Genomic DNA, 72,089 nt, shown 5'->3' with positions numbered 1-72,089 from the left:
TACAGTTGAAAATTGTGTGGAGTGGACGTGTCGTCGCGAATTCGGATTATTAGGTAAATTATTTTACTCTAATTATTACTAAATTTATCAATCGTTGTTAATTTAAGTTTTTAAATAATCCATTCAGTGTAGTGAAAACGAAATTAATTAGTTTTTTGTGTTTCTTTGCGTCTTTTCCTTCGATTGTTCATTTTGCGTTTATTGCGTCATTAACGTCTCGTATCGAAATATTTCGAAACAGAATTTGAAGTGGTATATTCGTCTTTTTTAATATAATTTTAATTAAGTTCTTGATCTTTATTTTTTATTATTTTAGTCGTATTAAAATAAAATAAATTTTTCACGGTTCGTCAATTTATTTCGTGAAATCGTATTATTCGAGTGTCGCATATTTTTTCGATTGTATATATATATTGTGTGTAACGTCTCACGTATGTGTTTATTGTTTACTTTTTTTGGTCATTTATATTTTGCTCGAGGGTAGAAACAATCCTTATAACATTGTGTATATATATTTCCAAGAAATTGGATTCGTGTCCAAACATGTTTCGACTTGTCGAACGTATCCCCTCTCCATATTGTTATTCGATGCGCGAAATCGAATGCGCAAAGTGACATTATTGGTTGATTCGTCGTGAATATTAGACGTTTGAAATTTTCTCGAGACGTGTATTCTATTTAGTGCGTAATAATTTAATACTGTTTCTTTTTTTTTTATCATTTGTGCGTTTTTGTTATTTAATTAATACATCTTTGTTCAATATTCTATACAATATTATTAAAATTGATAATTCTTTGACAATTAAATCATTTTGAGTTCATTTCTCATTCTTCGTATAAATGGAGTGTCGAATTTAATAAGATAGGTTACATCGTGAATTTTTATTTGATTTGATTGTTGTGATACTTTATTAACGTAATCTAATTTCATACATTTTATTTAATTGATTTATTTAGAAGTTTTGATTTTTTCTGCGCAGGTTTAATTGGTAGCGTCATGATGGTAGCTCTCGGGAAGGCGGGAAAAATTCCAATATGGACGCCTTTTTGATGTGGTAAAATTTTATATTTCGTATGTATAAATTTTTATTCTGTTTTATAGGATTATTAGTGATTGTTGTTAAGCAATTCATAATAAAATTACGTTTTGGTTAAAAGAAAGCGAAAAAATTAGAAATTTATGAAGCACTTTCATGATTTATACATAATTCGTAATTTAGCAATATTTTCAGAACAAATGTACGATAGAAAGAAGAAGAGTAATATCAAAAAGATATTGTTTCTTCTTTTATCTCTTTCCCATCCCACTAATTTAATGTTAATTTCAGAAAATATTTGTGACCGCGCGCAATGCGGTTAATAGAATCAGTGTTTGCTTCGTCATAGTATTTTTAATATTTTTTAGAGCACAATAGCTCTGATTAAATTTAATTAGAATAATCAAACGCGAAGATAGAATCAGTGTTTGTTCGCCGATTATATTATAATTTATACGGACGCGTTGTTAGTTTCTTATTTTTATTTTTTCTTTTATAAATATTCGTTTTCGGTACAGAGTAGAGTCAGTGCTTCTCTCAAGAGAATACGGCGATCATCCACCACGCGAAGAGGTAAGAGAAATCATTAGATTCTCATTTTTAGATTTTAATCTTTTATATTTTTATTATTATTAAAATTTATTAGAAACTTAATTTTTATATTAAACTATTTTTTTATAAACTGTTTTATTAAAGTTTAAAGTTAAACACAGTTATATTTTTTACTGTTCCAAGATTTTAAATAACGAATATTATATTTTTAAGAGAAAAATTACATAGAACGTTTTATATTTTGTTGCAGATGCTGATGAAAGTTTTTCTTGGACTTTAGTCTTAAAATATTTGTGACCACGCGCAATGTGGTTAAGTAGAATCAGTGTTGCTTCGTCATAGTATTTTTAATATTTTTTAGAGCACAATAGCTCTGATTAAATTTAATTAGAATAATCAAACGCGAAGATAGAATCAGTGTTTGTTCGCCGATTATATTATAATTTATACGGACGCGTTATTAGTTTCTTATTTTTATTTTTTCTTTTTATAAATATTCGTTTTCGGTACAGGGTAGAATCAGTGCTTCTCTGAAGAGAATAAGGCGATCATCCATCACGCGAAGAGGTAATTATCTCTTTTTCTGTCTAAATTTTTTATTCTTTCAAACAGAAATTAATCAGAATTTCAATACATATCATTATTACATATTGCAAATTTAATAGTTTCATATTTCAATTTCTTTGAATAACGAGAACCGTGTTTTAAATTGATGATATTTTGTCACAGATTTCTTCCATCCTCCTACCTGATGACAGGCTTCTTCTCGATGACTTCTGGGGCTACAACACAGTGAAGGTGTTCGTCGCATCATATGGTGAGTCGCATGCTTTTTGGTTCCTCCGGTCATTCAATCATGTCGTAGGATGAAAGATCCGTATCGACACGGATGACTGGTTGTATACGTAGAATTTTGCACGAGCACAATGACCACGGATATTTGTTTATAATATCCGTGAGTAGTAACATTTCTTTTGTGTTTTATTTATTAGTTCAGGCTAGGATCTTCTTGCGTTTCGCGTTTTTGATTAATATAAAATGTTTAATAATTTTCTAATGTCAAAGCATATAATAATTATTGTATTAATATAATACAATAAGTAATTTGAATTTTTATAATTCAAAATTCTTCAGAATAACATTATAAGTTATTTGACCAAATATAATTTGATTATTGTGATATAATATCAATTTCATATAATAATAACTTTAATATGACTTAGAACATTTAGAACATTTAGAGAGTAAAGTTCAATTTTCTTTGTTTTCTTGTAAATCACAAATATGAATTGAATTTTGTGCAAGAAGATATTTCGCGACAGGTAGATTTTAGAATCAGAGCAATAAGTTTTGAATATTATTTTTATGGCTTTGAAAATATGCTCTGATGAAGGAATCGCCTGAGGATATTTCTATTAATATTTATGTTAATTACAATGAATAATTCTAATTCTTTCTTTAAATTCAATATTAAGAATTAAAATTTCAATAACTTGTTCAATTAATGAAATAAAATATAAAGTAGAGTCATACAAATATAATAATTTGAAATATAATAAGAATATAATGCAAAGTCAAAGAATATTAGCCCGTTAGATACAAAATGGATATACTAATATTTCTTTTTAGCTCAGGATTTTCAGATTTAACCCTTTCCATGTTCACTGCCAGGAACTCACTCACGTGCCCAGGTGTTACTTGAGTGAGGGAGAGGCAATGAGTATGATGACCTTAGTTCATAAGTTAATACAAATTTTTTAGCGACTGGCAATGCGTTAGTGTATCGTGCACGACGTACTTTCCACATTGTGTGTGTGTGGTTAGGCTGTGGAATTGCGTCGTTTCAATTATTATTTCTTTCACTGTTCAATCTCTTTTTCGAATCTTTTTCGCAATTAAATATTGCGAATAACTAATAGATAATAAGATTATTAATCTTTAGTCTCAAATTTGACAATAATGGTACAATTTTGATTCACAATAATGATACCGTTTAGTCTGATGACTAATATTTTAGTAGAAAATATCACATATTCATATCAAATATTCAGAATTAAAATAGATAAAGTAGATACACGCATTTTTGTCGCGCTTCACGCAATGGTCGCTAGCCATCGTCAGTCGATTTCAGGAAAATGGTACGTAAAGTTAGAGTGTGCGAGTAGTGTGCCAAGCCCGGGTGTCGGAGGCGTCCCGGGACGTTTTCCCTAGTGTAGGCTTTTGCGCCCGGGTATTATGCGTGAGAATCGTGGAATGAGTGTGTTGGTATGCCTGTTTTGCCATTTTTAAATATAGGGTTAGGTAGGATAGGTAGTATACTTCTGGTATGTCTGTTAATTATAAGTAGGTAGGGCCGGGCAGGTTGTCACAGTCTCTGATCGGGTAGGCGCGTTTTCGCGTGACAATCTGTTTCAGGGAATAAAATTTGGAAATCGAGGGTGAAGCTGAGACGAATGGGAGGACAATGCCATTCGTCTCTGGCTTTGCTCATCGATTTTTCGAATTTCGCGGTCGCGGTCGCGATTTGCTTTCGAAACGAACGTTGCGCTCGAGATTCTGTACATGTACGGAGAATGATCATTGCGATCGTTGGTCGTCCATGTGCACTTAGCTTCCGCGATTTAGTCCCTTTTTTTTTCTTTTTTTCCTTGATTTGCGATTAGTGAATCTTGAGCCTAGATTTAAGTTTCAGCGGGCATTGCGCCCGAAGGAGGAAGACCGAAGAGGCCCGACAAACTGTCACGAAGAGGGCTGCAACGAATGGCTTCTCATCTTTTGGATCTTGTCTGGATCCAAAGAATGGGAAGTCATTGTTACTACTTTGTCATTGTGCTCGTTTTAGTAATACGTAGTATATGTTGTATCGTCTTGGCCAATTTGCATGCTGGCCCATCATTTATCCAGTCATCATGGGCAAATCGCGGTTTTGCATTAGTGTTGCGATTGATTAATAACGGGTTGAATTAGAGTTGCGATGAAAAGATCGCGTTTGCTATAGCGTTGCGTTGAAAAAAATATCGCGATTGCTTTTAATTATTTTCATTATGAATTAGTATATTTTTTATTTATTTATTTATTTTTTTAATATTTGAATTTGAATTTATTCTTTCTTGTTATATCGATTTATGATATTCAAATAGCTTTTTAGATTTATAAAATAATAATATTAAATTCATTAAATTTTGTTTATTAAGTAAATTCATTTGAAGAATTAGTGTTGCGTTGATGAATGATCGCGTTTTTTATAGTAGTGTTGCGTTTATTTGTCCAAATTGCCCATATTTCTTCCACTTGGATTGTGGAAGTACGTTCCAGCTCTTTCCTGAATCACCTATTACAGCCAAAAAGGCTGTACAAAGGGTGATTGTACGACGGCAGTCTCTGACTTGGCTGCAATCTTCCGCATTTAGTGTTGCGTCTACAATAAAATAATGAGTGCATAAATTAATTTATCAGAGTTTCGTATATGTTTTCGCGAATTTTTTATCTTTTTTTTTAATTATTTTTTTTTTCTTAATAAAGAATTGCATTTGAAGTATAATAAAGCACTCCTCGCGTTTTCTTTTGAGATTTTAGTACATTAGTGTTGCGAAATAAAAGAAAACTCCACTCACGGTTTGTTCGGGTTTACATTGAGTGGATAATTATTTTGGTAACCCTTCTGGTTACTTTTTCGTCGTTTTTCACTTTTTCAGCGCCCCCTTATTAAGAGCGTTTGTTATTGAAAATACTGTTAAAAATTTATTTTATTTCTTTCTTATCAATAAATATCTTTGATTTAAAATCATGAATTGCTTAACAACATTTTGATAATTTGATTTTTTTTTAATTAATATTTATTTTCCTTTTAAATTATTTTTAATTACTAATCCAGTAATTGAGTTTGTTACAGGTATGAATTGAAGAAAATAAACAGGAAAAATAGATAGCAAATAACGTGGGATCTCTTCATTTGTTGAAAATTAATTACTTTTGTTATTGAATTTCACTAATTCTGTTATTTCACTAAGTCTGTTTCAGGTATCCTCTTCACCTTTCAACGAAATGGATTACATCTCATCATCAGATAAATATTCTAATTTTTATATTAGGTAGGATAGGTTGTAAAAAACATGGGATTTATAAACTGTGTTTTGTTCTTCTTTTATTAAAAAGGCATTTTCGCCTTTCCTACTTTGTTTCGTTTTCCAAAGCAATAGTTTTCCTATTTTTCAAGGCAATATGATCATCCTGCCATCCTTAACTTCCTCGTTATAAGCAAATACTTGATACTTGATAGTTACGTGACTTTGTCCACTAGCTATCATATCATTGATGTATCCTGATTTGCATTTTCCTCTTGCCACATGTGGTTTATCTCGTATCAAATTTTGTGTGTCGTCAGTGTGAATGTAGATATTGTTATGAAGAGTATTTGTTAGATTTTCAATAAAGAGAATTACAAACAAAATGTTTAATTTTTATATTAGGGAAGAGAGGGAGAAATGTTTTTTAGAATAAGTAAAATGTTGATGTTGTACTTTTAATTTAAGTTTGTTTCAGGATTTTCTTGCAGGGGAAGAAGATTTTGTTGAAGATGATATTGATTAAAAAGAAAACGTTTTTAAAATCAAGTACATGTATTAATCAAGATACTACTTTATTAAATAAAGTAGTATGTTGTAGAAAAGTAGATACTGTAGTTAAGTAGATGGGTGTAGTGCTTTTTGGGATGCTTATTTCGCTTATTTTTTTTTGTTTTTTTTTTTTTTGCTCACGCTTTTTATTATCAATCATTTTTCATTTTCATGCCGATGGAAATGTAAAATATTGATAAAAATTTTCTTGATTTAAATTTTATTTTCAGGTTTAGTCTTCTTCGTCGGCTCCTTTTGTTGCTTGTGTTGCACAACGATCAAAAGTTTGGACGTTTTGCAAATATAATTTTCTATTTTAATAATAAATCTAATTTTTACATTCAAAAAATATTTTACGTATAAATTAATGTTTCATATAACTTGACTGAACGTATGCTAGCGCATATGGGAAGAGATAAGGAATTAGCGCCATCTTTAGAGTGCCGTAAATGAAACCATAGGCAAAGAGAAGAAATAGTGCGAGAAGGATAAGGTAAAATAAGGTAAGAATTGAACGTGAGCACCATCTCTTGAAAGCCAAAGACATCTCTTTAAAGAAATATCTTCTAAAAGCATTGAAAAGATGGCAACAGTACTTAATTCTTATTCTCTTTGAAGAAAAATCTTCTTCTGTGATTCAATCATTATTTTCATTATAGAGTTAACTTTTGTGTTACATTCTCTTTTTATGATTTTATATTTATTTATTATTTATTTATTATACAATACAAAATTTTTATGTTCTTTTAAATTTAGTTAATTTTTAAGTTATTTTTTTTTATTTTTTAAATTTACTTAATTTTTAGATTAAATAATTTTTCTATGCTAGAATTATTTTTATTTTTTTAGTTTATCAGAAATAGCAATTGAGTTTTATGTTACATTACTTTCTTATATTTGTTTATTATATTTATTTTTTTTTTGTATAACTTCTATTTATATTTTATTCATTATTTATGGATTATAAGGTTAAATTCTTTTCTTATATGTTGCAACTTTGTTGGATTTAATTAATTATTATGTTATAATATATAAAAGAATAAAATTTTGCAATATATATATAATGTCTAGTAATGAACAAATATAAAAATATAAGACAAGAATATAATAACAATAAAAATATGTTTTTTTCTAATTCAATTAGCACTTATGTTAAATTCTTTTTTGATCTTTTAGATTTTTAGATTTAGATTTTTTTTTAAACTTTCAGATTAAATACTTTTCTTATGTTTCAATTCTTTTCTATTCTATAGTAGTTAACCTTTATGTTATATTCTCTCCTTATATTTTTATATTTGTTCATTGCTTATATATTGCAACATTTTATTTCTTTATATGTTGCAACATAACTAATATAATTAATTAAATGCTATGAAACTGCAGTATATAAAAAGGAATTTAACATTGTTATACATAAATAATGAATAAAGCATAAAAATAAGATAATACAAAAGTTAACTATTTATGAAGTAAAATAATTTTGAAAGATAGAAGAAGAATTTAATCTCAAAGTATGTTGAGTAAAAATAAAATCTAAAAGAATTATAATATATAAAAAAAGGATTTATAAGAAATATTACCAAACTCATTTAGAAATATTTAAACAAATCAACAAAATTTACAATGTTAAATTCTTTTCTCATATATTGCAGCTTTGTTAAATTTAATTAATGATTATGATGTAAAATTTCTTTTTATTTTATATTTCTTTCAAATTCAATTGACACTAATGTTATATTCCTTTTGATGTTTCAGATTTTTAGATATAGATTTTTTTTAATTTTAATTCTTTAAATTCTTCTCTTATGTTTTTATATTTGTCCATTATTTATATATTGTAACATTATATTCTTTTATATGTTGTAACATAACTAATAAGCTAATTGAATCTAACAAATGTGCAACATATAAAAACATGATCATGTAGTACAAAATGAATAAAAAAATAAAAAGAGGATATACTAAAAGTGAAATAAAATTGAAAGGTAAAAAAAGGATATAGCAGAAATATTATCTAAATCAGGGAAAACATTTACATAAAAGAATAAAAATTCAACAAATTTAGAATGATAAATTCTCTCTTTGATCTAATTTTTCCTAATTCACTTGACAATTAACAATTTATGTTAAATTCATTTTTGGATTTTTTAGATTTTTAGATTTAGATTTAAGATTATCTTTTAGATTTAACTTTGAGATTAAATTCTATTCTTAAGTTTCAATTCATTTTTATTTTCTAAGAGTCAACCTTTTTTGTTACATTCTCTTTTCATGTTCTTATATTTGTTCATTACTTATATATTGCAACATTTTATTCTTTTTTATATGTTGCAACATATAAATTGCATAATAAATTAATTGAATCTAACAAATGTGCAACATATAAAAAAAGGAATTTTCAACATGGTCATATAATACAAAATTAATAAAAAAATAATAAAAAAAAGAGGATACACTATAAGTGAAATAAAATTGAAAGATAGGAGATGAATTTAATTTCAAAGATAAAAATCTGAAGGAAATGTAACATAAAAAAAGGATTTAACAGAAATAATAAAAATATAAAATCAAACATTAGTAAAATTAAATCATGAAAGACATTTAAAGAAAACAATTAAGTTCAGCAAATTTGTTTTATATTGTTAAATTTCTTGTTTTATATATATATATTCAAATTCAATTAACTAAAATTCATTCTTTGTTCTTTTTTAGATTATTAGATTTAGATTTTTTTCAACTTTGAGATTAAATTTTTATCTTATGTTTCAATATTTTTTATTTTATGGTAGTTAACCTTTTCTGTTATATTTTCTTCTTATGTTTTTATATTTGTTCATTACTTATATATTGCAATATTTTATTTTTTTATATGTTGCAACATAACTAATATAATTAATTAAATGTAATAAAGGTGTGCAGCATATGAAAAAAAAGGAATTTAACATTGTTATATATAAATATATGAATAAAACATAAAAATGAATATAATATAAGAGTTAATTATTTATAAAATATTATAAGTTTGAAAGATAGAAGAAGAATTTAATCTCAAAGTAAGAAAACTCAAAAAGAATTGAAACATAGGAAAAGATTTAACAGATTTAACATATTATATAAATCAAGGAGAACATTTAAAGAAAATAAATAAATTTAACAAATTGATAATGTTAAATTTTATTTTTATATTTAATTTTCCAATTCAATCGATAAATAAATGTTATTTATATTATTTAAATTTGTTTATCTTTATGTTATTCCTCTTTATATTTGAATTCTGTTCAGATTTTGTTCATCTTAATATAAAATATCTTACTTATGTTTGATTTTTATATTTTTATATTTTACTTTCTTATATTTCCTTGATTTAATTTCTTAAATTTATTTATTTTAAAGTTAAATTCAATTCATGTGTTTTAATCATATTAAATTCAGTTATTTTTATTTTCTTTTTTATTCTATCATTCTTTTTATAAATTTATTTTTTTATTAAATTTCTCTTTGTGTTTTATTTTTATTTAAATTTCACTTGAACGAAATATAATTTTATTTAAATTAATCTTTATATTAAAATCCTCTTTGTTTTATAATCTGTTTTATTTAATTTAATGATTTATCTTGTTAAATTAATAATTTTCTTGTTATTATGTTTTTAATAAATTAATATCTTTGCAGGATTCCAAGCAACAACAATTATAATACATATATAATATTTTAATTTTTCGCGCGTTTTTGAATGGAAAATAAGCATCATGGGCCAGCCAATCAGAACATCGCTTAATTCTTGGCGCGAGACGAACCAGTGCGCATCACACTGCGCATCATACTGCGCATGGCGTTAGTCTACAGTTGAAAATTGTGTGGAGTGGACGTGTCGTCGCGAATTCGGATTATTAGGTAAGTTATTTTACTCTAATTATTACTAAATTTATCAATCGTTGTTAATTTAAGTTTTTAAATAATCCATTCAGTGTAGTGAAAACGAAATTAATTAGTTTTTTGTGTTTCTTTGCGTCTTTTCCTTCGATTGTTCATTTTGCGTTTATTGCGTCATTAACGTCTCGTATCGAAATATTTCGAAACAGAATTTGAAGTGGTATATTCGTCTTTTTTAATATAATTTTAATTAAGTTCTTGATCTTTATTTTTTATTATTTTAGTCGTATTAAAATAAAATAAATTTTTCACGGTTCGTCAATTTATTTCGTGAAATCGTATTATTCGAGTGTCGCATATTTTTTCGATTGTATATATATATTGTGTGTAACGTCTCACGTATGTGTTTATTGTTTACTTTTTTTGGTCATTTATATTTTGCTCGAGGGTAGAAACAATCCTTATAACATTGTGTATATATATTTCCAAGAAATTGGATTCGTGTCCAAACATGTTTCGACTTGTCGAACGTATCCCCTCTCCATATTGTTATTCGATGCGCGAAATCGAATGCGCAAAGTGACATTATTGGTTGATTCGTCGTGAATATTAGACGTTTGAAATTTTCTCGAGACGTGTATTCTATTTAGTGCGTAATAATTTAATACTGTTTTTTTTTTTTTATCATTTGTGCGTTTTTGTTATTTAATTAATACATCTTTGTTCAATATTCTATACAATATTATTAAAATTGATAATTCTTTGACAATTAAATCATTTTGAGTTCATTTCTCATTCTTCGTATAAATGGAGTGTCGAATTTAATAAGATAGGTTACATCGTGAATTTTTATTTGATTTGATTGTTGTGATACTTTATTAACGTAATCTAATTTCATACATTTTATTTAATTGATTTATTTAGAAGTTTTGATTTTTTCTGCGCAGGTTTAATTGGTAGCGTCATGATGGTAGCTCTCGGGAAGGCGGGAAAAATTCCAATATGGACGCCTTTTTGATGTGGTAAAATTTTATATTTCGTATGTATAAATTTTTATTCTGTTTTATAGGATTATTAGTGATTGTTGTTAAGCAATTCATAATAAAATTACGTTTTGGTTAAAAGAAAGCAAAAAAATTAGAAATTTATGAAGCACTTTCATGATTTATACATAATTCGTAATTTAGCAATATTTTCAGAACAAATGTACGATAGAAAGAAGAAGAGTAATATCAAAAAGATATTGTTTCTTCTTTTATCTCTTTCCCATCCCACTAATTTAATGTTAATTTCAGAAAATATTTGTGACCGCGCGCAATGCGGTTAATAGAATCAGTGTTTGCTTCGTCATAGTATTTTTAATATTTTTTAGAGCACAATAGCTCTGATTAAATTTAATTAGAATAATCAAACGCGAAGATAGAATCAGTGTTTGTTCGCCGATTATATTATAATTTATACGGACGCGTTGTTAGTTTCTTATTTTTATTTTTTTCTTTTTATAAATATTCGTTTTCGGTACAGAGTAGAGTCAGTGCTTCTCTTAAGAGAATACGGCGATCATCCACCACGCGAAGAGGTAAGAGAAATCATTAGATTCTCATTTTTTAGATTTTAATCTTTTATATTTTTATTATTATTAAAATTTATTAGAAACTTAATTTTTTATATTAAACTATTTTTTTATAAACTGTTTTATTAAAGTTTAAAGTTAAACACAGTTATATTTTTTACTGTTCCAAGATTCCAAGATTTTAAATAACGAATATTATATTTTTAAGAGAAAAATTACATAGAACGTTTTATATTTTGTTGCAGATGCTGATGAAAGTTTTTCTTGGACTTTAGTCTTAAAAAATATTTGTGACCACGCGCAATGTGGTTAAGTAGAATCAGTGTTGCTTCGTCATAGTATTTTTAATATTTTTTAGAGCACAATAGCTCTGATTAAATTTAATTAGAATAATCAAACGCGAAGATAGAATCAGTGTTTGTTCGCCGATTATATTATAATTTATACGGACGCGTTATTAGTTTCTTATTTTTATTTTTTCTTTTTATAAATATTCGTTTTCGGTACAGGGTAGAATCAGTGCTTCTCTGAAGAGAATAAGGCGATCATCCATCACGCGAAGAGGTAATTATCTCTTTTTCTGTCTAAATTTTTTATTCTTTCAAACAGAAATTAATCAGAATTTCAATACATATCATTATTACATATTGCAAATTTAATAGTTTCATATTTCAATTTCTTTGAATAACGAGAACCGTGTTTTAAATTGATGATATTTTGTCACAGATTTCTTCCATCCTCCTACCTGATGACAGGCTTCTTCTCGATGACTTCTGGGGCTACAACACAGTGAAGGTGTTCGTCGCATCATATGGTGAGTCGCATGCTTTTGGTTCCTCCGGTCATTCAATCATGTCGTAGGATGAAAGATCCGTATCGACACGGATGACTGGTTGTATACGTAGAATTTTGCACGAGCACAATGACCACGGATATTTGTTTATAATATCCGTGAGTAGTAACATTTCTTTTGTGTTTTATTTATTAGTTCAGGCTAGGATCTTCTTGCGTTTCGCGTTTTTGATTAATATAAAATGTTTAATAATTTTCTAATGTCAAAGATATAATAATTATTGTATTAATATAATACAATAAGTAATTTGAATTTTTATAATTCAAAATTCTTCAGAATAACATTATAAGTTATTTGACCAAATATAATTTGATTATTGTGATATAATATCAATTTCATATAATAATAACTTTAATATGACTTAGAACATTTAGAACATTTAGAGAGTAAAGTTCAATTTTCTTTGTTTTCTTGTAAATCACAAATATGAATTGAATTTTGTGCAAGAAGATATTTCATGACAGGTAGATTTTAGAATCAGAGCAATAAGTTTTGAATATTATTTTTATGGCTTTGAAAATATGCTCTGATGAAGGAATCGCCTGAGGATATTTCTATTAATATTTATGTTAATTACAATGAATAATTCTAATTCTTTCTTTAAATTCAATATTAAGAATTAAAATTTCAATAACTTGTTCAATTAATGAAATAAAATATAAAGTAGAGTCATACAAATATAATAATTTGAAATATAATAAGAATATAATGCAAAGTCAAAGAATATTAGCCCGTTAGATACAAAATGGATATACTAATATTTCTTTTTAGCTCAGGATTTTCAGATTTAACCCTTTCCATGTTCACTGCCAGGAACTCACTCACGTGCCCAGGTGTTACTTGAGTGAGGGAGAGGCAATGAGTATGATGACCTTAGTTCATAAGTTAATACAAATTTTTTAGCGACTGGCAATGCGTTAGTGTATCGTGCACGACGTACTTTCCACATTGTGTGTGTGTGGTTAGGCTGTGGAATTGCGTCGTTTCAATTATTATTTCTTTCACTGTTCAATCTCTTTTTCGAATCTTTTTCGCAATTAAATATTGCGAATAACTAATAGATAATAAGATTATTAATCTTTAGTCTCAAATTTGACAATAATGGTACAATTTTGATTCACAATAATGATACCGTTTAGTCTGATGACTAATATTTTAGTAGAAAATATCACATATTCATATCAAATATTCAGAATTAAAATAGATAAAGTAGATACACGCATTTTTGTCGCGCTTCACGCAATGGTCGCTAGCCATCGTCAGTCGATTTCAGGAAAATGGTACGTAAAGTTAGAGTGTGCGAGTAGTGTGCCAAGCCCGGGTGTCGGAGGCGTCCCGGGACGTTTTCCTAGTGTAGGCTTTTGCGCCCGGGTATTATGCGTGAGAATCGTGGAATGAGTGTGTTGGTATGCCTGTTTTGCCATTTTTTAAATATAGGGTTAGGTAGGATAGGTAGTATACTTCTGGTATGTCTGTTAATTATAAGTAGGTAGGGCCGGGCAGGTTGTCACAGTCTCTGATCGGGTAGGCGCGTTTTCGCGTGACAATCTGTTTCAGGGAATAAAATTTGGAAATCGAGGGTGAAGCTGAGACGAATGGGAGGACAATGCCATTCGTCTCTGGCTTTGCTCATCGATTTTTCGAATTTCGCGGTCGCGGTCGCGATTTGCTTTCGAAACGAACGTTGCGCTCGAGATTCTGTACATGTACGGAGAATGATCATTGCGATCGTTGGTCGTCCATGTGCACTTAGCTTCCGCGATTTAGTCCCTTTTTTTCTTTTTTTCCTTGATTTGCGATTAGTGAATCTTGAGCCTAGATTTAAGTTTCAGCGGGCATTGCGCCCGAAGGAGGAAGACCGAAGAGGCCCGACAAACTGTCACGAAGAGGGCTGCAACGAATGGCTTCTCATCTTTTGGATCTTGTCTGGATCCAAAGAATGGGAAGTCATTGTTACTACTTTGTCATTGTGCTCGTTTTAGTAATACGTAGTATATGTTGTATCGTCTTGGCCAATTTGCATGCTGGCCCATCATTTATCCAGTCATCATGGGCAAATCGCGGTTTTGCATTAGTGTTGCGATTGATTAATAACGGGTTGAATTAGAGTTGCGATGAAAAGATCGCGTTTGCTATAGCGTTGCGTTGAAAAAAATATCGCGATTGCTTTTAATTATTTTCATTATGAATTAGTATATTTTTTATTTATTTATTTATTTTTTTTTAATATTTGAATTTGAATTTATTCTTTCTTGTTATATCGATTTATGATATTCAAATAGCTTTTAGATTTATAAAATAATAATATTAAATTCATTAAATTTTGTTTATTAAGTAAATTCATTTGAAGAATTAGTGTTGCGTTGATGAATGATCGCGTTTTTTATAGTAGTGTTGCGTTTATTTGTCCAAATTGCCCATATTTCTTCCACTTGGATTGTGGAAGTACGTTCCAGCTCTTTCCTGAATCACCTATTACAGCCAAAAAGGCTGTACAAAGGGTGATTGTACGACGGCAGTCTCTGACTTGGCTGCAATCTTCCGCATTTAGTGTTGCGTCTACAATAAAATAATGAGTGCATAAATTAATTTATCAGAGTTTCGTATATGTTTTCGCGAATTTTTTATCTTTTTTTTTAATTATTTTTTTTTTTTTTCTTAATAAAGAATTGCATTTGAAGTATAATAAAGCACTCCTCGCGTTTTCTTTTGAGATTTTAGTACATTAGTGTTGCGAAATAAAAAGAAAACTCCACTCACGGTTTGTTCGGGTTTACATTGAGTGGATAATTATTTTGGTAACCCTTCTGGTTACTTTTTCGTCGTTTTTCACTTTTTCAGCGCCCCTTATTAAGAGCGTTTGTTATTGAAAATACTGTTAAAAATTTATTTTATTTCTTTCTTATCAATAAATATCTTTGATTTAAAATCATGAATTGCTTAACAACATTTTGATAATTTGATTTTTTTTTAATTAATATTTATTTTCCTTTTAAATTATTTTTTAATTACTAATCCAGTAATTGAGTTTGTTACAGGTATGAATTGAAGAAAATAAACAGGAAAAATAGATAGCAAATAACGTGGGATCTCTTCATTTGTTGAAAATTAATTACTTTTGTTATTGAATTTCACTAATTCTGTTATTTCACTAAGTCTGTTTCAGGTATCCTCTTCACCTTTCAACGAAATGGATTACATCTCATCATCAGATAAATATTCTAATTTTTATATTAGGTAGGATAGGTTGTAAAAAACATGGGATTTATAAACTGTGTTTTGTTCTTCTTTTTATTAAAAAAGGCATTTTCGCCTTTCCTACTTTGTTTCGTTTTCCAAAGCAATAGTTTTCCTATTTTTCAAGGCAATATGATCATCCTGCCATCCTTAACTTCCTCGTTATAAGCAAATACTTGATACTTGATAGTTACGTGACTTTGTCCACTAGCTATCATATCATTGATGTATCCTGATTTGCATTTTCCTCTTGCCACATGTGGTTTATCTCGTATCAAATTTTGTGTGTCGTCAGTGTGAATGTAGATATTGTTATGAAGAGTATTTGTTAGATTTTCAATAAAGAGAATTACAAACAAAATGTTTAATTTTTATATTAGGGAAGAGAGGGAGAAATGTTTTTAGAATAAGTAAAATGTTGATGTTGTACTTTTAATTTAAGTTTGTTTCAGGATTTTCTTGCAGGGGAAGAAGATTTTGTTGAAGATGATATTGATTAAAAAGAAAACGTTTTTAAAATCAAGTACATGTACAATCAAGATACTACTTTATTAAATAAAGTAGTATGTTGTAGAAAAGTAGATACTGTAGTTAAGTAGATGGGTGTAGTGCTTTTTGGGATGCTTATTTCGCTTATTTTTTTTGTTTTTTTTTTTGCTCACGCTTTTATTATCAATCATTTTTCATTTTCATGCCGATGGAAATGTAAAATATTGATAAAAATTTTCTTGATTTAAATTTTATTTTCAGGTTTAGTCTTCTTCGTCGGCTCCTTTTGTTGCTTGTGTTGCACAACGATCAAAAGTTTGGACGTTTTGCAAATATAATTTTCTATTTTAATAATAAATCTAATTTTTACATTCAAAAAATATTTTACGTATAAATTAATGTTTCATATAACTTGACTGAACGTATGCTAGCGCATATGGGAAGAGATAAGGAATTAGCGCCATCTTTAGAGTGCCGTAAATGAAACCATAGGCAAAGAGAAGAAATAGTGCGAGAAGGATAAGGTAAAATAAGGTAAGAATTGAACGTGAGCACCATCTCTTGAAAGCCAAAGACATCTCTTTAAAGAAATATCTTCTAAAAGCATTGAAAAGATGGCAACAGTACTTAATTCTTATTCTCTTTGAAGAAAAATCTTCTTCTGTGATTCAATCATTATTTTCATTATAGAGTTAACTTTTGTGTTACATTCTCTTTTATGATTTTATATTTATTTATTATTTATTTATTATACAATACAAAATTTTTATGTTCTTTTAAATTTAGTTAATTTTTAAGTTATTTTTTTTTATTTTTTAAATTTACTTAATTTTTAGATTAAATAATTTTTCTATGCTAGAATTATTTTTATTTTTTAGTTTATCAGAAATAGCAATTGAGTTTTATGTTACATTACTTTCTTATATTTGTTTATTATATTTATTTATTTTTTTGTATAACTTCTATTTATATTTTATTCATTATTTATGGATTATAAGGTTAAATTCTTTTCTTATATGTTGCAACTTTGTTGGATTTAATTAATTATTATGTTATAATATATAAAAGAATAAAATTTTGCAATATATATATAATGTCTAGTAATGAACAAATATAAAAATATAAGACAAGAATATAATAACAATAAAAATATGTTTTTTTCTAATTCAATTAGCTTCAATTATGTTAAATTCTTTTTTGATCTTTTAGATTTTTAGATTTAGATTTTTTTTTAAACTTTCAGATTAAATACTTTTCTTATGTTTCAATTCTTTTCTATTCTATAGTAGTTAACCTTTATGTTATATTCTCTCCTTATATTTTTATATTTGTTCATTGCTTATATATTGCAACATTTTATTTCTTTATATGTTGCAACATAACTAATATAATTAATTAAATGCTATGAAACTGCAGTATATAAAAAAAGGAATTTAACATTGTTATACATAAATAATGAATAAAGCATAAAAAAATAAGATAATACAAAAGTTAACTATTTATAAAGTAAAATAATTTTGAAAGATAGAAGAAGAATTTAATCTCAAAGTATGTTGAGTAAAAATAAAATCTAAAAGAATTATAATATATAAAAAAAGGATTTATAAGAAATATTACCAAACTCATTTAGAAATATTTAAACAAATCAACAAAATTTACAATGTTAAATTCTTTTCTCATATATTGCAGCTTTGTTAAATTTAATTAATGATTATGATGTAAAATTTCTTTTTTATTTTATATTTCTTTCAAATTCAATTGACACTAATGTTATATTCCTTTTTTGATGTTTCAGATTTTTAGATATAGATTTTTTTTAATTTTAATTCTTTAAATTCTTCTCTTATGTTTTTATATTTGTCCATTATTTATATATTGTAACATTATATTCTTTTATATGTTGTAACATAACTAATAAGCTAATTGAATCTAACAAATGTGCAACATATAAAAACATGATCATGTAGTACAAAATGAATAAAAATAAAAAGAGGATATACTAAAAGTGAAATAAAATTGAAAGGTAAAAAAAGGATATAGCAGAAATATTATCTAAATCAGGGAAAACATTTACATAAAAGAATAAAAATTCAACAAATTTAGAATGATAAATTCTCTCTTTGATCTAATTTTTCCTAATTCACTTGACAATTAACAATTTATGTTAAATTCATTTTTGGATTTTTTAGATTTTTAGATTTAGATTTAAGATTATCTTTTAGATTTAACTTTGAGATTAAATTCTATTCTTAAGTTTCAATTCATTTTTATTTTCTAAGAGTCAACCTTTTTTGTTACATTCTCTTTTCATGTTCTTATATTTGTTCATTACTTATATATTGCAACATTTTATTCTTTTTTATATGTTGCAACATATAAATTGCATAATAAATTAATTGAATCTAACAAATGTGCAACATATAAAAAAAGGAATTTTCAACATGGTCATATAATACAAAATTAATAAAAAATAATAAAAAAAAGAGGATACACTATAAGTGAAATAAAATTGAAAGATAGGAGATGAATTTAATTTCAAAGATAAAAAAATCTGAAGGAAATGTAACATAAAAAAAGGATTTAACAGAAATAATAAAAATATAAAATCAAACATTAGTAAAATTAAATCATGAAAGACATTTAAAGAAAACAATTAAGTTCAGCAAATTTGTTTTATATTGTTAAATTTCTTGTTTTATATATATATATTCAAATTCAATTAACTAAAATTCATTCTTTGTTCTTTTTAGATTATTAGATTTAGATTTTTTCAACTTTGAGATTAAATTTTTATCTTATGTTTCAATATTTTTTATTTTATGGTAGTTAACCTTTTCTGTTATATTTTCTTCTTATGTTTTTATATTTGTTCATTACTTATATATTGCAATATTTTATTTTTTTATATGTTGCAACATAACTAATATAATTAATTAAATGTAATAAAGGTGTGCAGCATATGAAAAAAAAGGAATTTAACATTGTTATATATAAATATATGAATAAAACATAAAAATGAATATAATATAAGAGTTAATTATTTATAAAATATTATAAGTTTGAAAGATAGAAGAAGAATTTAATCTCAAAGTAAGAAAACTCAAAAAGAATTGAAACATAAAAAAAGATTTAACAGATTTAACATATTATATAAATCAAGGAGAACATTTAAAGAAAATAAATAAATTTAACAAATTGATAATGTTAAATTTTATTTTTATATTTAATTTTCCAATTCAATCGATAAATAAATGTTATTTATATTATTTAAATTTGTTTATCTTTATGTTATTCCTCTTTTATATTTGAATTCTGTTCAGATTTTGTTCATCTTAATATAAAATATCTTACTTATGTTTGATTTTTATATTTTTATATTTTACTTTCTTATATTTCCTTGATTTAATTTCTTAAATTTATTTATTTTAAAGTTAAATTCAATTCATGTGTTTTAATCATATTAAATTCAGTTATTTTTATTTTCTTTTTTATTCTATCATTCTTTTTATAAATTTATTTTTTTTTTATTAAATTTCTCTTTTGTGTTTTATTTTTATTTAAATTTCACTTAAACGAAATATAATTTTATTTAAATTAATCTTTATATTAAAATCCTCTTTTGTTTTATAATCTGTTTTATTTAATTTAATGATTTATCTTGTTAAATTAATAATTTTCTTGTTATTATGTTTTTAATAAATTAATATCTTTGCAGGATTCCAAGCAACAACAATTATAATACATACATAATATTTTAATTTTTCGCGCGTTTTTGAATGGAAAAATAAGCATCATGGGCCAGCCAATCAGAACATCGCTTAATTCTTGGCGCGAGACGAACCAGTGCGCATCACACTGCGCATCATACTGCGCATGGCGTTAGTCTACAGTTGAAAATTGTGTGGAGTGGACGTGTCGTCGCGAATTCGGATTATTAGGTAAGTTATTTTACTCTAATTATTACTAAATTTATCAATCGTTGTTAATTTAAGTTTTTAAATAATCCATTCAGTGTAGTGAAAACGAAATTAATTAGTTTTTTGTGTTTCTTTGCGTCTTTTCCTTCGATTGTTCATTTTGCGTTTATTGCGTCATTAACGTCTCGTATCGAAATATTTCGAAACAGAATTTGAAGTGGTATATTCGTCTTTTTAATATAATTTTAATTAAGTTCTTGATCTTTATTTTTTATTATTTTAGTCGTATTAAAATAAAATAAATTTTTCACGGTTCGTCAATTTATTTCGTGAAATCGTATTATTCGAGTGTCGCATATTTTTTCGATTGTATATATATATTGTGTGTAACGTCTCACGTATGTGTTTATTGTTTACTTTTTTTGGTCATTTATATTTTGCTCGAGGGTAGAAACAATCCTTATAACATTGTGTATATATATTTCCAAGAAATTGGATTCGTGTCCAAACATGTTTCGACTTGTCGAACGTATCCCCTCTCCATATTGTTATTCGATGCGCGAAATCGAATGCGCAAAGTGACATTATTGGTTGATTCGTCGTGAATATTAGACGTTTGAAATTTTCTCGAGACGTGTATTCTATTTAGTGCGTAATAATTTAATACTGTTTCTTTTTTTTATCATTTGTGCGTTTTTGTTATTTAATTAATACATCTTTGTTCAATATTCTATACAATATTATTAAAATTGATAATTCTTTGACAATTAAATCATTTTGAGTTCATTTCTCATTCTTCGTATAAATGGAGTGTCGAATTTAATAAGATAGGTTACATCGTGAATTTTTATTTGATTTGATTGTTGTGATACTTTATTAACGTAATCTAATTTCATACATTTTATTTAATTGATTTATTTAGAAGTTTTGATTTTTTCTGCGCAGGTTTAATTGGTAGCGTCATGATGGTAGCTCTCGGGAAGGCGGGAAAAATTCCAATATGGACGCCTTTTTGATGTGGTAAAATTTTATATTTCGTATGTATAAATTTTTATTCTGTTTTATAGGATTATTAGTGATTGTTGTTAAGCAATTCATAATAAAATTACGTTTTGGTTAAAAGAAAGCGAAAAAATTAGAAATTTATGAAGCACTTTCATGATTTATACATAATTCGTAATTTAGCAATATTTTCAGAACAAATGTACGATAGAAAGAAGAAGAGTAATATCAAAAAGATATTGTTTCTTCTTTTATCTCTTTCCCATCCCACTAATTTAATGTTAATTTCAGAAAATATTTGTGACCGCGCGCAATGCGGTTAATAGAATCAGTGTTTGCTTCGTCATAGTATTTTTAATATTTTTTAGAGCACAATAGCTCTGATTAAATTTAATTAGAATAATCAAACGCGAAGATAGAATCAGTGTTTGTTCGCCGATTATATTATAATTTATACGGACGCGTTGTTAGTTTCTTATTTTTATTTTTTCTTTTTATAAATATTCGTTTTCGGTACAGAGTAGAGTCAGTGCTTCTCTCAAGAGAATACGGCGATCATCCACCACGCGAAGAGGTAAGAGAAATCATTAGATTCTCATTTTTTAGATTTTAATCTTTTATATTTTTATTATTATTAAAATTTATTAGAAACTTAATTTTTTATATTAAACTATTTTTTTATAAACTGTTTTATTAAAGTTTAAAGTTAAACACAGTTATATTTTTTACTGTTCCAAGATTTTAAGATTTTAAATAACGAATATTATATTTTTAAGAGAAAAATTACATAGAACGTTTTATATTTTGTTGCAGATGCTGATGAAAGTTTTTCTTGGACTTTAGTCTTAAAAAATATTTGTGACCACGCGCAATGTGGTTAAGTAGAATCAGTGTTGCTTCGTCATAGTATTTTTAATATTTTTAGAGCACAATAGCTCTGATTAAATTTAATTAGAATAATCAAACGCGAAGATAGAATCAGTGTTTGTTCGCCGATTATATTATAATTTATACGGACGCGTTATTAGTTTCTTATTTTTATTTTTTTCTTTTTATAAATATTCGTTTTCGGTACAGGGTAGAATCAGTGCTTCTCTGAAGAGAATAAGGCGATCATCCATCACGCGAAGAGGTAATTATCTCTTTTTCTGTCTAAATTTTTATTCTTTCAAACAGAAATTAATCAGAATTTCAATACATATCATTATTACATATTGCAAATTTAATAGTTTCATATTTCAATTTCTTTGAATAACGAGAACCGTGTTTTAAATTGATGATATTTTGTCACAGATTTCTTCCATCCTCCTACCTGATGACAGGCTTCTTCTCGATGACTTCTGGGGCTACAACACAGTGAAGGTGTTCGTCGCATCATATGGTGAGTCGCATGCTTTTGGTTCCTCCGGTCATTCAATCATGTCGTAGGATGAAAGATCCGTATCGACACGGATGACTGGTTGTATACGTAGAATTTTGCACGAGCACAATGACCACGGATATTTGTTTATAATATCCGTGAGTAGTAACATTTCTTTTGTGTTTTATTTATTAGTTCAGGCTAGGATCTTCTTGCGTTTCGCGTTTTTGATTAATATAAAATGTTTAATAATTTTCTAATGTCAAAGCATATAATAATTATTGTATTAATATAATACAATAAGTAATTTGAATTTTTATAATTCAAAATTCTTCAGAATAACATTATAAGTTATTTGACCAAATATAATTTGATTATTGTGATATAATATCAATTTCATATAATAATAACTTTAATATGACTTAGAACATTTAGAACATTTAGAGAGTAAAGTTCAATTTTCTTTGTTTTCTTGTAAATCACAAATATGAATTGAATTTTGTGCAAGAAGATATTTCGCGACAGGTAGATTTTAGAATCAGAGCAATAAGTTTTGAATATTATTTTTATGGCTTTGAAAATATGCTCTGATGAAGGAATCGCCTGAGGATATTTCTATTAATATTTATGTTAATTACAATGAATAATTCTAATTCTTTCTTTAAATTCAATATTAAGAATTAAAATTTCAATAACTTGTTCAATTAATGAAATAAAATATAAAGTAGAGTCATACAAATATAATAATTTGAAATATAATAAGAATATAATGCAAAGTCAAAGAATATTAGCCCGTTAGATACAAAATGGATATACTAATATTTCTTTTTAGCTCAGGATTTTCAGATTTAACCCTTTCCATGTTCACTGCCAGGAACTCACTCACGTGCCCAGGTGTTACTTGAGTGAGGGAGAGGCAATGAGTATGATGACCTTAGTTCATAAGTTAATACAAATTTTTAGCGACTGGCAATGCGTTAGTGTATCGTGCACGACGTACTTTCCACATTGTGTGTGTGTGGTTAGGCTGTGGAATTGCGTCGTTTCAATTATTATTTCTTTCACTGTTCAATCTCTTTTTCGAATCTTTTCGCAATTAAATATTGCGAATAACTAATAGATAATAAGATTATTAATCTTTAGTCTCAAATTTGACAATAATGGTACAATTTTGATTCACAATAATGATACCGTTTAGTCTGATGACTAATATTTTAGTAGAAAATATCACATATTCATATCAAATATTCAGAATTAAAATAGATAAAGTAGATACACGCATTTTTGTCGCGCTTCACGCAATGGTCGCTAGCCATCGTCAGTCGATTTCAGGAAAATGGTACGTAAAGTTAGAGTGTGCGAGTAGTGTGCCAAGCCCGGGTGTCGGAGGCGTCCCGGGACGTTTTCCTAGTGTAGGCTTTTGCGCCCGGGTATTATGCGTGAGAATCGTGGAATGAGTGTGTTGGTATGCCTGTTTTGCCATTTTTTAAATATAGGGTTAGGTAGGATAGGTAGTATACTTCTGGTATGTCTGTTAATTATAAGTAGGTAGGGCCGGGCAGGTTGTCACAGTCTCTGATCGGGTAGGCGCGTTTTCGCGTGACAATCTGTTTCAGGGAATAAAATTTGGAAATCGAGGGTGAAGCTGAGACGAATGGGAGGACAATGCCATTCGTCTCTGGCTTTGCTCATCGATTTTTCGAATTTCGCGGTCGCGGTCGCGATTTGCTTTCGAAACGAACGTTGCGCTCGAGATTCTGTACATGTACGGAGAATGATCATTGCGATCGTTGGTCGTCCATGTGCACTTAGCTTCCGCGATTTAGTCCCTTTTTTTTTCTTTTTTTCCTTGATTTGCGATTAGTGAATCTTGAGCCTAGATTTAAGTTTCAGCGGGCATTGCGCCCGAAGGAGGAAGACCGAAGAGGCCCGACAAACTGTCACGAAGAGGGCTGCAACGAATGGCTTCTCATCTTTTGGATCTTGTCTGGATCCAAAGAATGGGAAGTCATTGTTACTACTTTGTCATTGTGCTCGTTTTAGTAATACGTAGTATATGTTGTATCGTCTTGGCCAATTTGCATGCTGGCCCATCATTTATCCAGTCATCATGGGCAAATCGCGGTTTTGCATTAGTGTTGCGATTGATTAATAACGGGTTGAATTAGAGTTGCGATGAAAAGATCGCGTTTGCTATAGCGTTGCGTTGAAAAAAATATCGCGATTGCTTTTAATTATTTTCATTATGAATTAGTATATTTTTATTTATTTATTTTTTTTTAATATTTGAATTTGAATTTATTCTTTCTTGTTATATCGATTTATGATATTCAAATAGCTTTTAGATTTATAAAATAATAATATTAAATTCATTAAATTTTGTTTATTAAGTAAATTCATTTGAAGAATTAGTGTTGCGTTGATGAATGATCGCGTTTTTTATAGTAGTGTTGCGTTTATTTGTCCAAATTGCCCATATTTCTTCCACTTGGATTGTGGAAGTACGTTCCAGCTCTTTCCTGAATCACCTATTACAGCCAAAAAGGCTGTACAAAGGGTGATTGTACGACGGCAGTCTCTGACTTGGCTGCAATCTTCCGCATTTAGTGTTGCGTCTACAATAAAATAATGAGTGCATAAATTAATTTATCAGAGTTTCGTATATGTTTTCGCGAATTTTTTATCTTTTTTTTTAATTATTTTTTTTTTTTTTCTTAATAAAGAATTGCATTTGAAGTATAATAAAGCACTCCTCGCGTTTTCTTTTGAGATTTTAGTACATTAGTGTTGCGAAATAAAAAGAAAACTCCACTCACGGTTTGTTCGGGTTTACATTGAGTGGATAATTATTTTGGTAACCCTTCTGGTTACTTTTTCGTCGTTTTTCACTTTTTCAGCGCCCCCTTATTAAGAGCGTTTGTTATTGAAAATACTGTTAAAAATTTATTTTATTTCTTTCTTATCAATAAATATCTTTGATTTAAAATCATGAATTGCTTAACAACATTTTGATAATTTGATTTTTTTTTAATTAATATTTATTTTCCTTTTAAATTATTTTTTAATTACTAATCCAGTAATTGAGTTTGTTACAGGTATGAATTGAAGAAAATAAACAGGAAAAATAGATAGCAAATAACGTGGGATCTCTTCATTTGTTGAAAATTAATTACTTTTGTTATTGAATTTCACTAATTCTGTTATTTCACTAAGTCTGTTTCAGGTATCCTCTTCACCTTTCAACGAAATGGATTACATCTCATCATCAGATAAATATTCTAATTTTTATATTAGGTAGGATAGGTTGTAAAAAACATGGGATTTATAAACTGTGTTTTGTTCTTCTTTTTATTAAAAAAGGCAATTTCGCCTTTCCTACTCTGTTTCGTTTTCCAAAGCAATAGTTTTCCTATTTTTCAAGGCAATATGATCATCCTGCCATCCTTAACTTCCTCGTTATAAGCAAATACTTGATACTTGATAGTTACGTGACTTTGTCCACTAGCTATCATATCATTGATGTATCCTGATTTGCATTTTCCTCTTGCCACATGTGGTTTATCTCGTATCAAATTTTGTGTGTCGTCAGTGTGAATGTAGATATTGTTATGAAGAGTATTTGTTAGATTTTCAATAAAGAGAATTACAAACAAAATGTTTAATTTTTATATTAGGGAAGAGAGGGAGAAATGTTTTTTAGAATAAGTAAAATGTTGATGTTGTACTTTTAATTTAAGTTTGTTTCAGGATTTTCTTGCAGGGGAAGAAGATTTTGTTGAAGATGATATTGATTAAAAAGAAAACGTTTTTAAAATCAAGTACATGTACAATCAAGATACTACTTTATTAAATAAAGTAGTATGTTGTAGAAAAGTAGATACTGTAGTTAAGTAGATGGGTGTAGTGCTTTTTGGGATGCTTATTTCGCTTATTTTTTTTGTTTTTTTTTTTTTTGCTCACGCTTTTTATTATCAATCATTTTTCATTTTCATGCCGATGGAAATGTAAAATATTGATAAAAATTTTCTTGATTTAAATTTTATTTTCAGGTTTAGTCTTCCGCGTCGGTTTCTTTTACGGCTCCTTTTGTTGCTTGTGTTGCACAACGATCAAAAGTTTGAACGTTTTGCAAACGTGCACCGAATGGAGAATTTATGTTTGAATAAATAAAGTTTCGTGCAAAAGGAGGGTGGATGGGACGTCGTGGTTAGGGTGGGTCTCCAATAACGCAGCAACCTCCACGTGGTGAGACCCGGGAAATCATATTTATTAGTATACAATATATAATTATATCATTGTAAAGTTAATTTCGGTGATACAATTATATATTTTATAAAAAATAATATGAGCTAATTGGCTGCGAGCGCGTTTTTGGTGAATATAATTTTTTATTTGTTTGTGTTTGTGGTATGACATTCTCGTTTCAATATTTGAAATTAAAAATTATACCATTTTTTATATATATTTTTAAAGATATATATATATATATATATATACATCTTTAAAAAATAATATTGTGTACGTAATTGAAATTATATTAGGTAGTTCTAATGTTTGTTAATCGGTGTTTCATTTTGTTATTTTAGGGAATCCCGTAAGATGGCGAACTAGTTTGTGTGTGTCGGTATATCTTTTCTAAGTTCTTCTAATACTCTTACGATGGCGCTACTTTTCGAATTTGTGATGTTTTTGAATGTTCATTTAATGCTTTGTGTGTATGAGTATTTTATTTTATTTTTATATTATTTACTTTGTTATTATTAATATTTTATATTTTGTAGATAAAAGATGGAATTTTCTGTATGTAGTCTTTGTGTATATCCTGTCTGTAGTAACAAAATAATGAATTTTCCTTGTCGATAAAATAGATTATCCATTATATATTACAAATTTCTTCAATGCAACAGATGTTAAAAATGTGAAATAAATTACAGTTACAATACTGTGTATTTTTACGTATTAATAGGTTAAAAAAATTCAATTATCTCTAAATAAAAAATTATTCAAAATCCAAATTATATAAAATTATTATAGAGAAATCCAATAAAGTCTTTGTTGTTTCTTTTGTATCTAAGCAACACTACGCTACATATCAGGTACATGGAAAATATTCGAGTGCACAAGTATTATGGATTACGAACGCGAAAGTGAAAAAAGTAATACGTTTTCTGTTGCGTTTTGAGATGTACGCAACTAATTCACAACGAGTGTGCAATAATTTATCTGAACAACATGCTAAATTACAGAAGATCAAAGAGCTGACAACTATTTTAAAGGTTGATTGCAAGCATTAAAAAATTATTTTTCAAATCTATTATAATTATTTGTTCTACAGGATACAGATAAAAATTTGACTATTTGCGAAGAAATATTATCAACTTATATAAGGAAACGATTAAGGGTATGTGTAAATTATTTCATTTCTTTTATAATGTGTAATTTCGTTTTTTTTTACTCATAAACATGAATAATAATTGTATCGCGTAATAATTAAATCGTGAAATAATAATTATATAGTTAATACGATGAATAATTTAAAGAACAAAATTGAATGATAAAATCAGACAAATATTGAGTGAAATTATTTTACTATGTAAATTATATATATTTTATTTATTTATATTATTTAGATATCCAAAGTTGTGTTATTTCAGTCTTAAAATTGTAACATTCAATGTACATAATGCTTAATGTACAATTATAAATTTAAATTAAGCTAATGTATACTTGATTGGTGCAAAAACTTAAGTGATAAAAAGAATTGTGTATTATAAGATTACGGAAACGTCTTAAATGATTTTTTTCCAATTTACCATCCTTTGTACCATCCGCCGTATCCACGATATCCAATATATCCACCATATCCATGTCCATATCCACCATAACCAAATCCATGTCCATAATATGGCCAACTTGGATACCATCCTATGGCATACCTAAAATGATATTTTGTATATATTTTCATGTGAAAAACATTATTATTTTCATTCTTTCATAGATATACTTACTTCAAATATTCTTGTAAAAAAAAATAAAAATATATGTATTAAAAATAATAATTTTATTTATTATTTCAAAATATGTTAAAATTAAAGTTTTTTATTATTTGTACAAATATTCAGTTGTACAGATTTTCAGAAGTTTTTTTATTAAAATATATTTATTCATTAAAATTTTTTTTATTTTTTTTATTATAGTCTCAAATGATTAGAAATTAAATTAAAATATACAAATATTTTTAAAATAGCAGGAAATTAATATCATGATCAAAGTATTCAACTTCCTGTTACAAAATCTGCAAGAATCTTTGAAGCAAACGGTTATTTTTTCCGCAAAACTTAAGATTGCAAAATTTCTTGCGAAAATCTACGTACCAGGGCCAGCCATAACTATAATAATTCCACGGACTCCAACCGTAACTTCTTTTCGTCACTTTTTTTTCGCCAATTTCATCCTGAGAATTCGGTTGCGCTTGATTATCGGCAATTATCTTTTGCGCTATATCGCTCGTCGATTTTTCAGAGATGCTAGTTGGAGGTATAGTAGTAGCTACCCCCAAAGCAAGAATGGTCAAAAACAGCAACGACTAAAACATTTGTCTAATATCACCAAAGCACTTTTTCGAATAAATTAAAAAACATTGATACAATTAATTCAATGAAACAAATTTGAAATAAAATGAAATAGATTTCTAAATTTTTTAAATTTTTTCGACATAAAATTATCCTTACCAGAAAATTCATGTTAAGCTTGACTGACAACCAACTGTGTAACCCATAGAATGAACAGTACTTTTATACCCGATATACTTTGGAATTTGCTTGTCAGGTTATATATACTCAATTCTGGATCCACATTTTCTAACGAACAAACTAGTCTCTGATACACTTTCCATCTATGGAATCATTGCATCTCGTAACGAGTTGCATCGATAATAGATTCATCTGGATTGAGAAACGAAAACACAGAATTCCCAATAGAAATATCATGTAATCGAAATCTGGTTTTATTGTTTTGGTCATTGATTATGGAGATTACTATTTTACTATTTTAGAAAAAAATTTTATCAAACTAGTTTCTTGTGGAAAATATTTATTTACAGATTATCCGTTTCTTATTTATTTATTTTATATATTTATTATAAATATTATTTGAAATAGAAGAAATATGATTCAAAAAATTCTAATTTCATTTATATATAAATATTGTTCAGAGGAAGATTTTTCTTCTATTTTTTTCTTCTTGTTTACAATCAATTAAATCAATTTCTTTCATAAGTTGATAAAAAAAAAGAACATTTCCATCTTTTCCAAAAGTTGTATCTTTATCTAACTAATAATCAAGTGCAATCACATCTAAACAATCATCATGCGAACATCGCATGTATCCTAACAATTTCACGGTAATTTCGTCGATTGTAAAATACACTAGCTACTATAATGTTTGTTATCCGCTATTGTTTACGAAAGAATCGAGGTAAAGAGACGAATATTCAAACCTGAGAACGTTCTCAAAAGATGTACGTGTTATATCATTAATCTGATGAGGTAATTATTAACTTAATTAATAGATGCAATGGTCGATCGAAACGTATTTGAAGCGAATCGACTACTATTCGAGGAGTCGAACGAAACGACAGGAACTCGATTACATAAAGATCTGAACCTTCTACCAATTCCTATCGTTGAAAACTCATGTCGTTAATTTTTTCCTCTTCCTTGGTATAATAGCCTCTATAAGGTGGTTTTATCACACCGGTCCAGGAAATCGAATAGGGACACCGTTTGCTCGAACTTTCTCCGAGTGGAGAACAAGTGACATAATCGACATACTTAAGAAGTGTGGTCAAGCAAATATCTAAACTTAGATTATTGAACAGTGATATAATCGTTATCTATTGTAATATAATACTTGATAAATATAAAACATACTGGATTCAGTGACTGTAAATAAGCTTAAGTTACATGCGGAACTGTTTCATTTTTTAATCGATCGATTTAGAATATTTTTATCATAATAACTTTCATTTAGTTTCGAATAGTTTCATTAGTTATTGTAAGTTGATTTATTTTATTTTGCGAAATAGGAATTTTGTACATAAGAAATATTTTTATTTTTATTTGCTCTATAGAAATAATCAATTGGAATTGGTCTGTATTTTTTAATTAGTTGGTTTTCTATATTACGTAATAGATAGTAAATAATATATAGTAAAACAGATAAAGTGAAAAGTTTCAAAAGAAATTGATTTCTATCGTTTTAATCTTCAAAGATATTAAGATAATATTCTATGGTTTTGTGCATATGCAAAATATCATAAATCATTTTGTTAGAAGAATTAGCTAGTTTAGTTAAATAATCTTTTTAAAAATATGCCTTCTATTTACAGATGCACAAATCGATGAGTATTAGCTATGAGTATAAGAGATGTAACAAAACGGAATGAATGTTGAGTATCGTTTGACGATTTATATTGGTATAAATAAAAATATAATTTTAGACATCTAAAATTTTTAGAATTTTAAAATTATAGAATTTGAGGATTTTAGAGAACTTTTAGAATTTTAAAATTTAAAAATTTTTATATATATCCTGTATATATCCTTAAATCCATAATTGTATCTTCTCTTTCTTTCTTCTTATTCTTTCAAGCTTAAAAATAATATTATATTTTCTTTTATCAAAAGAATTCAGTTCATGTAATTATTTATAGCTACACGTGCGATTCAAATTACCTCGTATCCGCGTCAAATTTATTGCAACTCATTCTATCTATCATCCGATTTCTGTGCAATACTTCCTTTCCCATTACGACGTATCGCTTCAGTTGTCTCAAATCAACGAGCGGTTCTATGCAATTGAGGTGAAACTCGACATTTCTTTCCGATGTTATGCAAAAATTTATCCCCGCCAGCTAACGTTTCGTTTAACGACTCTTAGCTGCGATACTAGTCGTCCAGTTCTCGCGGGTTCTCGTGATACAGAAGTACTCTTCTTTAACTTAGTCTTTATCACACGATGAAACACGTCTTCCTATTTTATATGTTCCTCATTGAAATTTAATTCCAAATCATAATAATTTAATTGCGAATCATATCAAATTTCAAAAGAAACCGATATTAGAATTAAAAGAGGAATTTGCCAATAAGATCAAGAAGATTCTCAACATAATATGTAACGACGATTCAAAGAAATTATAATTGAAGATGTCACGGTATCCAACCTCGCTACCTCGTTATCATTCGATGCATAAAGTGTAACTTCCTAGCAGAAAGTGGTCAAGGAGCCATCGACGATGAAGCTTAGCACGTTCCACGTTCTGTGCTACCTGTGCGTACTGATCGCATTCGTTCTGTCCACGAAGAGTGACTGGAAAAATCAGCCTGTTTCGAACTCATCATCAAGGATCCAAGAAACGAGGGAGAAGCCTTTAGATGCAAGTAATCCGCGGGACAAACGAGCATTAGGTCTGATTCTTTCAGGCCTGGCGCAGGTTTTTGGTTATACGGTAAACCCTGTTCAAATAGCTTCGTTGCCCAATCCGACTACCGAGTCGGGCGAGACAAGAGGAAATACTCAGTCATCCGGCACTCAAGCGAATTCCACTCAATCGAATGGGTCATCAACTACCGCAGCTCCTAGACAACGAGAGACTATCAGATTCACCGGTGTAGTGAACTTCGGCAATGGAACTGGCGTACTGACTCATTTACAGCAATACGAGGCATTATTCCATGGAGGAAATAATAATTCGATATCTGCAACAACTTCTGAATCATCGGCAACACAGTCACCCCAGGTAGATCCAAGACCTCCTCTAGTAGTCAAAATTCCTTTACCGATTGTCCCACAGCCAAATTTGCAGCCTATACCTCAACCACCTCTGCCTGAGATCCCTCCTCAAGATATTATGCTGTCGTATCCTGCACCAATCGTCCCTGTTCGCAAGGAACAACAAATGAGAAGGAAAAACTTGACAGAGAAAGTAACCGTGCAAAATCAAACGATTCAAAGTGGAATGGATGTTCGATCGCAGCCTCCTTCGACTACTGTTGTAGTTCAGACGGAAGATCCACGATGGAAGAAAGAGTATGAGGATAGGTTAGCGGAATTAGAACGTAAGCAGGAAGAACAGGCTAAAAGATTGAAGGAACAGGAATGGTATAGAAATCGACAGAAGGAGAATAATTATAATTATGAAGAGGATGGAAAAGAATATGATGATCGAGGAAAGCAAATAGGAGAACAACATTCTGAATGTAGAAAGGAAGAGGAAGAAAGTGATAAGGGAAAGGAGTCAGAAGAGGAAGAAAATCAATCAAGAGAGAATGAAGAGAAGATTCGTGAATATTCTACGAGTCAAAAAACAAAGAAGCCTGAAGAAAGCGAAGAAGAAGAGGAAGGATACCAAAATTATAAAAATGATGATGTTTATAAAAAAGATATGCCTCAATTAAATGAAAATTATACTAGTATACAATCCAATGAACCATTGCCATTGAGTGAAGATGATGAGCAAAGACGACCCGAAGATTTGCGTAATAGTTACGGAGAACCTTTGTACAATCGTGAATTATTTGATGATGGGTTCGTGAATTTTTTTAGAAATCAGCCACTAAGGGATATTTATAACTCTCCATTTTCAAATTCAAAAGAGAAAATTTCGGAAGAGGAGGAAGATCCGCGTGAAAATCAGAAACATGAAGACAGAAGTGATGAAAGAGAAGAGAAGAATATTCCAGCGAGAAATAAATATGAAGAATATAGTTTAGAGGAAGATACGAATACCAAGAGGAAGGATGAAAACGATTTTGAACCATCGAAAAAATATTTTACTAATGTTCAAACGAATAGTAAAAATCAATTCGAAGAACGAGGAACGATCGAAGAAATGGAATTTGGTAAATATATGCCTTTAATTGTTCCTGTTCGATATTTATCTGTTCCTGAAGAATTAGCGAAAGAGAAATCGAAAGAGAAATCGTTATCGATGGAAAAATCAGAAAAAGATAATAATATATTGGAGACAGGAATAACGAAGAAGACTTCAAAATTTAAAGAATCATGGCGATCAAAAAAGGAGAATTTAAAACCAATAATAGGTCTTCCGGAAAAGCCAAGACAGCTTCACGAAGGCGAACAGAAGGATTTACAAATATGGCCACCACCATTCGATTTTGTTCTAGACAGTACGATTCATACCAATGTTGTTCAAACAAAATTTAACCATAATGATAGTATAGAAATTCCTAATATTCGTCAAAAACCTGAATCTTTTAGTAAAAAGAAGGAAAAAAGACAACAAAGAAACAGAATTCTTAATAATTCAACTCAAAAATCTTATGACTCTCCCGAAGATATTTATTATCAAAGATTTAAGAATGATCATAAACATAAAATTGTTTCTGAGAAACGATTGATTAAACCAATAAATGCTGAGAGATCGAATCATACACATTTTAAAATTGAAGTAAAAGAAGTAAAGAAATTTGAACAAAATGATCATGGAAAAGAATTACCACAATTTCACGAACATTATAAATATATTTCCAATAATAATTATAAAAATACAGAACGACCAAATATCGATGTACAACATTCTTCGAAACAGCAAATTCCAAATTCATTGCATTTTAAAAATTTTGAATCTTTGAAGTATAATATTGAAAAAAATGAGCCTGGTGTAGAGGATAAAAACAGAATAAACAGAAAAATAGATAAAAATCAAATAATACAAGATGTTCAACAAAAATCTGATCCACCAATTATTTTTGACCCTAGAGAGAATTATAATTTCTTTGATTTTAATGAAAATGTACATGATTTTAATCATGGAAGAGAAAACGATAGATTGTCCGAAGTTTTTGAAAGTAATAAAAGAATGGAGAATAAAAGAGCAATTGGTTTAACTATACCGCAACAGGACGTGTATCATTATGACGAAAGTTTGACGAAATTTTTCAATGAACCGGAAAGCAAAAGCGTGAAAGTCAGAGAGAATAATTATTCGAATGGTGCTCTTGGTATGAAAATGCACCAAGAACGAATTGCTCCCAGCGAATCGATAAGTTATATCAATTATCCTAGTATTTTGTAATAAAATTTGATATTTTTAAATTTATGCAATATATATTTTTGTAATTAAAATTAATAATTATTTCAAATGAATTTTGATATTTTATGAAATTTTTTTATAAAATTATATTTAACATACATTTTCTAAAATACTTTATAGAAAAAAATACTTAAGTAAATTTAATCATATTTTATACCTTATAATCTAGATGGAAAAATTAAAATGATATTTTATTTTGATAAAATTAATCAAGAAAGATATGAAATATTAAAAACATTGAAATTTTGATAATTAAATATTCGAATTATTTATTAAAAATACAAATATATAAAAATATACTATTTTAAGTGATGTAAATTAATTAAATAATGCATAAAAAATTATGAATAAATTAAACATTGAATTTTAATGAAAAAATAAAAATAAAAATTCGTTGTTATAAAATAAAAAAAAAATTTTAATTTTGTTAATATGAAATTTAGTATATTTTTTTTTAATATGCTTTTTCTATTTATAATCTACAATATATGATAATAATGAAAATAATGAAAATATTCTATAACATGGTATGTTACAGGATAAGCGAGAAGAAATGCAAAGGAATAAAGATTTGGAAAATAAAATGACAGAAATTTTAGAAAATTTGAAGACCCGTCTATTGGTCGAATAATATTTATTATTACAATGTATTTTTATATATTTCTTTCCTTATTTTTGTAAAAATTATTGAATTTATTTAATGGATATTGTGCAGATATCTTATTTTAAATTATTAATAAAAGAGTGGATTATTGTATAACAGATAAAATTCAAAGATATATATCTTATTTACCAATTCCTTTTTTTCTGAATTTATACTTCTTTGTTATCTCATATCATCCTCTATGAAATTATTTATTTATTTATATACAATATATATAAATAAGTTAAAATTATATATATGTGAATACAAATAAATAAGTAATACTTTAATGTTCATTTTGCAATATTTTGAAATATTATTTTATTGCATTTAAAAATTGAACACTTATTTTTTTTATTAACATATTTGAAAAAATTTTTCGAGAATGAGTGTAATTGTACAATAATCATGATTCGAATATTGACTAAATAATATTGTCAAAATATTGTCAAAATAATTAGATATTTCACCACTAGAGTGCAGATGTATCGTGATATAGTTAGTGTTATTTGAGATGTGTTTATATTTATAAAAAATAATTTATGAAATGTATAATGTGAAATAATATTACAGATTATATTTTTTATAAAATTCATTAATTATAATTTTATAAAAATGGAAGAATTTTTACGAAACATAGGTGTAGGATTAAGACCTATCAACGATTCATTTTTTGAGGATTCGTATAATGCTTGTAAAATATTTCAACGAAAAGGTGTTACTGTTGAAGATGATGAGGAATTGTGTCATGAAGTGTAATTAAAAATTTGTTAAATATATCATTTATTGTTCTTTCTAACCTAAAATATGTATAACCTAAACTAACCTTATAAATGTATAAGTAGAATTGTAGAATGTGAGAATTAAAAAGAAAAATTGTAGAAAATAACTAAGTCTAATAAAATGATTTATTAATTTCAGAATAAGAGAATTCCCTTGTTACGTTACTGGTTGTAAAGCAATATTTCATACATTGATTGATTTTGAAATGCATTATAATAGCAATCATCGATATGTCTGTATAGAATGTAAAAAATCTTTGCCAAATCCTAGATTATTAGATATTCATATTCAAGAAATACATGATAGTTTCTTTCAAGTTTTATCCATGAAGAAACCAATGGTAATTATAAATTATTATATATATTATATATTATTTTTATTAAAATATTTAAAAATATTTGCATTTTTTCAGTATCAATGTTATGTTTCGGAGTGTGATTTGAAATTTAATAATTCACTTGAAAGAAAGGATCATTGTATCAATGTACATAAATTTCCTAAGAATTTCAGATTTGATAATACTTCACATTGTATAAAAGATAAATCAAAAGATAAAATGGATATTGATGAATCCGAATATGAAAAGAAAGAACAAAAATCCAAAAAAATACAATTAAATAAAAATCAAAAGACTAAAATGTTTGCAGCTGCAGCAAAAAATATACCATCAACAAATTTTAATATTAGTTCATTAAATTCTTCAAATATTATTACAGGAGCAAACTCATTACATTTTATTCCTAGACAAGTTCAAAAATCATATACAAAAGCACTTACTAAAAATCAAACTAATGAGAAAAATGTATTAGAAACAGCTAGCATGTTGGATTTGGCTGATTCATTACCAGCTTCATGAGTATATTAGTATATATATATATATATATATATATATATATGTACATAAATATTTTATAATAATTAGTATTTTTTTAATATTCTTTTATTATAAATATATTTTAAATATCACAATAATCTTTGTATATACAATTAAACTTACAAATAATTTTTATTTTATCATTTATTTACATATTTATGATTTGCTATATTACAATAGAATTATGTACACTAATTTTAAAATTAGTTTAGTCCTGAGTTGTTTCTAATATATTGAACATTTTTATAGAGTATGTATAAAATTTATTTAAAATTTTTTAATTTTATTAAGTATTATTATTTAAGTATTACTAATTATTATGTAATTTACAATTGTCAAATAAAATAATGTTTGTTTGTACTTTGTACTTAATAATAATATTGTGTATTGAATGGCAAAAATTCAAATTTTAATAGTATAAGCTTTTAAATCTTAATAGTAATGTAATATTAAGAAAACATTTTTTTACATAATATATATACATATGTATATATATATATATAATATACATTTGGTGTTGATATTTTGAAAAACTAAAAAAATTACAAAAAAATATGATATATTATATGATACAATTATTTTGTACTTTTAAAAAAAGTCAATTTTCAAAATTAGCATTTTAAGAACTTAAATCTTAAATACTAATGAAATATTAATAAACTAATTACAATTAAATTTGTATAAAGTATATCTCAAACTTACGTTGAATAAACCATACATCTAAGTTTAGCTGTTTCGTTTCTAAGAGCAACAAGTTCATATTTAAGTTTAATATTTTCTTGCTCTAGGAAAGCTGCTCTGATAGCAATTTCGTCTTCTTTTGCTCTTCGAGCGTCCCTAGAGCGTTTCGCCGCCTCGTTATTTCTTCTTCTTCTTTCCCAGTAAGCTGCATCTTTTTCATCAATCGTACTCGTTGGTAATCCAGGACTTTTTGTAACTCTTCGCATTTTCACATTAGTTCCTTCGTTTGATTTTTTAACCGATTCTAACATTCGTTTTCGAAATTCGGAATAAGCCTCATTAGAATTTTGATCATATATCATTTCGACTGCTCCTACAGTGAGTGACAAGGGATCTTTTGGATAAGCTTTAAATGGTCTTGCTGCTTTTTTACTTTCTTTATCTGTATTGGATAATGCAATTTCATTGGAACAAGTCATTGAAGTTAACGATGAAGTAGGAGTATTAATTATGTCTGCCGGTTTAGCTGTACTGTTTTGATTAAGAAATGTCGATAACATAGTTGGAATTGGAATATTCATTGGCAAATCACTGTGTGTTTTGATATTATTTTCTAACGTGTCTGTATGATCGTAAATTGGTTCATACTTGATTTTTGTCGGAGAATTAGATTCTGAAGGTGGTGTTACCATGAACGTACGAACTTCAAAAGGACTACTTCTTTCGGTTTCGGATTCCGAAACATGATTAATTTGATCTTGTTTCGCGGGCGAATTTAAATATGAATCTAATGAATTTGGTTGGCTCGAAGTCGAAATTCTTCGTTTTTTGAAAGAAAGATCCAGAATTGCATCGGCAAAAAATGTTTCTGTATTCAATTCTTGAGAATTAAATTCTGTTTTTGTGTTGTTCGTTGACGGCATAGAGAAAGATTCCATTTTCCAATATCTAAAACATATGAAAAATATGAATAAATTAAAATATTATTTTAATCAAATTATTTTCAAAATAAAGTAATACAAATATTTTTAAATTCGTTTAATCTTCGAGATATTACTTATAATATATATATATATATATATTATAAATGAATAGTAATATATATATTACTATTTATTTCGATCGTTATAAATTAGCAAATAAATAAAAAATCACGCATATATATAATAACGATTAAAATTGTCAATGAAGAGGACGTAACCAACGATAAACGAATTTATACATTTTTAAAAAAAACTTATTACATTAATTAAAATAATTTATAATTAGTTATTAAACAAATATAACACTGAATTCTACCGTATTTGATGTCGTATCATTCAATGAAAATTACACAGAAACCGTTTTACTGCAGGTAATCGAATAGACATTAGCGTCCATTAATTACGCAAGTTTGAAATTCTTTTATGTTTATCGAGCAACTATCGTGGTAAACGACTAATGTCTCTTACCTAATGATTAATCCAAGGTTATACACTGGTCACTGATATCACAACACACTGTCTCTAGTTTGGAAGCGTACGTGTTTTTAGGATGATTTTCGAAAGATAACTGTTTGAAAGAAAATCGGTTTTTAACGAACACACACAATCGGTTTTTCGAAAACGTCTTTGTAGTATGAATCGTTAAAATCGTTTAGAACGAAAGAGGGTGTAGTTTCGCTTATATAGTAGTGGACAACCCTTGTAAGGTTCAAAGGGAGGAGACTTCCTTAGAAAATGGTGGGGAGAGGCCGATCCTGATGATTGTGGGGATTGTGGGGGTCGAACTGGCACGCGTTTACCACTTCCTATTCCCAAAATGTTTATAGGGCAACACGCTCACGTGATTATACACAGACGCAATCATGAACATGGGAAAATTAGTAGTGTTGAGTATTTGTGATCGCGCAATTGGAATAACAATTTCGTCAGAATTCGTATCTGTGAAGGTTGTTTGATAAAGGTAGTAGAATTTAATATATACATATATACATATTTATGTAATTTTAAAATACAAATTAAGTTTAATAACTTTGATTAATTGTTGAAATTTATATTTCACTCACTTAAAATACACATATCTACAAAGAACTGATATTCTATTCATTAAAAAACAATAAAGAAAACAAACGGGTTGAATTTTAAAATTCAATTCGAAAAAAGATAATTAAATTTTCCTTCGATAGATCTTTCGTTAATATAAACATTTTATTTATCAATTTGATATGCCAACCGGTACGATTCAAAAGACAAAAATATTACGATATATTGTAGCCAATGATGAAGTTGCCACTACACTACCTATCGTGGCATCCTGAGGCGAAACAAATTGCAGCATTTTCTTGATCTCGTATAACAATCGAATCCCGCTAAATTAATCCTTGCAATCGTAGTTATTATTTGTTTCAGGATTGTCGAAAAATCCAGTTACCATGGTTGGCATAAAATCCTTTTTCTTTAAATCCTATCTAAAGCCAGTGGCAATTGCCATTCAAAGGATTGTTGCCCCCTGAAGTAATGCTAACAATATAGACGTAGTGCATAAAATTACTCTGCATAACCTTTTCCTACAACCCTTATTTTCACAAAGTGGAATTTCACAAAGTTAAAGGGTTCTGTGTTGCAATGATTTACGATGGCAAAAAGAAAATCGCGAAATTTCTTCATAAATTAACCGGCGAAAGCGTTGCGGCCAAGTGAAATTTTAGTGCAAAGGGAAAGCTATTTGTAACTTTTGAACTTTGACCATTTGATGTATGATCTCTTTTTGATGAATCCCTTTTTTGCGTTTGCGCTCGTTAGGACAGCATATGGCAGTTGTCATTGCTCAGCACCGGAAGATACACCCGCTGTTTTCTTCCACTCAGTGTTGACTAATGATTCATTTTCATGGAGTGACTAAATTTATTAGTTAATCATTGGTCCAGCTAGTTTGGTCCCAGACGCTTCTTTACTTCGCAGTAATTTCCATACTTTTCTTATCCTTTTTGCATTTTTAATTTTACAAATTTTGTTCAAAAGTTTATTTCAAAATTTTACTACTTATTATACCGATTCCATTTGATTCATCGATTCAACCAGTTCTTTTGGTCCTAAAAATTCTCTCGAGAATTCTCTTGGAAGCTCGAGTGTGAGAAAAATAGGGAAAAAATGACGAACGACGATGGAGTCCAGTTATACTCGATATAGCGTACTCATTATGTCTTCGTCCCAAGATCACGCCAAATTTAGTCCTTTTCGATGCCCCGTTAAAATGCTGTGTCATCCATAGAAAAGCATCCCGATGCTCAATTCAACCGCACCGCCTTTTTTCTAGTATACAAATTTTTGCTCTTTTGGCCACATAACCCACATTTCTATGGTGCAGAGCCAACCCGTTATTTGCGATTTTTCCCGTGGTCGTCATCTGACGACAGATGAATGGATCCATGCATTTCCATCTGCTCCTACTGCACCGAACATATACAAACGATATAACGGTACGTCCATGCGAATCTTCGCGACGATTCGATGTGGAAAATGTCTTAATTCATCGATATCGTTGACATTTTTTAAATTGCTCCGCTGTGAGTAATCAGTTTTCGTATAAAGAAAATCGAACGAAGTGTGAAATGGGATACAAATTTTTGTGTTGGGTCGTTCATTAAATTGTGTAAATTCTTCACTTTACGATATTTATTAAATTACACTTTTAGTTGGTCTATTATTTTAAAAAGTTTCTTTATCTTCAAAATATTTAATTTTTCAAATCCTGTTTTAGTCTTATCAGGTTTTTTAATATATCATTTAAATTCATGTATTGATTTCGTAAGAAATCATTAATTTATCATTAATTTCTCTATTTTGATATTACGCGTATATCTATACATACATACAGCCGAATGTAAACTTTCTATAAATAACTAGTTATAAATATCATAGCAACATTCAAAGAATTACAAATTTTTTAAAAATTTTGTAATTTTTATTTTAAATAGATATAATTACAGCGATATATTAGATCTCTGAGATTTTGTTAACTTTAAATCGAATGAATTCATGATTGTTAAACGGCTATGACTAATATGTAGAAGACATTTGAAAGGGTATAATTTACAAACATATCGTCTTGACTTTTTTTAGATTTCCTGATATGTATTCAAAAACCATAATATTTTGTAACGATAATATTTCGTGGAATTGACTTGACGCAATGTTTCCATCTATCTTCTGTTATCAGGAATTAATTCAGATATTGAATGATCTTGAAACTTTCGAATATTGATAGCGATCTCTACATCACACTGTCATCTTTCTTTATTTCTATTTTCATCCAAAGCAAATTTGTAACTTAAATAAGTTAAGTTTTTCAATTGTTTTTTCCATAACATTTTAATTCAAATAAAAAAAATAAAAAATATTTTTATTATATATTTATGCAAACAAGAGAAAAGTTTAACTATAATAAAAGCCATTTCATATTCCACAATAGGAATTTCAATACACGTAAAAATAATTTATTTTTATCTAAACTTTACGGTAAATTTTCAATATTTTGAAATAGATATAATCATAACATACCAATATATTGTGCGGTGTTGAAAACATAGAATGGTATGGTATTATGCAGGAATATTTACAAACATAAAATTAGGCAGGTAAAAGGTATAACTGCTTGATAATCCACAGTAAAATCTTGTAAAATCATTTCATATTTCGGATATACCGATCGTTAAATTTGCTAATCTTCCGTCCCAGTGCAATATTATACAACGACGAAATTCATTATAGCACACTCATTATAGCAAATTCATTTATTATATTAGTTTAATTAAGTTCTTTTCATAAAATAATCGAAGATTAAATTTATTAATTATTAAATAATTAATAAAAAAATTACTAATTCTATTCTATAAAAATAAGAATAAAAATAGTAATGAACTTATTGTTGCAAATTACCTATATAGATTATTATCCAATATATTATTCAAAATGATAAATTTCCACTTGTTGCAAGTTAATTTATTTAATTTAAAAAAAGTTAATCTAAAAATATTTGCAACAATTTTAGAAAACAATTCATAAAATTAATATAATCCCTTATATTTTTATAAAAAAATAATATACTATAAAACAATTTTTTTTTCATTTTTCCAATTTTAACAGAGAATAAATTTTAATTTTAAGTTATGAAAGAAATTTACTATTCTCTCAGTAGGAGATCTCAGAGTATGACTTCGTTTTCGAACTGACATTAGCTCTTTTACTAGAATTCAATACTAAAGCTTTCTCAAAAAAAGAAAAGAAATAAAATATAATAGCTAGAGAAGCATTAAGACGTAATTATTTTTCAATTTATCTTGCGGCTAGACCACCGGCCAAGTTTTGGCAACAGACTTTCTCGAGATTTGCTTATTTCCGGTCCTCACGCATGCTTTCCTTTCCCGCGGGAACCCTTTTCTTTCCACGGAAACTTTCTTATTTCATTCGTTATAACGCGATGACACGCCTTTGGAAAAATTTTTTGAAAAAGAATTTTATTCCTGGAATAGTTTTTTTTTTCTGGGATGGTTTTAACTAAATACCTTATAAACATACCGATACGTCTTATTTCCGACAAAGGTTGCTGGGATTTGAAGAAATTTTTGGAAAAGTAACTTGTTAACGAAGGAAAACTTTTGTCGTGAAAATAAATAGGTAATAAAAGATAATAAAAGGTTTAGGTAATAAAAAATATTGAGAGTAATATAATAAATAAAATAGTTTCTAATTGAGTTAAAATGGATTTTTGAAATGTTGTATCCAATCCAATTTTTTTTATTTAATATAAATAATGATAAAGTAATAAACTTTATTATTATAAAATTAAAGAATAAAAATTAAAAAAAAAATAAGGAGAAATAAATAGGAAAAAATAATAAATTTTTTTGAAAAGCATACACTTCCGATTGATATGAAATTTTTAATTTCGTTTTTCATCTCAGTTTTCGAGATTTTAATTAATAAATAATTTTCGATATAATACATTGAAATTCTATAAAAACATAATTGTCTTTTTAGTAATAATCATGGTCTTTGAATGTCAAATAGCTGATGAGGTTATAACACTAATTTTACCATTAATAAGCATGTTCCACATAAAATATTGATCATACAATGTTCCTCTAAATGGTTGCTTGTTTGTGATCAGAAAAATATATAACCTAAACTTACCACTTATTATATTTTTCTATCTTTATTCAACAATATAGTTATAGTCTTAAATACTTGCTGTATAATAAGAAGAACGACGTTTTAAATATCTTAACTTTGAAAATATTTATTTAAGGATTTATTTTAAAGTTACTTTAGTTATTTTTGTTGATGTATTGTAGTAAAATATGTAATTTATAGTAAGTGCACATAGCTGTAAGTATATATTATTAGAAATTCTTATATCAAATTGATTTTTAATAAAATATTCTTTGGATTACCAAAATTATAATAACGGATTTAAAACAATAGTTGGTTTTAAGACATAAACTAGTACTATTCTATTGTATTCTATTGTATTATCAATTATTTTATTCTACCTGATGATATAATAGAATGAACAATATTCATTTAGAAAATTTTAGATTTAAAGTCTAATCCCGGTTTTCTAATTCTTTTCAAATTTTCTATCAGTTTTGCTTTTCGAAAGTACTAAGTATTAAGGTAAGAAATTTATAAATTCTTTCAATTTCTCCTCCTTTTGATTTTAATAATTTTCTTATAGAATTTTAAAATAAAAAAATATATATATAAAATAGTGAAATAAGGATTGGAAAAATCTAACTTAAAAAAAACTTAATTATATATATATATTATTATTAGAATATATATAAATATACATAAATATTCATCGATTGTAAGATTTTTCCAAAGCACTGAAACCATGTGAAAATTGAAAATAAACGAACCATGATGGCAAAAGGACAAAAACTTTTAAGAACAGATTGGTTGGTGTCCGATTACTAAGTCCTACGGTAAAGAGTTGAAAATTTCTTTCTCAAAGAAAGTGAACACCAAAAGCATTTACATATTATTTTTTTTTTTTTGAAATTCAAAAAGATTTTTTTATTTTTTCGACGATTTTCAACTACTTCCTTTTCTTTTTTATCTCACTTTCGATTATTTTTTTTTATTTTTTTTTTCCGCCATTTCAGAAACAAAAAAGATTTTCATACCTGCACTAAGGTCAATTCCTTTTTTTAATCTTTTTTTTTTTTTTTTTACTTTTACAATTTTTTTACGCTATCATTTTTATACTTAATCAATTAAATATATATAAATATATTCGTAATTTTTATAAGAAAAAAGATTGGAAATGATGAATGAAATTTATCAGGATGCAATACGATCGAAAGAAAGAAAACATGATTATTACGGAAGACCATAATAAAGCAACCGGTTCTTTTTATTTCGGTTGCAGATACAAAGGTATTAAACAAAGGGCAAGACAGTCGTAAATAGTAATGGTCTTTCTCCTTACTTATACCAGGTACATACGCATAATGCAATAAAACGCGGCAAAAGCAAATAGCTGAATTTTCTGTGTATTTTTCATAACAAATAAAAGTACTGTCACTTGGTTTTATTACGTGCGTTTTGTCAGGGATGCTTTATAATGGATGAGGTAAGAGAGAGAGTAGGGAAGATTTACCGGTAAACTCCATTATGGCGCAACGGATTAACTTTGTCTAACTTTGGAAATGTATATATTAGTTGCAAAAAAAATTCTTGCTTTTCCTCAGTCTCTTTTGGTATACAAATTGAAGTAATTCCCATCCTTTTTTTTTTGGCTTTTTTTTTTCTTTTTACGATAGTTTCCAAGTTTTCTCTGTTAATTTTGATAACTTCGAAAATTTCTTCAAATAGGATATTTGTACCGATTACTGTATTTTTGATTTATTTTTATTATATAATAAATCGTAATGCTGCCAAATTGAAAATAATAATTTTTTAAATTATTAATTTCCAATTAAATATTTAAAAAATAATTTTTCAAATTTGTAATGCTCAATTTGGCGTGATTGTTTTATAAATAATAGATATAAATAATAAATCTAATAGATTTGTTTCTTTCTTTGTTTATTTTGACAAAAATTCTAAAAATGATATTAAAGAATACAGTAACCTATCTCTAAAATTTTCGTGTGATTACACTTTCATCACGAATCCTACGATATGGGAACTTAATGAATCTAGGTCCCATAGATTCTGCGCAAGTCTGATAACATTCCGCGTCATCCCCCGCAAGAGTTAACTGTTCTTCAGGTTCTCATTTCATTCGTCCTTCTATTTCTCTTCATATTTTTTCCTCAGTACAATTCTATTTTAAAAATAAAATCAAATTTATATCCAATAGTATTGTCAAATACTTGCATTCATAACCGTGCAACGCCCACCACTTGGACGCATCGACAAGGTGAACAGAAAAATACATTTTCTTGGAGATTGGTCCAGGCGAGGTAAGGTTGAGAGCCGGTCTTTTGAAAACATTGGGATGTTGGTCAGCATGTCATATGGCCAATAGCCAGTGGCCGCGTGGGTGGATGCAGAGTGCAGATGCAGGAGCAGACCAACCCTTCCGTAATAACGTCGAAAGAAGGGGCTACACGACCCTTTCTGCATTGTGACATCCCGATATAGTAGAATACACATTGTGTCCACGTTTGCTCGTCTCGGAGGAGGACGCATGGCCTAGCTAACGGTAAACGCACGGTGGGGAAATAGCGTTTCGAAAATGTGTGTCAAAAGGCCGCAATTTGTGGGCCGCTAAATCCGAAAAGCGTGACCTCGAGGAGGAACCCCTTGCATTGGTCGTTGATCGAATTCATGACGGTATCCTGAAAGATTTCTTAAATATCTCGGATTAAAATAAGACATTTGATTCTAAGTAATAATTTTAATGAAAATTGATTCGGATAAATTTCGCATTTCGGTATTTGTGTGAATTAAAGTGTCATCATTTAATTTTTTGAAAGAAATATTAATATAAAATTCATCGTATAAATAAAAAGAATAAAATTAATGTGATATTATAGAATAATATCATTTAAATCAATTTTTGTTAAAATTATTATTTTATACAAAATGGTTCTGGTTACATATCTCACTTAGAATATTTATTAATATTAAAATTATGAATTGTTTTAATAATTGTTTTAATAACATTCTCCTTAGATCATTTCAGAGATTACAATATAATAACATTTAAAGGGAGAAACTTTATATAATAATATTTAATTATATAAACTTCAAAAGATTCAATAAATTCTATAATTAAACAGTTTTCTTCATTACGTGGGGTAGATCGAATTTCCCACGAACACATCTGATCTTAACACCAGGAGTATCTTTCACTCTTCCCGGTTGGCATAGCACAATATTATGCTCTTGAAGATTGTGACCTTCCCCTAGAATATGATCAATAATTTTATTGTACTAGATACGTTAAGTATTTTTCTTTTTTTCTTTCTCTTTGTACATTTCATTTTCATTAAAACATTCATTATAAATTATACTCACCTGGGACAAAAGCAACCATTTCTCTGCCGGTTGATAGGCGAACGAGGACGCATTTTCTATTCGCAGAATTCGGTTTCTTTGGTTTTCTGATTACTGTTTTTATCACCACGCCTTTTGCGAATGGTTTCCCATTCAATGGATTTTTCTTCTTCCTACTCTTTTTATATGCTCCTTTCTCATGCAATCTCTTCAACGTTGTTCCTAATCTTATTTGCATAAAGCCTGATTTAAATAAATATATATGATAAAATAATAAAGTGATAACTTAATTACATTATTATTCATAAAAATAATTTAGAAAATTTGTCTAGGGAAGAAATACATTTTTTTTTTATTTTGATATAATTTTCTAAAATTTTGATTTCTTCTGGAATAATTTTTCAAAAATCTTTTTACTTTATTTATCTCAAATACATTTTTTTCTCCTGTTCTTCAAATAACTTTACTTTTTTTTTAAACTTTACATTTCCTTGTTAACTACTAAAAGCAAGAATATTTAGTTATCAAATAAAGAAGAATCATTAGTCTTAAATTATACACAGGAAGAAACACATTTGATTCTTAAGAATGTTTAAACAGAATAAAAAGAAAGAAAATAAAAGAAACAGCTTTAGTGCAATTAAAGTCATGATACTTTCATTTTTGAGTCGTATATGTCCATAAAAGAAAAATAATAATCTAGTGAATGGAAATTCTTCGATTACCTAACCACGACCCGATCTAATTACTCTTCATGCCTGAGACATGATTCTTTAACTAACTCGATTTCGATAAATTAGAAGATATTGAGTAGATGGATTATATGAAATGAAAATGAGAAACAATTCTATTAAATTTATAATTTTATTAAATACAATCAACAAAAAAACATGAAAGAATAAATTTTCGATGCCGTTTCTTAAAGAATAAATTTCTAAAAATTTTGACATAATTTCTTTAGAAATAATTCTAAATAAAATTTAAAAAAATAATTTAAGAATAATATATTCAAAATTTAAATAAAATTTCTTCAGAAATAATTTTCCAAAAATTGTTGCATTGTTTCTTTCGAAGAAACACTTCAAAACAGATTTCAAAACAGAATTCTTTTCAGGAAAATTGCGTGAATAGCGTGAGAAAAAAAGATTGCAAAACATGACAGGAGTTCGATAAGAAAATAGTCCCCAAGGATGATGGTATTTTAGTCAAAACCATTATGAACGATCAAGAAAAATAGGAGACTTACTGCGTGGTAACGGTACCAAGAAACTGAAAACTCTTTCGCAAATAATCTTACGAACTGAAGGAAAAGAGGGTTTTTGGAATATCAAATATGATGGCCGCTTGACATCTGCAAACCGCTCGTCAAGTCCTTTTTCGCTCGAGCGTGTATAAGCTTATTTAGAAACATTGTTACGAACTAAGGTCCACCCATCTTTGCACAAAAAGTTCACGATTCATAAGATCGTGTGACTTGAAAGTGAACAGTGAAATTTATATAAAATTGCAAAAATTTGCAAAACATAGTAAACAAACATCTTTTCGTTGCATTTATTTAATTATTTTTAGATTAAGATTAGCTAATATGGAAGAAAAAATAATAAGAAATCGATTTCTTAAAAGTATACAAGATTAATTTTCAAAAATTGCTATTAAAAGCTATAAAATAGCTACTAAAATTTTCCAACTATTTTCAAACTAACAGCAAAAATCTTCTAAAATCACCATAAATATAAATAATCGATTGTGTGAAAGAGAATTGCAATCCATAACGATGTATTCAACGAAATTCATAGTTCAAGTGAAATGTTGAGGATGACATGACAATTTTGTGATATTCCCTTGGTGGGTCATAGCAGTCTAAGGTTTGTTAGTCGAGACTCTGGCCATTGTTGTTCATTTTGAGATCTAACTGACCACTGCTCGTCAATACGACAGATGTCCAAGCCTGTCGCTGCTAATCCTACCTAACTCGGACTTAACTAAGGCAGAGACCAGCAGAACCTATTATGCATGGAAGGCAACCCCTTTTTCTCGAAGATCAATACGCAAGATTACATTGCGAAAATTTTCGACGTGCCGGTTACGCCTTTACAGCGTAGACATGCAGCTATAACACTAGCTCAGAATAAATCCGCGGCTTATCTTAAGTTGCGATCATTGTATGAATAGAACGAAAATTTGACGTAATTAGGAGCTGATTAGCAGGTCTCGCTTGAAGAATAAACATTGCTGGTAATCTGGAATGGATAATGGTAATATTTTGAATGAATAACTTGTCAGATTTACAGTGGATTTTATAGTATTTATACTCGATTGCGTAAAATGTGATATACATCATAGAATAGATAGACAATCAAAGATTTTCCTTGTATTAGAAAAAAGAACTTAAAGCTAATTCAAGCTTGTCTTTTTTTTATTTTATTTTTTACATTTTTTATTATTTTATTGTGAAACTTTTTAAATTAAAAATTTATTCGTAATTATTATATCAATTATAAATATATTTTAACTTTGAAATTAAAAAATTTTTTTTTAAATAATTCATAAAATTTTAAATATAGATCGTTTCCACAATAACATAATAATGAAATGAATAAAAAAGTTATATTTACTCTCTGAAATACAAGTTCAATAAAAAATTTACATAGAACTTTATTCGAATGAAAAAAAAAACAAATGCAACGATATTATCATTCCTGATGATCGAGAATGAAATTGGTCTCACGAATGGTCCATTGTGGCATCATGAAAATTGAGAAAATTCGGATAACAGTCTTACTGCAGACTGTACCCTTCACAGAATCATTTCTGACAACTGGTCAACCACAAATGGACACGTCACCCCCTTCGATTCTCAGCGATTTTCACTGTTGCTCGAGGAAATGCCTGCTTTCTCTCCCATTTGTGTCCTTTCTTGCGAAGTAGCCGGAGATCCTTTTTTGCATTTTTGAAATCTCCATTTTCTCTCTCTCTCTCTCTTTCTTTTTTTCTATTTTTGGGGATCAAAGAGGTAAAGCGCTGCATGCGCTTTTGCAAGCCCATGTGCATTTTCGCGAACGAATAATGCAGGAAGAAAATCATGGTTCTCTTTTAGAACGACCACCCCTTTTTACTCTGTTGAGAAACGAGAGATACTGATCTGTCGGAAAAGGCTTACGGAAATTCGAGACATCACTCGAATTCCTATGGAATTGTCCGGTCTTGTTACACTTATGGGAAACGCAAACAATGACCATCAAGGTTCGTGCGATTTCACGTAAATGGGTCATTGATGGTTCTTGTTTGTCAAAGCAATCCTAGCTTTTTTCTTTTGGAAAACATTCTGAATATATTGATTATTTTTAACTGTTTTTTAATATTTGGAAAAATCTTTTATAATAATATTACAATTGAATATTTCTAATATTTCTAATATTTTATTCTAATTATAATTATATTTCTTACTTTTATGTATGATGTATAGATACGTTCCATTTTGTTTTTAACTTGTAGGTAAGAAATATATTAGTATAATATTGATATTAAGATACATATGTCTTACCTTGCATCAGATTTCTAATATAGGAATTAGTAGTGTTGAGTACAGTTCCTGTAAAAACATGAAATTTATTAAATTTACTTGAAAAATTACTAACTGAAATTTTGTTATTAAGAAAAATAAATACCTTGAATTCCAGGATTTGCACATAATCTAGTTAATTGTGATTTGCTTGCTGTAAAATGAATATGTATCTTTTATTAGATATAACTATTTACAATTAGTTATAATTATTTATTAAATAATTCGTTGAAATCGCGATTAAGAATCGAAATTATTTTACTAAAATTTAATGATTTATCGCTGACAACAAAAATTATCTATCATAAATATTATAAATCAATTTTTATCAAATATGTATGGGATTATAATAATAAAAAATGTAAATTATTGTTTATAAATAAAAAAAAATGACGATATTTTGTACTTATAAAGATTAAATTATAGGTTAGGTACGATACGATACAAATAATAATTTCATTTCATTTCATTTCACTAACACAATAATTAATTTTACCTTCAACTGAATTTGCAAGCCAAGATCTAGCTGCATTCGCTACACTTCTAGCCAAGAAATTCATAATTTGATTTAATTTTTTATTAATAAGTAAACAAATTTAGTGAATGCAACTAGACATTTTTACGACTCTATCTAGTGACGAAATATAGAAGTTGGTAGTCACACGTGTAAATATGATAGTGGATAAAGTTCATTTCTGCATTATCTTTATATCGGACACAAACCAATTATTTATTAAAAAAATTAATAGAAATATTTCATTTTTTACATACATTAGAATTTCAGAGACTTTTAAATTAGTTTCATTAGAATAACAAATATTTTACTTAAAAATATTTTATTTAAATTTATTCTTAATTAAGACTATTGTATATATGCATATAAGCAGAAAAGGAAATTAATAGTAATACTTATTAAAAAATATTAAATTTATTTTGCATATTAAAAACTCTTTTCAATATTACAAAAGTTTTAAAATTACAATAGTTTTACAATTACAATAATGCAATATTATAATAATATATTACAAAGATACCAATACCAATGGATAAAATTTAGAACAATTCAAATTTTTCACCATCCATATCCTCCAGAGTGTCCATATCCACCGTATGCACCATATCCACCATACCCAAGTCGAACAGTAGGGATATGAATAGATTTGGTGATTATTGGTGCGCTATACGCTAAACCTATAATTAACAACAAAATAAAATTAACATGAATCATATTGACACAATGTTCCTGGTTTAATATTGTAAAAATTGATAACTTTACAATAATTAAATAAATTCTACTATCTTAAAAATGAAAATTAGAATTATAAAAATTAAAATATGCAAAAATAGATATAAGTTTTTTAATTAATTACCTCCTCCATGGCCTGCATAACCCAAACCAATGCCACTATATATACCTCTTTTCTCAATTACTTTTTCTTCGGATTGAGCATATAAAGGAGACACCAGGGCAATGATAGCAAGAATTATCTGCAACCAATTTATAACTATATTTCATAATAAAGTAATTATACTATGTTTTGATGTTAAAATTAAATCAAAAGTTTTGAATTCAGAGAAAAATGCATTTTGTGTAATTATATACAAAAAATTAAAAAAAAAAACTAATCTTTTACGGATATTATATATATTTTTAAAAAAGATTAAAATCTTCAAATCTTATGATAGTTTTTTATATAAAAATTTTTTATAAATTCGGTTTATCCATGAAAAATAAAATAATTGAATTATTCGACAACAATTATTATTGAACAACGATAAAAATGTAGAATGAAACAAATTAAAGATATATATTTCAATTAATATTTGAGAATAAAATATAGGGGAAAAAAATTAAACAAATTGTAGAAAGAAAATAAATTTTGAATCAATTGCTATATCATTCTATATCCATCATTTAAAATGAAACAAACACAATGTAATTAGAAGCACATAATAGAATAAATCGAATTACTTACGAAGAATTTCATGTTGCTTGTTGTAATATTACTGTATCGTAACGATGGGTTGTTCGCAATTGAAACTAATGCAGTCTGCACAGAACACATCCCCTTTTATACCACTGGAATCTTTTCCTTGCGGTATCGCATCCCGGTGAAGTTAGATTACGTGCATGTATGCGTGTCTACGCGCCTTTCTAACGTGTATACTGTCACTACCTTGTCATGAAAATTTTTCACCGCAAATTTATCGTTATGGTAATATTAATATTGCCGTTAACTCAGTTGGAAAAAATATATGAATTGTAAAGATTAATAATAGATATAATAAAATCAAATGTTATTCGTATAAAAAAAAGAAATAATAATTTATGTTCTTTCTGATTTTATCAATTGAAATCGAAGCAATCGTTTCATCAAGTATAGAAACAATATTTTTTTACAGGCAAATTTTTAAGTAGGGAGATCGTTACGATTATTTTTCTTTCTCAATATACAAATGTGATATAAGATTGTGAACATATTTCTTTTAGTTTTATATACAGAAAAAATATAACTTCTTAAAGATGAGAAGAAGATAAGAATCTTCTAGATATTTTGAATGTCTTAGGATTTAAAAAATTAAAAATAATTAATTTGTTCCAGACCGATCTAAACAATCTATATTTGCTTAATAAGAATTTTTTCATATATGATGTAGTCAATTAAATTAGGCCAGAATTTGCCATAAGATACAGATCTTAGTTAATTTATTAAGGTCTAACATCATTATATATATTATAAATAATTAATAATTTTTATAGGTATATTTTTTTTTAGTTATAGTTTTGTATTACAATGTGTAACATCTTTTGCATTTAGATTCATAAAATATCACGCTTATATTGCTCTTCATGATATTTGTAGTTAATTGTTTATAGATGCATCGAAAGCGGATGCGCTTCTTTCACATGTTATCATAGTGATTTTTTTTTCTGTTGATTAAATTGATACGATGAGTGACAATCAATAAGAGATGTTAGATCGTATTTTCCATACTTCTCAAATTTCACTGTGTAACTTTCACCGTTACAACGTATTATAGGGATAGTTTTCAGTTGCATTATTACATAAAAATAAGATTATATTTTGTGCATTTAGATATTACATTTTATGCATTTCCTCCTATAATTATATTCTAAATAATACAAATGTATCTATATATTTAAACATTTATCAAAAATATATATTTAAATAAACGATCGTATGTAGTTATATTAGGTTTTTACATAAATTTATATATTATTAAAAATTATTAAATTGACATAAATAATATATAATATAAAATTGTTCTCCGTATATTAAAAAATAAAAATTATATCGATCGCTAGTAAAATTGCGAAAATAAAATATTTTTATACTATTTGTGGTAAGAACTATTTATTTGTTTGTACTGTTAGATGTCTTTTCTAAATTGAAATTTGATCCTAGATATTATCTTCTTAGAGATGTCCTACAATTTAATATGTGGGTCATCACCTGAAAGCATCATTAAATTTTTAAATACGATCAATTCTAGTATTTATAACATTGATGAATAAATCTAATGTATCAACCTTCAATATATCACCATTTGCAATCATAAATACTTTCTATTACAATGTTGTAAGATAATTATTAAATCTATCATTTATCGTATCTTCAATGTCTTTAAAACTTATCTCACAGAAGCCATTTTATAAAGGATATTTTTAATAAAAAACAGTTTTTAAATATTTGATTGAGATATAATACATATATTTTAAAATTTAGTAGAAAGATAATAAGATATAAGGAAAGATATAAGGAAAAAGAAAAAAATATTTTATTAATTTAAAATTTCATAAAAAACTTTTTACACAATATATGCACTAATTTTATGCACTTCAATTATGCAATATTTTTTTAATTTATTGCTATTTTTTATGAATTATGCTCAGTTTTAATAAATGATATTACCTAGTGCCTCGGAATTTAAAAGTGAAAGATATAAATGGTTGATTTTATCAACTTTTTTTTTTTTTTTACGTAAATAATAATTACAACATTTTGATTGCGCAAATAGAATATAATCAAAAAAAGCGAACAAGTTTCTTAAAGTTTTGATATTATTAAATGATAGATATTATTAAATATTTGATTGCGAAAGATAGTGAACGAAGTTATTATACAAAATCAATGAAGAGGATAGTATCTTCACATCATTAGAATGATGCCCTGTAACTTGATAAGTGATTAACTCTGAAATTGCAACTGTGAGCTAAAACGTACTGAACCGTGTAAAACCTGATAAATTACGGTCACGTTTTACGTTCATTGGTGGTAATATGTGGTTATTGGAATTCTATGATGGTTCTTCTTCCTAAAAGTACGCAGATCATCCATCCAAAAATAATTTAAAATTATAGTATTTCAATTGAAATAAATATATATGTAATTTTAAAAAATGTATATGTATTTTTAATTTTAAATTTAATTTTTCGGGCAGAAAAAATAATTTATAGAATAAATGATGTGTCTCATATAGTAATTACATATGTAAAATAAATAATATATATATTTATTTATATGTTTTTTTAAGCTAGTTATATTTTACATATACAGACAATTAAAATATACATATATTTATATACATATATAGACAATTAAAATAAATGTAATAAATGTAATTTTATTTTTAATATATAAATATTTTTTATTCTATAAAAAAAGCTTCTATTAAATATGTAGCAAATGAATTTTTATTGGCAATTTTTAATATAAAATTTTATTATCGACTGAAAAAAGTGTTAGTGTTAGATAACAGGATTGTCAATAGATGGCATAACAAGTCAATGAAATTGAACTAAATCTTTATTTTCTTACAAATGGTTGCTCAATAATTATTAGGAAAACGTGATAATCATAAGAAAAGAGTGTTTTTGTTATATTTTTATAATATTATAAATTTAATTTAATATGATTCGATTGAAAATTAAACAAAGTGCAAAATATACAATAGTTTTAAAATTTAACATTAAGAAAGAAAAATTTTCAACTAAATATGTGAATAATTTAAATATTAAGAAACAAAATAAAATAGTTGAAACAACAGAAGAAACTTCTAAACTAGATAATAATTCTATATGTGAAACGCAGTCAAATCAAATATCTAAAAAGAATATTGTTTATAAAGTGCTTAAACACAAAAAAGATAAGAAAATTGTACAAGTAAAAGAAAAAGAAGATTTGGAATTATCAGAAAAACCAAAAATAAATGAAATAAAAACTATAAATAAGTTTAGAATTATGGAAAATTTAAAATCATTTTCCATTTTTGGTTCTGAAACAATAGAAAATTGTGGTATACAATGTGTTGAGAATAATAGAGACTTGAAAATTCCAAGTGTAACGAATATTCTTAATGAAACTATGTCTTTGGAAGTTAAGGCTATTTTAGAAAGGTGGAAGAAAAATATAATTGATACATATGGAGAAACATATTTTGATACATATCGTAAAGGTATAACATTTTTCATATAATCAAGATTTTTATATAACGTAATGATTGTTATATATTTATAGATCTATTGAATAATGGTAAATTATTTCATTCTGTTATCAAAAGTGTATTATCATATGAAGAAACTATAATTCCACCTTCTATTAAATCAGTATATTTTAGTGTAGAGTCAATATTAAATGATATACAAACAACTTACGCACTTGAAGAAAATATAATGCATCCAATGTTAAGATACAAAGGCATTGTAGACTGTATTGCTTCTTATAGGTATAATAAAAAATTTGCTTTGCCATTATAAGAGAAATATAATCTGCTACAAAATTTTAATTTAATATATTTATTATTATATTACTATTATTGATTAGAGATGAGATATATTTAATTGATTGGAAAAAATCAGATAAAAAAAAGGCATCGCTTGCTTCAACTTTTGATGCACCTGTACAACTTGCTGCTTATATTGGAGCTGTAAATGCTTCAAATAAATATTCATTTAAGGTAATTATTTAGAATTATTAGAAATAATGTATAAAAAATCATTACAATTATACACAATTGCATTGATAGATACATAAAGGATTAGTTATTGTTGGTTATACAAATGGAGAACCTGCAAGTGTTCATGAATTGAAAGACGATACTTTACAATTAGCATGGGAAAATTGGTTGGAAAGATTGGAAAAATTTTATAAAAATATGAACAAAAATAATTAATCTTCTATATAAAGAAATATTTTATATTATTTTTATATAAATAAAATTAAAAATATAAAAAATATATTTAAAAATAATAAAAAATATAATTTAATTATATTTTTAAATATTTTTTAATATATTAAATTAAAAAAATATTTTAAAAGTATATTGTGTTACATCTTTTATAAAAATTATTGTTCAATTACAAATTTTTATTAATTTTTTTATAATTTCAATATAACTTACCAGTGATAAATATAATATCAAAAAATACATCACATATGCGAGGAATGTTTCTCTACCTTCCCTACCAGCCTATCTTCTCTACCAGTCTATCTTTCCTACCAGTCTACCTTCCCTACTGTTGGTTAACATATAGCAATTATAACTTGAAGCTAGCTACCCTTCGTAGCGCGACATTGTCCAACTCTCTGTTACTAGCCCTTATAAGTGCGATGCGCAACCCTTCCTAACCCTTTGGGAACTATAAACTAATGGTGAAGCTATGTAGCGAAAACATATCTTTCTTTGTATTTCACCGTATTTGAATTTCGAAGTCTTGACTATCTAGATTATTACAGTATGGAAAAAGTTAGCAATGGAAATCTTATTTACAAATAAGATCATAATTCGATATTTTCGTGTTATTTGTAATTTAATTAACATTTATTAGTTAGTCTTAAATCGTTTTATAACAAATTTTATTACGAGATAAACAATATTAATTAAATATAATTTGTTTTAAAATGAAAATTTGTATCAAAACTAATTCGATGCATTTCTTTAATTACATTGAGATATTGATATAATATCATCGTTTTATAATAAATATAATTTATTATAAAACGAAAATTAAATATAACATGAAATAAATTTCATTTCGAGAATAAAAAATATTAATAAATGTAATTTACTATAGAATGAAAATATGTAATGTAAAAATCTATCTATCTATAATATGGATATTATTGTAGGATTCTATCAAAGTAATATAATATTTTTTATTACACATGGTATCATTATACAATATAAATTCATTCACGTCTGATTTAATATTGAAAAGGAATTACATAAGAAGAATTACATTTTTTTTTTAATTTAAGAACTTTTTAAATTAATCAAAAGGAGTTTTTATCTGACAATTTTCTTCTTCACGAAATATTGGAATTTTTCAACTAAAATTATGAGAATCTCTTTTATGAAATTTATGTAGTCGTTGTTAGATAAAAAAGCTGCTCTTTTAAACTTGTAATCTAAATTCATAATGAATATTATTTCATGCTTTATACATTAATTTGATATTAATTAATCTAGTCATGTTTTTAGACTATATTTACAACAATATTCATCGAACGCTGTTATGAATAAAAAATTCATCAATAAACAGCACATTATGTTAAGAAATACAATCATAGTTACAGAGTCAGTTACAGAGAGAGTTATAGAAGGATCTTGATTAACCCATTTGCAATTAATCATGATCTCGATCAATCTGGCTCTCGATTATCAAAGGCTTTATCTAATGTCAATTATCAAAAGTCTTATCCGAATTATGTTTTATAGAAACAAAAGATAGTTGATAAGAGACAATTAATCGCGACGAAATAAGTTTTTCTTTCTTTTAAATTTTACGATTTTAATTGACGGAATTTGCATTTTATTGTACTTAATTTAAATTAAGTAATTACATTTCATTATTGATATTTTCATATTGCCAAAACATTTTTCTTTTTCTTTTGGCTTATTGAATGTTTTCAGTTTTTGGATTTGATAAAAATATATTGATAGAAGAATATAGGAATATATATAATATTAACAAACATATAATGTTTGAAATTAATGTAATGCTGCATTTTTCGCGAACAGCTCTGATCAATATAGACATTACTATTGTTGTGTCCTGAGAGATATTTGTAATTAGAATTACAGCGGATGTTATGGTTAGTGACTCTTATAAAAATAAACCATGCGTCTGTCATTGTACAGCTTAAGAATGCGATAAGAACAATTCCAAGTAACTGCATGCATTCAGAATTTCATTGAATAATTTCATTTTCTTAAATTTTTATGTTTCTTATATTTTATCAATATTGATATTAAAAATTATATTAAAAATAAATTACAAAAATAAAACGAATAATAATTTTATGAAAAGAAAATATAAAAAGTTGCCTATGATAGGAATATCCAAAATAAGATTTTTACATAATTTTAATATTATATAAAATGCTTAAAAATTCTAACAATATCTCTATTCGACGAGTGAGATATCAATTAATATTTTCCTTTATTTTTTGAGTGATACATGATACATAAAAATAAATTGTGAAATGAAACGAAAACTTTCTACCGTAAACAGCAGTGACATGGGATGAAATTAAATTTCCTCATGAATGAAAATACAGGGAAAATATAGAAATTGTTCTTGTTTTTTTTTTTATGTTTTGCAATACAACTTTTAAGAAAAACAATTTTTAAAAAAAATTAATAATAATGAATAAATATTTAAAATAAAATGAAAAAATATTATTAGGAGGTACTAATATTTTCATAGAAAGATAATCATATTTTCGGATTAGATGTTTAGTGAGCACTGGCCTGAAGACAATTCTAAATCTTCCAGTTAATCCTTGTTGATCCTCTCGTAACAGGGACATATTTTCATTGGTCGGTCAACCCCTAGTGTGAACCACCCTCTTTGAACAGGATGAGTTATGAAAACGATAACTTTTGCAGAGAGAAATTCTCACGGACGTATATATTGAGAAAGCAACGAGCTATGATTCTGCAAATTAACAAATTTATATTTGAAATAAAAGATTTTTTATTCTTTAATAATTGAGAGAATTTTTTATTTACAATTTATTAATAAGAAGATAATGAGGATAAGAAGATATAATGAAGAATTATAGATAATAATTATGTATATAACAGAATAATGAGAATAACAAATAGTTTAAGTATTGTGAAAAGTAATAATAAAAAAGTAATAATAGTAAATAGTAAATAGTAATAATAATAATAAATAGTAGTAATAGTAAATAGTAATAATAATAGAAAAGTAATAATAAGAAATTTCAGTCAAAGATAAGATTAATAGGAAGTAATTAAGGGTATTGTAAGTTAAAATATCATGAATGATCAATCTCGTCATTATTTTAGATTTTTAGGAAAATGTTGTAAAGAAAATATACATAATAATTTTATGTAATAATTAATTCTATTTAAATTTCATTTTTCAAAATTTCGTTTAGCATTTATAAAAGTTTAAGTTTAATTGAAAATTTAAAATTAAATTGCTAATTGATTTTTATTTGTACATTGTATACTTTGATATATTATTTCGTATTTTCTTCAATTTCTGGAGCATCTTGATATAATAACCTTCTTAAACCAGCGAATCCAAACCATAAAATTGATCACGTTAGTTAAGAACTTTCTAGTGCGAGTATTTAGATTTTAGATTACTTCATCGCTATATAGACGCTATATTGAAGATTTACTTCTTCACTGCATATAATTCTATTGTTTTAAATCATTCAAAATAAATGAATTAAAAATTTAAGATAATAATGATGATAAATCATGTTTTCACACGTTCTTCAAATTTAAGAAAAATTATACAGTTATATAATTTCATTTTCCAATCACCAAAAAAGTTATAAAAATACATTGGATAATATTTCGATCTGGTAATTCGTTTTTAACCAAATCAAAATTATTTTTCTATTTAATCCTAAAAACACGACTTGAATTTGATCATTTTTAAACATTTAATTAAAAATTTTACATTTTGTCGTTTCTCTTTATTTAGTTTCGCGATTTTTCCCTGTATATAAATTCGATATCGATTTTTCTTTTATTGTTCTTTCATTTCCCTTCTATATTCATCTGAAAAAATATAACTTTTATTTTAAAGTTTCATTCAATCGATAGAAATCGATAGAAATAGTTTTAACGCACTCCAAAAAGTAAAACACAATTTATCTCTCTGAGATCTAAACTACAAAACAAATTGCGACGCATTATCATCGATAAATTCAATCGATCCACGATCGATCATGGTTGATTACGATCTTCCATCATTCAACCCCTCGATCGAAACTTAATTACAACGTCACTTATCCGCCGATAAGCGGAGCTCATTCACCGGGCCAAAACGAGCCGATAGGATTTCTCGGCGTGGTCCCGGGGGCGATTCTCGGTTCACGGTAAATTAACCGGAAGCCGGTGCCCGCGGCGGTGGGTAATAAAATCATAGTCACGCGATACGTTCTCCCGCGTCGGCTGTTTTCCGTCCAGGCGACGATCACGAATAAATCACCTCTCTCGACCATTTCGGGTGAACTTGTTTCCCCGATTACGACAACGCACCGGGGACCAAATGTGCATTTATCGTCGTGACTTACAAGGGTTGTTTTAAACATGTTACCCTTTGATTTGAACGAAATTTGGCGCATCGATATACAGAATATGTTTTGTCTAAAAGTGAAAGATTAAATCTTCTGAGTGTTAATACGTTCAAATATAACCATTTTACATTAATTAAAACTTCGATTACACGACATTACGTTTAATATGCTGAATTTCATCACAATCGGAAACTATGCAGATGTAGAAATTCACATGTCTATTGTATCTTTTGTTACCCTTTCGAGTTGCCAGCCGGAGGATGGCCGCCATTAATGGCCAGTTGAGTGTGAAACGGAACTTTTCCCCTTTTACTTCGTAATAACGTGCACGTATATAAGAGGTTCACGAGAGAAAGAGGTCTATGCCTGGGCCAATCACGGCCCATCCTAGCCTCTCTTATCCGGAAACTAGAGCAGGCTTGGAATTAAGAAGTTTTCATCGCGTCCGCTTTTCACGGCGATGGCCCTTCCTTCCGCGAATATCTCGCGAATTGGGAGGGAGAGGCTACCTGTCGGCCACTCAACCCGTCTTCCTCGACTTTGGAAACTTTATAAATACGTCGGCTAGTTGGATGGGTGAACAGAGAAAGGTTGACGAAAGGGAGGATGGTGGTTGAAAAGACGACAATAGAGGTATAGATCCATAAACGATTGGTCGGGGGTTTCTATGTACCTGAAATAATCCTTTTCAAACGCGAGACACACTTAGTCGCGCGTGAATTATTGACGGTCCGCAAATACGCTACATTTACCTTTCGATGATAGTTAATAATCTGATGGCCGACGTACAAAGGACCGAATTACTGGCCGGATGGAAAACGATCATAGCTAGGTCCCGCGGAGCCTAGGTTATACAGGGTGTTGATGAATTATGCGGTATCTGGTATCTATCTATCTAAGAGAAATTCGTTGAATTTAGAGATATTTATCCACTTGTGAGAGAAGAGTAAATTTTGCGCGAATATATTTAATTCGAAATATATATAGAGATATATTTAGAGAATTAAACAAATTCTTTTTCTTATAATAATTTATTAGAATTTTCGGTATTTCGATAAATAAAAACAAAAATATGTTTGTTAACGAAGTTGCTAAGGAATTTTTAAAGTATACTTTATGTTTTTTCGAATATTCTTCTTACATACTTTCAATTATTCTAAATGTTTGATTAAATTTTGCCATTAAATATAAATTAGAAAAATAATTAAAGACAATTTTGCAATTCGATTTTTGAATATTTTTCATTTGATAAAATTCTGTTTTCTATACAAAATTAATATGATAAAATAATATTAATGGAAAAGAAAATTTCGTAATATAGATTTTTATACATTTTTAAAAATATTTTACACAAGTAAAATAATATGATATCATTATTATACCCAACACCCAACAAAATCCCTGCATTCGAATTATTTCATTAGTTGAAAAGATTCTTTTAATTCATTCCATTCGTACTTTCGTTTAATTTATTCATATCCTGTCCATTATCGTTCCTCGCCTTTTATACGTGTATCCAAAATTATCGGAAAGTTTTTCTTTCTCGCGTGTTTCATTGGAACGTATCGTTACTCCTCTTTCATGGTGCATAATTTAGAGGAAATGTCGTATCGGCTTATTAGGGAGATGCATCTGTCGTTCAAATTTATTATTAGCCGAGTATCGATTAGATTATTCAGTTGGCTGTTGTCTCGGTGCACGGTGTTACCACTATGGTGAAAATTAACTGGCTAGGCAGGCGTGACGATAATGAAAATGTTCCTCTTTTGTAGGTGAATATTGACGTCTTTCAAAAGTTAGCTAATAAAGTTCTTTGTAAGGTTAATTTACGTTGAAAGACTATCGAAAGATGTCAAGTTTAGATTAGAAAAGCTGTCATTTCAAACGATGTACTTATTCATTAACGATTTGAGAAATCATACTTTTATAATAATAAAAAATTAAATATCTTTCTTTTTGAAAAAATTATTTTAGAATATTCTCTATTGTAAAACTCTTTTTCAAAATCTTTTTTATTTTTATTTCTTATTTTTATTCGTAAATAAGAATACGTATTTTCGAAATAATATCCTTCAGAAAGAAATTGAATAAAGAGAATGTATCTATTCTCTTTTCAAAAATTTTCAATAAAATATACTATTACAAACGAAAAGAAAGACGAAACGAAAATTACACGATGATTTTCGTTTAAAACAAAGGTTACAGAAACGTTTAGAAATCCATAGAGGTTTGATCTTGAAACGGATATTGCTCTTCCTTTCACTTTGAACGAAATTGCGAATTGTTGGGAATGACTTCCTTCCATGATATACGCTTCACGTCAAGCCAGACTGATCATTTTCTGCATTTGTTTCGTCGTAGAAATACTGTCATCACGTAGTACGTAGAGTAGAGTCTATTTACCCGAACGGCAATAAGTCATTCGAAATAAATTACCCTTCCGTTTTTTCGAATGGAGATAGAGAAAAATGGTGGGAGAAAAAGTTAAGTAGTTTCAAGAAATAGTGAGTTGAACGTTGGGGCGTACCTTTTCCACCGGGCCAATAATTCATCCGTCGTTTTCTTCAAACTAAACTTGTGTATTCTTCGCCATCGGAGTCCTCTTATCGTTTTGCGTTCGAAATTATTAGAACACGCTGGAATGAGAATACTTCGCAAAGTATTTCAACCATGAAGGGAATGAAGAAACGATGCGTAGAATGTCTTGGATAGTTATGAAACATTCTGGGACTTAATAAATTTACGGGGAGGATATATTAATGGATTAAATCGTAATTAGAGAATGATTGTTTACGAAATAGCATAATTTTGAAATTTAAAAATCTTGAATTTGAAATTTAGTTGTTTTGAATTTAACTTTTCAAAGATATAAATTCAAAGCAACAAAATTAAATTTATAAATTTAAAATTGAAATTTTATTAATTGAAAATTTCTTATTTTTCTGATAATAAAAAATAAATTCGTTCAATACTATTAAATCATTAAAAATTATTTGCTACATTAACTATCAAGCCTTGAATGCCAGGAGTTAATTGACCCAATATTTCATACGCAATTTAATAGCTTGAAATTACGACCTCGAGGGATAGAAAACATAAATGGAAACAGCCTTTGTAAAATATTTCATTCCGTCCTTTTGATGACGCATGGTTTAAACGGAAAAGGGTCTATATCTAGAAGTATCCAGCGAAAAAGACTCAACTTCACGCGTCGTTTGCTACAGCAATTAAACTGTGCACAATAAACTCCGTTGAAGATTACACGGTATCTTATTCTATATAATTACTTTTTTCTCAACGTAACGAGCGAATATTTACGTGAATTAAATATAGAGACCAAAAGTAAAAAAAATTAAATAAAAAAATGATCAGAAGATGAATATCTTTGATATAAATTTAAAAAAAATCGATAACTTTTGACTACATATACATATATATATTTAAATGAAAAATATTTAAAAGTTTAAATTCTTTTATTAAAAGTTATAATACGAAACATAATAGGAAGAATAAAAAGAAAATTAAAATCAAGAGAAATGAATTAAATTATTTCATTTCCAATCCGTTCTTTGTTCTTTATTAAATAAAGCTATTATTAACGATTTATTATCAGCAATATTTATTTCTTTAATTATAAGCAGCTTATGCTTAGTAATACCAACAACAATAATATAATCTAATATTTCCAACATCTACGAATCGTTGATCAATGTTGGAACAATCGCCATACGAACGTATATCCTGCATAAAACAAAAGCGGAGGAGAGAAAAGAAAAAAAAGGAAGGATCAATTCCTCCTGAACGCGCGGTATAACCATCACACGCTATCGCGCCCCTACGGGATCTTTTCATCGCGAACAATTTTTCCATGCATCCCCGCACGCAGACAATCCTATCAGTCGCTTTATAAGAATCAGCCTGTGATACGAGCAGGCAATACGGGGCTCAGCCTTGCTACGAGCAATTTGATGGCGAGCTATATATTACAAAGAAAGCTCCCGCGGCGTGTATATCGCGAAATCGGCGGGATCCGCGCCCTGCTTGAAAATATAACCCCCGAACGCGGTCGCGCACTTTAAATTCCCGATGCTCCCGTGTCGGCTTCGAGTTCGTGTACAGGATTCCAATGGATGTAGGGAACGTCCACGTTTGCGTCTTGAGAAATCGCATTTCCTTTCTTTCCACCGTCTCTCGCTTCCCCATCCATCGCTTTTATATTTCACGGACGTTCACCCCTTTCGACCCGCCCCCAACCTTCGCCCTTTCGCCTTCTCGTCGATTTTTTCTTTCTCCACTGTTTTTCGGTAAAGACTTGTGCGTTCGCCTCGTTATTAATAAAACGCAACGTCGTTCGCGTAAATATTTGCGGCGGGGAAGCGAAATCGAAGAGAAAAAAACGCCACCTCAAAGGGGAGGTTCTTACGTCTCTGTGTTTCGTTATTTATCGAGCGGGAGACAGGGAGCCGACCTCGAATCGGGCTGAATTATTAACCGGGATCTCTGGTTCGATCTTGGAGCGATCCGTTTGTCGCGGTGAAGCCTGTTAGACGGGTGGAAACTGAGGGGGAGAATCGAGGATAGTTAATCGGCGGAGATTAATTTGAGAGTAACGAGTTTCGGTTATTAAAGTCTGGCAGGTTCTTTGAGTGGAATTGAGTTGGGGATACTTAATCGGAGGAAATATGTGTGTATATGTAAAAAAGTATTGGAAATATCGAACGATTTATGCAACGTCGAGACGATTTTAAAGTTAATTAGGTGAAATATTAGTTAGGTGGAAGTATGATTTTTGATATTTATTTATTTCAATGGAAAATGATCAGGTAGTTTTGTTTCTTTAATAATTTCGGAATGGGTTTTGAAAATTGGAAGCATTTATCAAGTAGTTTCATGTATAGACAGTTCAGTAGCTAATAAGCGCAAGCCACATTCTCTGAAAATGATTATCCACAGAGATTTCGAGAATCTCTTCGTCGTTTAAACTTTCAGTTTAACAAACTAATTAAGTCACTATCGAAATAGTTGTCAATAGCTGAAAGTTTAAAGAGATTCTTGAACTATATAATCATTTTCACACTGATTGTTTTCCGAATCCTTCGTATAATCTTGCGACAATGTTTAACAACATTAATTCAATTAACAACAACTATAAACGAGAACTCTTTTATTAAACAATTCGCAGCAACTATAAATTTATTAAAAATCCTCAAAACTACATCTTCCATAATAGAAAAGATAATTCTTCCTGTACTTTCTCGCAAATGTCTTCCAATAAACTTACATCGTATTAAACCGCCGTTAAACGTACAACCAATAACCCCATGAACTCGGCGAAAATTTATCTCTCGACGACAGAGAAGGTTTCAAAAATCGATTTAGACGCTCGATGGTTTCGCTGGAAGCTCATTATCGATCGGAGGCACGTTTCCACGAGAAGTCCCTGGCCGAGGATTCCGCGAAATGGAGGGTGGGACCCGCGACGAAACGGAGAAAGAACCGGGGAAAACGCTCGATTTCACAGTCATTGGCTCGCGAAAATGCGAGTACGGGGCAGTCATGTGCGTTGGAACGTGTACGTGATGGGAGAGGAGCGCAAGTGGTCGGTTTACGTGTGCACTCCTGCCGAATGGGGATGCACTTGCGACTTGCACGGTTTTTCTTCACACGTGCGGTTGAACAAACACACAGGATGTTCCAAGATTGGAGGATTCGAGCAAGAAAAGATTTTTCAAAAGTGAATCGAGAAAAAAAGATTTTTTTTTTTTTAGTATTTCTTTGAAGCTCAGGTTTTAAGAAAGTGAAAATTGAAAATTCCGGATAAATAATTGATAATATGTAACTCTATAGGCAGAAAACGAGTTATGAAAATTTTGAATACATATATCTCTCAGATCATACATGTAATTTTCTTTCAAAACTTAAACAAACAAATTTCATTCTAAATTTTTCCTATTTTTGTGTGAAAAATAATCTTTTACTAATGATTCATTCAAGCCCAATTAGAATTTCAGAGCTAATTAAAATTTGCTTCCAGCATTTGTTGATATATTAATACTTTAAAAGATAGAAATATTCGTTTTTAATCGTCTATTCTTTGCCTAACCGTGCTTAACAATTTTTCAATTTACTCGACAACGAAAACTTAAACGAGAAAATATTCTTTTTTTTTTTTTGATTTATTTTTATATGCAGAATCACGCATCCTGAGATATATCCTATATACATGTATGCAACATAGACACGTATACAGTTATATGCGAGGATACATTTGAGAGTGTGGATGGCGCGCTTCTTTTAAACTTCGCTACTTAGTGGAAGCCCCTCGAGCGCGATTCTTAAAGAGACACTTCGGAGCGAGACACCTGTTCTGAATTCCGAAGCCTTCCTTTTCACAAGTTTTTACGATGGAACGTTTCGTGGTGAAAACTATGACACCTGTTCGGAGTAAGTAGGTCCCTTATCTGAAGAATTTTTTCATGTCGACGCGAGTGGTTTCGATTTGCGAGGTTGGTAGATGTTAAAGTCTGTTGGTAGGATGTTCAAGCTTCTCGTATGCGCAAGGAGATATCTCGTGAAAAGATGTCGTTCGTGCAAAGCTTTGGATAAGATATCTTACGTGTTTGGTTTTCGATGTATACTTTGGAAAATATTGAGAATATTTGTATTTCAGGAACACACAGTTTATCTGTGTATTTTAAATATTTAAAATATTTGTGATTGTAAAGATTAATAAGTATATTTTTAATTTCATATGAGACAATAATTCATTTGTTGCTTTAGATTCTTTCGGTGTTTCTAAATATTTTAATTTTAAAGTAACATTGCATCGAGACATATCTTCATATGTTTCTCTTCCTGGGATTAATTTTGGTTAATTTTCGATATAATCATTTCAATATTAATAAAGAGGATAAATAAAAATATAAAGAAACATGGATTAAAATAAATTAAATTAACTTTATTTAACTTAAAATATGTTAAATTAAAATCGAAATATTAAAGCTGATTTATTCGAATATTCAGTATTTAATTAAAAACGTATTTCATTCATGTTTATATCTTTCAGAATTTTATTTTATATTTTATATTCAAATATTTTAAAAATGATAAAATCTTTTAATAAAAGAGAATTGATTTTGTACTTGTAAAAATCTAGATTAGGGAAAATAATACTGATTTATACTACTTTTCCACTAAAGTCAGAAAATATTTATTTGTAGATATTTCATTTACAGATGTGTTATTTCATTAGAAATATAAAATTGATTGAAGTATTTTTTTGATTTATACATTTTTAGTGCAATCTGGGAATATTGTAGATTTAGATTAGAAGTTTGAAAATGTATCGAATTTGCGTGCTTTACAGCTGTCACCTATTTAATGTACACCTGCTCTTGTCATGCATCATTAATCAACAATCGTGTTCAACATGGCAGGTGCATCAGATTGTGCTATGTATAATTAACCATAATAGTGCATTAAACTATTATGATATATTAAAGGTCCTGTTCAATAAAATTAGCCAATTGAGAAATTCATCGAATAGATATTTTATAATGTAGAAAAAATTAAAATATTTCAAAAATTGATACATTGGAATGAAAAATTTCATTCAATTAGTTCAATATTTTACAATATTAACATTTAATTTAAAAATTTACAATTTACTTACAATTTTTGCTCCATTTATTAATTCCAATTTCTCCATAGATTTAATGAAAATTTGAAAATTTTTGAATAATTTGAAAATATTTTTTAATTGTTTTTTACATCGAAGATATCGAAGAAGTAATTTAATTATTTTATATTTCTTTTCCGATTTTTAAAATCAGATCTTTTTATCCTATTCTTTCTTCTACTTATTAATTTCAATTCTAGATTTCTATATATCGTAAATGTTGAAAGATGCAATAAATAATATACAAAATTTAATAATTTAATAACCAACAATTATTTTTGCAATATTTTCCACCAAGTTTCATTAATTTCCCTCGATTTCAATAAGTCTTTGATATTTGCATCATTGGCTGTCCCAGATTTAGCTCGAAGCATTTATTAACGTCGTGCACAATCGAACAAATAAAACTGTCATCGGAATATGGATGACGTGACAGTCAACGTATTCGTCAACGAATTTCCTACTATCGTTGAATTTATCGTTTTTTCCTTCGTTGCACATGTTATTTTTTTTCCACACGAAAATAAGAAAAATAAGAATTGTTTAATTACTTTAATGTTATGTTTTTACAGCATTATTTTTAAATTGTAGAGGTAGTATTCTTCTCAGTCAAGTTAAAATTCAAGCGTAATTTTCGAATACAGAGCACCGTTGTCTGGTGGTATAAGAAAACTAATTAGTCGAAGAGAATAGGTGTTGTTTCTGCGAGAGCAACAAAACTATCCATTCCGAAAATTAAGCAAATCCTTTACCCCATACAACGTGTTGCCATCTAATTTTTAGTTGGAAATTTTGTAAATCTGTATTTCTTTATTTTTTTTTTTTTTTGTAAAATCATTTAAAACGAATATTATTCTTCAATATTTATAAAAGCCAATTTTTAATCTAACGAATTTGCAGGATGTTTCTTTTGAATTTGAGAAAAATTTAAAATTTATAATTTAAACCTTATATAGCTTGAATCTCATTGCGTAGCAGAAAAGAAATATAAATGAATATCTAATCTTAGACGTTTTATAGAAGTTTTTGAATTATAGAAATTCAATTAAATATTTAAATATTTAAAAGTAATGTAAAATGCGAAAAAATATTAGGTATATAAATTAATTTAATGTCATTTTAAAAAATATATAAATTTTTATTCGCGATAATTAAATTAATTAGCAAAAAATAATCTTTATTATTATTTTGCTGTCTCATAAATTTATAAAATTACATCCTACAAAAAAATTTTTTTGGCGACAAAATAAAAAATTTGCTAATTTTTTTGTTGTCATTTTGCTAAAAGAAGAATAGAAAAAGCTATATAACTATATAACTATTGCAGCTTTTTCATTAATAAGTCCATTTCTTTATTAGAGATATAAAATTCTCAATGTATTAATAAAAGTAAAAGCTTGTCTTTTTAAAATCAACGACCGCGATAAAATATTCGATGTTCCTTAATTAGTAAAATTATTATAAGTTTCATCACCGTTTAAAAAAGAATTAATCTCATAGATCAGTGAAGATTAATTAAACGTATTTCAAAAGTACAAAGTTCAGATCAGAACCGCAGAACCGATATGAAGCTTCGTTATGAAAATTAATTAAAAAAAAATTGAAATCTCTCGCAAAATATTCTTCCCCTATTGCGCTCTAATTGCTTATCCGCTTATTCATCGGTAAGAATAATCAATCTTGTACAATAATTTCCTTTCTCTTCTTATTTTAAACATTATTAAAAATTATTAAATAATTAATCTTCAAACATAGAATTTCTAGCATCAGATGCAAGTTTTTCCACAAAAAGATGCATTAAAATACACAATCGTGTTTGATTTCGCTTTTTCTCTACAGATAATTATTAAATCGATGTTTCCCATTTCATTATTAATGTGTATAAATCTCATGATTTATATCAATGCAATTTAAATTAAACTTTGAGATTGAAAATAGAATGATCTGTGTAGTTTTAAGAATTTCAAAGAATTTACACTTATCCCATCTCGAAGAGTCAACAAAAATAAACTACAATTTTCAAGAAGCTACAATTTCTAAAAAAAAAAATCTCTCTCCAACACCTCTCTCTCAACGGCATCAAAGTTGCGCAGTTTCGATCGTTTTGTCCCGTTGCGCGTCGTAGGAACCACGAAAAGGCCAAGAAGGGAGCGAGGGGTGGGAGTATCGTACGCACGACTCGGCGAGGGGGAGGGTTCTCGGTTAAATGAGGCTAACTCACCCTCTCGGCCTGGTGTTTCCCTCCCTGTTTCCACTGTTTTCTGTTTCCCTCGACTCTTGCGTTCCCTCTCTCCGAGTCAGTTCCAGTCGAATTCGGTGTATGGTCGTGGTGGGCGCGGCCCCGCGCCCGAAATCGATTTTGGAAAGACGAAGAACGAGAGAAACTGAACGCTTACCGGACGAAGAAGCACGCGGTACAGAGATTACGGACTTACGGGCTTCCTCTGATCTAGCCGCGTATCGAGGGTGTAGGACGATCCCTCTGTTCGATGAGAGGTCATAGAAACCAGAGAGAGACAGTCCAAGTCGTTCCTTCGTTTCTCTCTCTCTCGTTTATTTTGGATAGGTGAAGGCCTACAGCGACGTAAGTTATAGCACTCTTCGTTCCACGAACGAAGACAACCGTCGGCCTGTGTTTTAATCATTAAGGTGCTTGTAAGGCTGCTCACAGCTGGGATCTTTGATCTACACTCGTCGCGCTCGGTAAAGCTACTTACAAGGAGGCTCGTGCCTCCGTCGACGACATGGAAACAGAGGGAGAAAGAGAGAGAGAGAGAGATAGAAGAGGAGAGTCAGATAGGAGAATCTTGGTCGTAGACAGTGTACCGTGTGTCGAGTATCCGACTAGAGAGAGTGGGTGGGCAAGGATGGCGCAGTCTGGCTAACTCGATAACACCCGTCGTTTTACGTAGCGGTGCGTGCACCACTTGTACCGTCGCCGATTTTCAAAGGGGTTGATATAATGTTCGAAGGTTCCGGCGAATTCGAGAAGGCCATTAATCGCGAATGAAAGTTTGATCGCGTAGCGGAGGCTCCGCTTTTAACTCGCAGAACCAACCGAAACGTTCAACTTGATCCGCGTTATTAATTCAATATCGAGCACGCGTACCGCGAATTAACCGGCGCTCGTTTTCGCGTCACGTTCCCTCGCCGCGAGCCTTTTA

The 72,089-nt window shown here is 28.1% G+C and overlaps 8 protein-coding genes across 10 annotated transcripts; 4 read left to right on the top strand and 4 right to left on the bottom strand.

The window, feature by feature from the left end:
* The first annotated feature begins 25,648 nt into the window (after positions 1 to 25,648).
* LOC133666828 (uncharacterized) lies at positions 25,649 to 35,393 on the top strand. Of its 2 annotated transcripts, XM_062080779.1 has the most exons (4): positions 25,649 to 27,220; positions 27,291 to 27,785; positions 27,845 to 27,910; positions 35,163 to 35,393. In XM_062080779.1, exons 2-4 carry the CDS (start codon positions 27,693 to 27,695, stop codon positions 35,253 to 35,255), a joined length of 252 nt encoding a protein of 83 aa, XP_061936763.1. In that variant the 5' UTR covers positions 25,649 to 27,220; positions 27,291 to 27,692; the 3' UTR covers positions 35,256 to 35,393. The 2 variants fall into 2 exon arrangements, with proteins under 2 accessions (XP_061936763.1, XP_061936762.1); XM_062080778.1 differs by having other exon boundaries at positions 25,649 to 27,785.
* Positions 28,081 to 29,448, bottom strand: LOC107994609 (shematrin-like protein 1). The gene is made up of 3 exons (XM_017051599.3): positions 29,241 to 29,448; positions 28,884 to 29,095; positions 28,081 to 28,445 (listed from the first exon to the last, which is right to left on the bottom strand). Exons 1-3 carry the CDS (start codon positions 29,250 to 29,252, stop codon positions 28,319 to 28,321), a joined length of 351 nt encoding a protein of 116 aa, XP_016907088.1. The 5' UTR covers positions 29,253 to 29,448; the 3' UTR covers positions 28,081 to 28,318.
* Positions 30,796 to 35,393, top strand: LOC107994608 (trichohyalin-like). The gene has a single exon (XM_017051598.3). It carries the CDS (start codon positions 31,805 to 31,807, stop codon positions 34,604 to 34,606), a length of 2,802 nt encoding a protein of 933 aa, XP_016907087.2. The 5' UTR covers positions 30,796 to 31,804; the 3' UTR covers positions 34,607 to 35,393.
* A 346-nt stretch (positions 35,394 to 35,739) lies between these two features.
* LOC107994604 (zinc finger protein 511) lies at positions 35,740 to 37,317 on the top strand. Its single transcript, XM_017051594.3, has 3 exons — positions 35,740 to 36,022; positions 36,189 to 36,390; positions 36,463 to 37,317. The coding sequence occupies exons 1-3, from the start codon at positions 35,883 to 35,885 to the stop codon at positions 36,904 to 36,906; spliced, it is 786 nt and encodes a 261-aa protein (XP_016907083.2). The 5' UTR covers positions 35,740 to 35,882; the 3' UTR covers positions 36,907 to 37,317.
* A 149-nt stretch (positions 37,318 to 37,466) lies between these two features.
* LOC107994601 (protein giant) lies at positions 37,467 to 39,618 on the bottom strand. 2 transcript variants are annotated; one of them, XM_017051592.3, is made up of 2 exons: positions 39,057 to 39,618; positions 37,467 to 38,553 (listed from the first exon to the last, which is right to left on the bottom strand). In XM_017051592.3, exon 2 carries the CDS (start codon positions 38,541 to 38,543, stop codon positions 37,623 to 37,625), a length of 921 nt encoding a protein of 306 aa, XP_016907081.1. In that variant the 5' UTR covers positions 38,544 to 38,553; positions 39,057 to 39,618; the 3' UTR covers positions 37,467 to 37,622. The 2 variants fall into 2 exon arrangements, with proteins under 2 accessions (XP_016907081.1, XP_016907080.1); XM_017051591.3 differs by lacking the exon at positions 39,057 to 39,618 and adding an exon at positions 38,905 to 39,028.
* A 7,074-nt stretch (positions 39,619 to 46,692) lies between these two features.
* On the bottom strand, positions 46,693 to 51,312 carry LOC107994607 (small ribosomal subunit protein uS12m). The gene is made up of 5 exons (XM_017051597.3): positions 51,155 to 51,312; positions 50,765 to 50,812; positions 50,641 to 50,688; positions 47,118 to 47,339; positions 46,693 to 47,005 (listed from the first exon to the last, which is right to left on the bottom strand). Exons 1-5 carry the CDS (start codon positions 51,216 to 51,218, stop codon positions 46,872 to 46,874), a joined length of 516 nt encoding a protein of 171 aa, XP_016907086.1. The 5' UTR covers positions 51,219 to 51,312; the 3' UTR covers positions 46,693 to 46,871.
* Positions 51,313 to 51,567: 255 nt separating this feature from the next.
* Positions 51,568 to 52,784, bottom strand: LOC107994606 (cuticle protein 64-like). The gene is made up of 3 exons (XM_017051596.3): positions 52,635 to 52,784; positions 52,029 to 52,146; positions 51,568 to 51,849 (listed from the first exon to the last, which is right to left on the bottom strand). Exons 1-3 carry the CDS (start codon positions 52,722 to 52,724, stop codon positions 51,731 to 51,733), a joined length of 327 nt encoding a protein of 108 aa, XP_016907085.1. The 5' UTR covers positions 52,725 to 52,784; the 3' UTR covers positions 51,568 to 51,730.
* Positions 52,785 to 55,481: 2,697 nt separating this feature from the next.
* On the top strand, positions 55,482 to 57,117 carry LOC107994603 (mitochondrial genome maintenance exonuclease 1-like). Its single transcript, XM_017051593.3, has 4 exons — positions 55,482 to 56,136; positions 56,199 to 56,406; positions 56,505 to 56,637; positions 56,707 to 57,117. The coding sequence occupies exons 1-4, from the start codon at positions 55,593 to 55,595 to the stop codon at positions 56,851 to 56,853; spliced, it is 1,032 nt and encodes a 343-aa protein (XP_016907082.2). The 5' UTR covers positions 55,482 to 55,592; the 3' UTR covers positions 56,854 to 57,117.
* The last annotated feature ends 14,972 nt before the right edge of the window (positions 57,118 to 72,089 follow it).

The sequence above is a fragment of the Apis cerana genome, linkage group LG10, assembly GCF_029169275.1.
Source record: "Apis cerana isolate GH-2021 linkage group LG10, AcerK_1.0, whole genome shotgun sequence".
In the NCBI taxonomy this organism is placed as follows: domain Eukaryota; kingdom Metazoa; phylum Arthropoda; class Insecta; order Hymenoptera; family Apidae; genus Apis; species Apis cerana.
This window is presented reverse-complemented; position numbering and strand designations above follow the sequence as displayed.

What these genes read in the sequence shown, in the direction of transcription:
- LOC107994601 (XM_017051591.3), bottom strand. Translation starts at nt 38,924, where the DNA reads ATGATACGACATCAAATACG. An exon ending in ATGATACGACATCAAATACG is followed by an intron (nt 38,554 to 38,904) that starts GTAGAATTCAGT and finishes CATATGTTTTAG; the next exon opens with ATATTGGAAAATGGAATCTT.
- LOC107994608 (XM_017051598.3), top strand. Translation starts at nt 31,805, where the DNA reads ATGAAGCTTAGCACGTTCCACGTTCTGTGCTACCTGTGCGTACTGATC.
- LOC107994604 (XM_017051594.3), top strand. Translation starts at nt 35,883, where the DNA reads ATGGAAGAATTTTTACGAAACATAGGTGTAGGATTAAGACCTATCAAC. An exon ending in GAGGAATTGTGTCATGAAGT is followed by an intron (nt 36,023 to 36,188) that starts GTAATTAAAAAT and finishes TATTAATTTCAG; the next exon opens with AATAAGAGAATTCCCTTGTT. An exon ending in TATCCATGAAGAAACCAATG is followed by an intron (nt 36,391 to 36,462) that starts GTAATTATAAAT and finishes GCATTTTTTCAG; the next exon opens with TATCAATGTTATGTTTCGGA.
- LOC133666828 (XM_062080779.1), top strand. Translation starts at nt 27,693, where the DNA reads ATGTACGCAACTAATTCACAACGAGTGTGCAATAATTTATCTGAACAA. An exon ending in AGCTGACAACTATTTTAAAG is followed by an intron (nt 27,786 to 27,844) that starts GTTGATTGCAAG and finishes TTTGTTCTACAG; the next exon opens with GATACAGATAAAAATTTGAC. An exon ending in ATATAAGGAAACGATTAAGG is followed by an intron (nt 27,911 to 35,162) that starts GTATGTGTAAAT and finishes GGTATGTTACAG; the next exon opens with GATAAGCGAGAAGAAATGCA.
- LOC107994609 (XM_017051599.3), bottom strand. An exon ending in TATAGTTATGGCTGGCCCTG is followed by an intron (nt 28,446 to 28,883) that starts GTACGTAGATTT and finishes ATATCATTTTAG; the next exon opens with GTATGCCATAGGATGGTATC.
- LOC107994606 (XM_017051596.3), bottom strand. Translation starts at nt 52,724, where the DNA reads ATGTGTTCTGTGCAGACTGCATTAGTTTCAATTGCGAACAACCCATCG. An exon ending in CAAGCAACATGAAATTCTTC is followed by an intron (nt 52,147 to 52,634) that starts GTAAGTAATTCG and finishes AATTGGTTGCAG; the next exon opens with ATAATTCTTGCTATCATTGC. An exon ending in TTATGCAGGCCATGGAGGAG is followed by an intron (nt 51,850 to 52,028) that starts GTAATTAATTAA and finishes TGTTAATTATAG; the next exon opens with GTTTAGCGTATAGCGCACCA.
- LOC107994603 (XM_017051593.3), top strand. Translation starts at nt 55,593, where the DNA reads ATGATTCGATTGAAAATTAAACAAAGTGCAAAATATACAATAGTTTTA. An exon ending in TTTTGATACATATCGTAAAG is followed by an intron (nt 56,137 to 56,198) that starts GTATAACATTTT and finishes ATATATTTATAG; the next exon opens with ATCTATTGAATAATGGTAAA. An exon ending in CAAATAAATATTCATTTAAG is followed by an intron (nt 56,638 to 56,706) that starts GTAATTATTTAG and finishes TTGCATTGATAG; the next exon opens with ATACATAAAGGATTAGTTAT.
- LOC107994607 (XM_017051597.3), bottom strand. Translation starts at nt 51,218, where the DNA reads ATGAATTTCTTGGCTAGAAGTGTAGCGAATGCAGCTAGATCTTGGCTT. An exon ending in TGCAAATCCTGGAATTCAAG is followed by an intron (nt 50,689 to 50,764) that starts GTATTTATTTTT and finishes ATGTTTTTACAG; the next exon opens with GAACTGTACTCAACACTACT. An exon ending in AATGGTTGCTTTTGTCCCAG is followed by an intron (nt 47,006 to 47,117) that starts GTGAGTATAATT and finishes ATCATATTCTAG; the next exon opens with GGGAAGGTCACAATCTTCAA.